We start from the raw sequence: 72,089 nt of genomic DNA, 5'->3' as shown, positions 1-72,089 counted from the left end.
AGTCGGGCCCCACAAGTTGCCTTTTCAAAAACCTGTTTTGAAAACAATCTTCCATTCACCCATTCACTATTTGTGAATGGCCCATGCATTTTACGAAATACACAATTAAACACGCAAAACTAGTAACTAACTTAGGTGGTTAATCCGATTAACGCGCCTAATTAAAACTAGCCAAAGTTGTTTAATTCATTATTTCTAAAAACAAATTGCTCAAACAATCAAATAAGCTCCAACTAAATTCCGCATCCATACTTAATTAATCCGATTAATTAAGTCGGAAAAACCCATAATTTGTCAAAAATCAAAAATTTTACAAAAGCCGGAAAAATCGAGGTCTAACCTCGTTAAAATAACTACATAAATAATTTTAAAAACGGAAAAATTTTCGCAAAATTACATAGCCCAAAATTAAGCCAAAACCGCCCACTCGCATCCTAGTGGGCTGTGCACCATGGCTGCTAGGTAGCCCATGGCCTGTGCGTATGGTGCTGGTTGCTAGCAAGCACGCCTAGCGCAGCCTGCTCTACTAGCTAGCACCAGCAGCACGCTACGCATGCTACGCATGTTAGCTGCTAGCTGGCGCAGGCAGGAGTGGGCTGGCTGGCTGGGGCTTGCTGCCTCGCTGCCCAGCAGCAGCACAAGCACGCCAGCAGCCTAAGGCCCATGAACCCAGCATACGCATCACGCAACAGCAGCCCTCGCACGCATCGCACACCAGCATGTGCGCCTGCTAGTACAAGCACGCATCATGCTTGCATGCTAGTATGCGCGCATGTGTGCTGGTAGGTGTGGCTGGCCTGCTGTGGCTTGTTGCCTCACTACCTAGCATCCCTTGCGAGTAGTGCCCAGCAGCCACACACCACACACAGCCGCACGCTTGGTGCACTATGCTTGCTCCCCACACAGCAGCAACACAGCAAGGTGGGAGCACCACCATGCACACCAAGGCAGCCACATGTGGGCTGCGAGAGCAGTCCGGCTAGCCTTGGTGGTGCTTGGGTGCCTTTTGCCTCGATTTGTGCGCTTTTGACTCGGGATTTTGATCCCAATATTCGTGTGAGATAAAATTAATTCTAAATTTATTTTAGAATCAATTTAGAGAAAAATGAAAATAAGATTAAGTCTAACTTAATTAAATTCAATTTTAACGGTGCACAAGCCTAAATAGTTCAAAATTTTATTTTGAAACAAATTTAGGTCTTTCTTTATGCTTAAAATTGAATGAGCTATGTCCATAACTAATTTAGCCAATATGCAAATTAATAAATGGATTTGACAAATAGGAGTTGGAAAAATAAATTAACCATCTAATGATAAAAAATTTCCAACTTTCATACTTGTGTAAAATACCAAGATTACATCTTCCAATATGAAGATTAATCAAAATTTTACTTACAAGTATTTGAACTTCATGGATTTTAATCAACCAAAATGAAAAAATCCAAACTTTGTTCAATATGGAATTTAGGGTTAAAGTTCCAATCAATTAAACATTTAAAGATTAGATCTTTGACATACTTGGGAACTTAAAATTACATATTCACAACAAGTATTCACACATTATTGCAATTTATTTGCAAAATTGTGAATGAACAAGTTTATGTGAAATAGAGCATATCAACTTAAGCACTAATTAAAACTCCATAATTATGCTTAAGGATAATTAAAATAGCAGTAGACTAGTGATGCAATAATGCATTTAATCTAACCTTGTAATGCTTGCATTAATCAAGGCTTAAAATCATTTAAAATTTTCGTTGAAAACGAAAAAACCCCAAAAACTTGGGTTTCTGGTTCGAATTTGGCTTCTGGACAGCCCTAATAGAATTGAATCTGTTCCAGAATGTCGATTCCACACAAAAATCACTATTTTTGAGCCAAAATCTGGGTTCGACAGCCAAATCGATAAAAAATACGAGTTTTAAAATTAATTAAAACGAGTTTCTAATCTAATTAGAAAACCAAAACCAGAAATTAAATCTTACTTAAAAACACCTCAATTAATTAATAATTGCAATAATTAAAAGCAGCGCGGCTTCGATACCGCTGTAGGGTTTCGTAGTGACCCACACTACACGGAAAGGAAACCCCCCAAGACCCGCCCCGATAATTAAAGCAATTAAACAAGCATAAACATAATTAAGCAATAATAAAAGAAGAAAGAGAGAAGCAATACCCTCGATGCGTGCTTTGCTCGCAAATCGAGCTCTTACTTCGAAAGCTCTAGCCTCGCAAGTGCGACGACCTCCAACGGAGTCCACCCTCGAGACCCGACCCGAACGGCCCCTACCCCGAAGGTTAGTCGGAGCTAGACCAAGAAAGACTAGAGTATTACGAACTTACAGGTTTTCTCACTTTAAGGGAGATGCCTCATTGAGTTCAACTCAAGTGGTTTTTCCCAAAACCCAAACTTGGGTATTTATAGGGAAAGAAGACTTGAATCTCCCTTCTCCCACCCATGTGGGTGAGTTGCATTTTCCTACTAATTTATTTTAATCAAAAATAAATTAATGAACAAATGCAATCAATGAGTTACAAGTGTCAAATGGAGGAAGAATGGTTAGGTGAGGACCATTCCAAGAAAGAGGGGGGACCATTGCCTTGATGCCCAAGGCAATGCCCACAAGCCTTGGTCCCCTCACCTAAACCGTGTCCACCATGTGGCTGGGACAGCTGGCTGCCAGCCAGCCTTGGCAGCCAAGGCAGCCTTGCTGGCGCCTGGTGCCTAGGCTGTGCTAGCAAGCCAGCCAGCAAGCTACGCTCAGCATGCGAGCTGCTGCTGTGGCATGGCGTGTGCTGGGCGCTGTGAGTGGCAAGGATGCTTGCCCATGCTACTGCTGACCCCGCAATACGCCCAGCCCAACTCTCTCATGCACAGCCCACATTGCTAGCAAGGCCCATTCCGCGATGATGCGTGCTTGCGAGAGGTTGGCTGCTGAGGCGCGCCATTGCCTAGCACCATGCGCAACCTTGCATGCATGAGCCTAGCACGCTGCTACGCGAGGCACATGCACACACGCACTGCCCAGCATGCCTAGCACGCTGCTGGCTGGTGTGTGTGTTGCTTGCGATGTGCGAGGCATGCTGCTGCCATACGATGCCTAGCACGCATGATGCGCAGCGATGCATGATGCTGCTGCGTGCCACTGCCCAGCATCTAGCATGCTAGTCAGGCTGCTAGCGCCCAGCACCATGCACAACATAGCATGATGCTATGCGATGGTGTGGGGCTGCCATGGCTGGCTAGCAACATGCGCCTAGCATGCCTAGCATACTAGGCTTGCGATGGGGCTTGCCTAGCCTAGCACTCTCATGGCTAGGCCAATGCGAGGCTACGGCTAGGCACGTACTTGTAACTCGATTGATTTTTCGTCTCGTCGAATTATAAATTCGACTCGACTTGCGACGCTCGGTTTCGACGCTCTAAGCTCGATATCCGACGTCTTTGTTCGTAATACTCTAACGACTCATCTAATCCTTTGGATTGATTCGTCACCTCGGGTCGGTTACTCGATTGGGTGTGACCCGAAGGGTTCAGTCAAGATTAAGCTGTAATATTAATTGTACATTAATATTACTGATCAGAAGCGGCCTCCACCTAGACATTCCGATCACTTGACCTTACTGAAGAATTAGCTTTCCGATAATTCCGAACCCTCTATCGGAATAATACACTTGTTGGAAGGACACCATTCCTTTCAAATAGAAGATACCAAGTCTAATTTGTCGAACTTGATTCCTTGAAATCTATAACACCATCTCTTTATGTCCATGAGAACCTCTTTATTGGAAGTATCTATTGGTTCAAATGAAGACTTTTGTTTATCCAAGTTCTGCTTTGCATCCAAATAAGTAGCATAATCAGGACTAGAACGTAAATCCTCTATTACAGACTCTATTTCTTTTACAGATTCACATCTCTTATTAAACCTCTTCATCTTTTTGTGTAGCCTATCAACTTCATGATGTTAAAACAAAAATATAAAAAAAAATGCAAAAATGTAAAATACATTATTAAAAATTAGTTTAAAACAATACAGTAAATTTGCTCACAAAAATACTGAGTGTAAACCAGAATTTCCGGATACTCTTTTGACCGTTAGGAGAAGTGCCACCATGATGCCTCTCAAGTTCCACTTCTTTCAAATTAAAGAGATAAGCACAGCAATCAATAACATTACCAGCCACCCAAGTACTTGGGGGCAAAAGATAATATATCATGCTTCGTTAAGGAAACTTCAGTGTCTTTCTATCAAACTCTGCAAGTGTGCCTGAATCAAGTTAAAAGAAAAGATCATGATTCTTTTGTCTCCCTTCTTCAGTTTTAACTATCTCCAAGACAAAGTTTTCTTTAGAAGGATCATAAAACAAAAAATCAACTAGCTGCTTCTCTTCTGGAGTTAATGATTTAAAGTCCTGCTTTCTATGCAGTTATGTCCTAGCCACAAAAAAAAATCACTGGTGTCTACAGGTCTTTGAATTGGTACAAAAGGAATATTAGCAGTCCTCTTTTGAATCCTTTTTTCTTTCAATTGCTTCTTTCTTTTATCTCTCTTATCAGAATCAGCAACAATTCTCTTTCATAGTTTATCAAGTTCTGCTTTATCCATAGGAGTGTCAACGCTAACAATAAGAACATCCTGAATAGGTGTTGCAGCACTAGAAACATGAGGAATGTCACCAACATGAGTAGAAGATCTTGGTGTACAACAGAAACAGGTATTGCAGAAGTATGAATAGATTCAGGTATTGTAGAAGCAGAAACTTGAGGAGTATCACCAACAGGAACAAAACTTATTGGTGTACGTACAGAAAGAGGTACTACAGAAACAAGAACTTCAGGACTAGCAGGAACAGAAGCCTTTGGTGTAAGAACAGAACCAAAAGAAATAGGTAGAAGAACAGAATCCTATACTGAAGTACCAAATAACTTATTTCTCTTCTCAATTAACACTTCCAATATTTGACTAGTGCGCCTTAAATGCTTTACCTGTAAAAGATATCATCGAGGTTAAGATAACACAATAGATGAAATCGTATAATAAATTAAAGATAGAATCCAGTAAATAGAGGATATCATACATACAAAGAATAAAAAATATCAAGAAGTTATATAATCGAAAAAAATAATTTCAAACATAAATAAAATATATAGATTATTCTGAAATAAATATCAATTACATAAACCATTCAAAAACACTAGAATATTTTTTTATTTATGTTAAACATAAATATATTACAACATGTTTTTATATTGAAGATACCTCATCGGGTTTTTGTTGCGCAGAAGAAAGAACAGAAGTAGTAGGAGGAATAGAGGTAGAAGGAGGAAGAGTAGTGGTTGTAGGATGTTGTGAAGAAACACGAAGAGGAGGAGGTACCAAGGTTGGTGAAACAAGTAGATTAGATTGTGAAGTAATAGGAGGAGGAGGAGGAGGAGGAGGAGGAGGAGGAGGTAGAAAGGATGATGAAACAGGAGAAGAAGGTTGTGAAGAAATTGGAGGAGGAGTAGGGGTTTCTTAACTATCAATATGATTAAAGTTAGGACTTGTAAAATTAGCACCTATTTGTTTAGATACAGAATTAACAACGACTTCTGGAGTAACATTCTCATTTGACTCCAAATTTGTAGCTCGACTTGAAAACAAATTTGCAGCAGCAGATTCATCAATATTATTTCCCATATCAATAGAAGCATTCTCTAACGACGCTAATGTGCTTGAAATATCACCCTCCAAATTAACTGCAATTGAACTAGTGTCCTGTAAATAAAAACCTGTTCGATCCAAATCAGTTGATGTCTTGTTCTTATCAACCATCACAGGATATCCCTTGTTCAATTCTTCTTAGCAATCTCTTTTTGTTTCAAAAAATTCTCTTCCACAAAATCAAGCATCTGAATAAACTCTTCTTTCATGTCAAAATCTGAGTCTGGCTGAGAAGCGTCTTGTGATCATTTTTCACCATCTTTCCTAAGGTCCTTAATCAAATCAAGATGAACAGCAGCAATAATTTGAATGTTGCGCTGTATAATCAACAATTTCTTATCAACATCCTGAAAGAAAAAAAAAAACAATGCGTTTAGGATATCAATCATAGAATTGAGGATATCATTTAAAAAACATAGGATATCAAAATAAGTATGCAGGATATAATGAATGAAATTGAGGATATATATAAGAACATATAGGATATCATTATATCAATACAGGATATGAAACATTAGTTATTATTATAACTATCATAATCAAGCCAAACAATAAATAAAGAAATCATTATAACATCTAAGGAAATGAAACAACGCGTGCAGGATATGATTCATAGAATTGAGGATATCATTTTTAAAACATAGGATATCTGATCTAAAAAAGTATACAAAATATAATGCATGTAACCGAGGATATAATTAACAATATAGAGGATATCATTAAATCAATACAGGATATGACAATAAGTATAAAATAAATGATAAATAAGACGAAGGATATCATTAAAAACATTGAGGATATAATTTATATGATACATGATATGAAAAGATTAAGAAAATATAAGACATAAATTAAAAACTTACTGGAATATCCATAGAACGGAATTCTTTATTTGTATGAAAACCTTTAGGAATCTTATATTGTACATATAATTCAGATTTATCTTCACTTAAAACCTTAAGTTCATTTTTATATTCAAGACTTAAAGGAACATCCTTCTCAATTTGTTCAGGTCCCTTAGAAGATTCAGCAAACCTTGTGGTAGAAACAGCAATATCTGGTGATTAGGGGATTTTTCCCCACCAATCACCATCTGACAAGTGGACCAATCAGGTTCCGCCATGTGTCCGTCACATGGGCCAATAGGAGCCTGCCACGTGTCAAGCAATGATCCGTCCACTATGGACCAATTACGACACCACACGTGTCCTTCCCATGACACCTGGGATAACCGGTCACCTAGGCCCAACTTCCGTGGGAAGCCCAATCAGCCCAAGGTTAACCTAAACCTAGATTGGCACGTTTCCCGAGGTTATAAATACCTCCCTTAATCCTCATTAAGGGAGATTACGCAGATTACACACATTAAACTCTCTCACCTAGAGAGACCCAATCACTTTAATTTCCGCATTAATTACTCCTTAATCAAGTACTAACTTGACAGTCGGAGGCGGATCTCCAATCATCCGGAGCATCCGTTTGTTTTGCAGGTACAGGCGTCCGGTTCCAGTCTCGGAATTGTAACTCTCCCGCAGGACATCAGAAAACCCCGAAACATCTTGGCGCCGTCTGTGGGGAGAGTACTTCTGAGATGGCATCCACGTTTGTACCGGCTCCTGAAGAGAGACGTCCCCTGGACGACCCTCTAGTTCAGTCGGACCACGATACTGAGAATGAATTTGAAGTTGAAGCTCACACAGCTTCAGACGGGACCCTAAGGGCCCGACGTACCCGTCATACCGAAAGGAGGGAACGGGAACATCTTCAAACTGGAAGCGAGCCAGCAGGCGCACCGCCTGTTCGGCAGCAGCCGACTGATGGGTCTGCTCCCATCACAAGGAACGAACTCATGACCTTCATGAGGGACTTCAAGGGAGAAATTCAAGAGTTGATCAACAAGAAGCCGCCTTCTCTGGACAAGGAGCAGTCGGCTAAGAAACCCTCCACTTCACGGAAGAGGAAGCCAGTTCAAGGGCGAGAGGCGACCCCTCATCCTAAATCTAGGAAGTGGGAGCCACCTGCCCTTGATTTCACAAAATACCGTTTTCCTACTCCAAGAAATAGGAAACTTGTTCGTCATATTCAGGCGGACGGGTCGAGGAAAACATACACAGACGCTCGGCTACTGCTAGAGCAGAAGAAGAGTGACCGATTGTCAGAGTCGACCTCTACTTCAAACTTCCAAGACAGTCTGCGAAATACCTCGATGAGGCGAACTCAGTCGTATCATGAGAGCCAGTCAGGCGGCACCTCCCGTCAGTCCGGCTTTCATAGCGACCAGGCGGTACCAAACTTACCGTTTGTACCGCAACAACAGTATTTTTTACAGCCACCTCCGTTTGGTGGACATGCAGCAAAAAATGTCCAACCTATGGACTGGCAGCTACAGTTGCTTAGACTTGGTGAACAGCCGTCGGCCTTCTCCAAGGAAATTACTGAAGCCGCTCAGCCGGTCAAAGTGAAAAATGTATTAGTAGGCGCCTATGACGGCACTACTAACCTAGAAGACCATCTGATGGCATTCACCAACCTGATGTACCTTCAAGGGTTGGATGATCCCACTTGGTGCAAGTGTTTCCCAGCGACTCTCAAAGGAATCGCACAACAATGGTTCGGCAACCTGCCGACTGGTTGTGTAAATAACTTCAAGACTCTTGCTTACTTATTCACCTCCAACTTCGCCATGAACATCCCTGCGAAGAAGACAACCCTTGATTTAGGAACAATTCAGCAGGGCGAGAAGGAGGGGCTTCGTTCTTACATCAGGCGGTTTAACCTGATGAGAATACAGATTCAAGGGTTACCGGATGAAGTAGCCTATACTGACTTTTTCAGAGGTCTCAAAGACGGGTCGACCTTCAAATTTGATTTGGTCCGAAAGAGGGTGGCGACTCTTCAAGAAGCCTTGATTGAAGCGGAAGCTTATATACAGGCGACTGATCTTTGTAGTACGGTAAAACAGTCAGACGGGAGAAGGTCCGACAAAAGAGAAGGACGACAGAAACAGTCGTCAAACAAAGACGAGAAGAGAAAAGAGGTCTGGGCGGCTGATTCCTCTAAACAGCCGGACCAGAAAAAGAAAAAAGAATTCAAACCATACTTCCCAAAGTATGCGTTTAACAAGGATAGCCAATTTATCCTAAAGGAAATCAAGGGACGGATCTCAATTGAGAAGCCGGTCCCCATGAAGGGTTCTGCAAACAATCGGAACCAAGAAAAATTCTGTGATTATCATGAAGATGTTGGCCATCACACCAATGAATGCATCAGTCTCATGCGGTATCTGGACCGCTTGGCTGAGCAAGGTGATCTTGACACTTATACCAAGAAATCTACGGGGAACACTTCCTCGAAAAAGCAGTCGGCCAAAAAGAATCAACAGGCCGACAGTTCCGATACAGATGATGCAGTCGTCTACACCATTGCAGGCGGCTTCTCAGGAGGCGGCCCCACTATTAGGGGCAACAAAGACAATATCAGACGGTTAGATGTAAATTCCGTTCACCAAGAACGGCCCTCCAAATATTCATTTCCTGAGATTGTCATCACTGAAGAAGATCTAGGAGGGGTAAGAGGGTCGCATGACGATCCTATCGTTATTGAATGTAAAGTGGCCAACCAGAGAGTTGGCCGAATCCTCATAGATACCGGAAGCTCCTCAGATCTCATCAGTAGCAAATGTCTGTCGAAACTAAAATATCAGACTGATTGCATACATCCGGCATCCCACCCTTTAGTAGGGTTTGGAGGAGGAGTCGTCCACCCAGTGGGACGAGTGGATTTACCCATCCGCCTGGGCGAAAAAGGGGAAGGACGACACATGGTAGTCCGTTTCTTGGTAGTAGAAGAACTCTCGGCCTACAACATGATTCTGGGACGACCAACCCTGAATAATTCCAAGGCTGTTATAATCTCATCTCTTATGTTGCTCAAGTTTGAGAGGGATAATGGAACAGTCGGGTCCCTAAGGGGAGATCAGAGGATGGCCCGTGAGTGCTATCTCTCGGATGTCAATCCCACTGTTATGGCCACTGGGTCGAGCGGTGGAAAAATAGACCTTGACAATGTCAAGGGGAGTGCGCCTGTTCAAGAAGCAGGCGGCAAGAAGAGAAAGGCATCCCAGACAGGGGCCGCAAGAAAAGACAGAAAATAGCAATCATTGGCAGAGGAGCGGTCGGATGAATTCCGCCCTCAGCCAGCTGGTGAGCATACGGACCTGATCTTAGATGACTCGCGTCCTGACAGAACAATCAAGGTTGGAACGACTGCTCTAAGGGACCTGGGTGACGACTTTCACAAACTATTGAAAGAATACAAGGACATCTTTGCATTCGAAGTCCATGAAATGCCAGGCATTAATCCTGATCTGGCGGTACATAAACTGGCCGTGGATCCGAAAAAGAAGCCGGTACGGCAGAAGAAGCGGAACCATGGCGAAGAAAGAAGTCAGGCGGCAGCCGCCGAAGTTAAAAAATTACTTGATGCAGGGTTCATTCGGCAATGTTACTTCCCAGACTGGGTTGCAAATGTGGTGCTTGTTAAAAAGCCGAATGGCACCTGGCGAATGTGTGTAGACTACATAGACTTAAACAAGGCGTGCCCCAAAGACAGTTACCCTCTGCCTAAAATTGATAACCTGGTCGACTCAACAGCCTTCGTCACTGATCAAGGGTTATACTGTTACACGGTCATGCCGTTTGGTCTTAAGAATGCCCCGGCCACTTTCCAGCGAATGATAAACACTGTGTTCTTTGATCAGATTGGGAGAAATGTCGAGGCATATATTGATGATATGATTGTCAAGTCTAAACTTCAGAAAGATCATCTGTCGGACCTCCGAGAAACTTTCGCCACACTCAGGCGGCACCATGTCATGCTCAATCCCAAGAAATGTGTCTTTGGAGTTGAGTCTGGGAAATTTCTCGGATTCCTTATCAATTAGAGAGGAATAGAGGCGAACCCTGAGAAGGTGCAGGCGGTCATCGACATGTAGTCGCCTCGTACCATCCGAGAGGTTCAGAAGTTAACAGGTTGTCTGGCGGCCTTGGGAAGATTTCTAAGCCGATCAGGCGACAAATGCCTATACTTTTTCCAGGCAATTAAGAAAAAGGCAAGGTTTGAATGGGGGCCGGATGCTGAGGCGGCCTTCCAGAAATTGAAAGTTCACTTGCATTCCTTGCCGAGGCTGGTCAGCCCTTTGCCCAAAGAAGTACTCTACATGTACCTGGCCGTCTCTGATCATGCGTTAAGCGCTGTTCTCCTTGCTGAAAGAGACGGTTGTCAGCTCCCGGTCTACTTTGTCAGTCACGTACTGAAAAATGCCGAGTTGAGGTATCCCTTAGTGGAGAAATTTGGTCTTGCACTCTTCATGGCTGTTAAAAAATTGAAGCCCTACTTTTTGGCACATGCAGTCGTCGTGTATACAGACCAACCTATCAAGCGGCCACTGACCATCATGGATTCGTCAGGCCGAATGATCAAATGGGCTATAGAAATACAGAGCCTCGAAGTTACCTTCGAGCCTAGAAAAGCAGTGAAGGGGCAAGCCTTTGCTGACTTTATTGTTGAGATGACTCGTCCTCCTGACTCTCAAGTTCCAGACCAAGTCTGTAAGGTATATGTGGATGGAAGCTCTACTTTAAATGGTTGTGGAGCAAGCGTCATATGTCAGTCGCCAGAGGGCGACAGGTACGAGTATGCTTTACGCTTCAGTTTTCAGGCCTCAAACAATGAGGCAGAATATGAAGCTTTACTAGCCGGAATCCGCATGTGCAAGGCGGCAGGGGCAAGAAAAATAGACGCCTGTTCCGATTCACAATTGATAGTGAGTCAGTACAATGGCGAATACGAAGCAACCCATCCGGCCATGATCAAGTATTTACAGGCGGTACGACAGGCGGCCGGATCCCTTGAAGATTTTCGTCTGACCCAAGTGTCGAGATCAGAAAACAACCAGGCGGATGCACTTTCAAAATTAGCATCATCCGCCTCCTGTGATACTCCTCGAACTGTTTTTTGGGAAAGGAGAAGCATTGAGGAAGAACCTATTGGAATCTTAGACAGAAGCTCAACCTGGATGGATCCAATCAGGGCATATCTGACAAAGGGTACCCTGCCGGATGATCATCAACAGGCGGCAGCACTGAAAAAACGAGCAACCAGTTTTGAAATAATAAAGGGAGAACTTCACAAAAAGGGGTACCTTCAACCCTTCTTAAAGTATGTTTCTCCAGGAAAGGGACGAGAGATACTAGACGATCTTCACTCTGGTTACTGTGCTTCCCATATAGGCGGTAGGACGCTTGCTCAACGGGCAAGGCGGCAGGGCTACTTTTGGCCTACTTTAGAAGCAGATGCAATGGAGATGGTGAAAAAATGTGACAAGTGCCAAAGGTTTGGCAAGCTAATTCACCGTCCGGCTACTGACCTCACTACCATTCATAGCTCACTACCGTTTGCTAAGTGGGGCATGGATATTCTGGGTCCATATACGCCTGCTACAGGCGGAAGGAGGTACATACTTGTTGTCGTCGACTACTTCACTAAATGGGTAGAGGCGGAGGCTGTAAAGGGAATCAAGACGAAGGATGTAATTTCATTCATTTGGAAAAATGTCATCACTCGGTTCGGGGTTCCCATGTCTATGGTTTTTGATAATGGTCCCCAATTTGAGACGCCTGTTCTCAAAAGCTGGTTGGGTGACCAAGGAATTGCACACTACTTTGCATCTGTCGGCCGTCCACAAGCAAACGGCCAGGTAGAAGCCTTTAATAAAATCATCTCAGACGGTCTCAAGAAAAAGATTGAACGAGCAGGCGGCCTATGGGCGGATGAATTACCACATGTTCTCTGGGCCATTAGGACGACTGAAAAAGGGGCAACAGGAGAAACTCCATTCCTCCTAACTTATGGTGCGGAAGCTGTTCTTCCAATAGAACACTACGAGCCGACTCTTCGAGTAATGTTATATGACGAAGAGGCAAACTGGGAAGCCATGCGCCTGGCATTAGACTCACTTCCTGAAAGGAGGGGCAATGCTGTCTTGCGCCATGAAATTTACCGTCTGAGAATGACTAGATCATACAACAAAAAATTACACAGGCGTCCACTCAAAGTGGGGGACTTTGTACTTAGAAAAATGGAAGCAGTTGGAAGGGCTAATGAGTCTGGCAAACTAACTCCCAACTGGGAAGGACCCTACCGAATCTGTGAAGAGGTCAGGGACGATACCTACCGTCTGGAAACACCAGACGGCCAACCGTTGCATCGAACTTGGAATGCAGATAATCTTAAGAAATATTTCTTTTGAATGATATAAATAGTCAAGGGCTACTTAATAAAAGTTTGCATACTTAATATTCAATTTTGTACTAAGAGGGGCACGCCTACTAACAAACAGTCGGCTACTCTCCATACTCAGTTTTCATTTTTACCTAAGAGGGGCATGCCTACTGACAAACAGTCGGCCACTCTCCATGTTTAATTTTTATTCTTATCGGCTACCCTCCTCTTACTTAGCACCTACGTTCACCAAGAACTAACCAATTCCACAAGCCGAATGATCAGTCCAGGCGCCAAGCCAACTGATCCAATCTTTAAACTAATACGACCTGTCCCAACATCATAGCAGGCGTCCGGCGGCATCCCTCCGGATGAAATTCGTCGCAGAGAGCAGCTCCCTTTTGGGTGGAACATTGCTCTATAAACTAATTACACGGCACCTATACGACTGTCCCCAAGGGCAACCACGTAGCCGTTTTTGAGACAAGGATAACTCTATCACTAACCAAACCTGTGGTAGCAGTTGGCATCTGAGTCAGATGACCGCCTGTATTACTTGGGATAAATGCAGGGGGTACCTATTGAGTTAATAGCCAACAAACATTGGCGAATCAAAAGGTTCAGCCGGCCTCCGCCGCCGGGTACCTTTACTACTCAAGCAGGAGTGACGGCGACTGAGTAACACCAAAGTTAACTCATAGTAACTCTCTCAAACTTAGTATGGAGCCTAAAAGGTATGAGTCGTCCGCCTGTTTTTAGCAAACAGGGGCTCTCAACCACTACTCCTGCTAGGTTAACAACCTATGAGTTAAAAGCCAACAAACATTGGCGAATAAAGGGGAACAACCGGTACCCACCGCTTGATACCTCTACTACTCAGTTACTTGGCGACTAGGTAACAATCATGTTTACTTGGTCACTCCAGGAGCGTCTGCCTAAAGGGGATCCAGTTTATAAAATGACAGGACCGCCTTCCTAAAGGGGATCCAGTCTATAAAATGGTTCGAATACCGATTGGATAAATGGCCGACTGATCGTCTAGCCTAGAAACAGACAACCAGTCGTTCAGGGGCATAGGCGGCGTGACTAACTATCCATACCTGTTTGCAACTATCGGCCATGTAAAACAGTCGGTATAGTGTACAATTGGATATCAGAATATTCAATACTTAAACAAATTTGAAGCAAAACAAAAAAAATTCATTGAAAAGAAGCCGGTCATTAATGACCGGCAAAATATTCAGAGCCCCGCCCCCCTGGCCGGGTAAATACAAACAAACGGCACGCAGGCCGTGGAAAGAAGACATAAAGCTTAAGAAGGGGGCAGATCTTCAATATTAGCAGCTGCCGCCTGGTCAGCACTCTTCTTGTTGGACTCGGCTTCAGCTGCATCCTTCTTTGATGCATTACCCCCAAGCGGCACAAGCGCCACTACCGGCTGCTCCTCCTCCTCCAACGCCTCTTCCTCAGCAGCCGCCAGGATCTCTTGATTATATCTATCAGAACACTGGCGGTACGTTTTTTCCCATGAGGCAAAATCGGCATTGGGGAAGAGGCGGCCCCAAGTCATGCGTTGGATTTGAGCAGAGTCTTCCATCATCTCCCGGACCAGCTCTTTCTTTTCTTGCTCGGCCTTTTCCGAGAGCTCCTGAGTAAGACTCTTCTCCTGGGTCCCCAGGCGTACCTTTACGCTCGCCAAGGATTTCTCCAAGGTTTCGTATGAGGACATCTTTTGGCGAAGAGGTCTCAGCTCGGCCTTGAGGTTGTTGATGGTCGCCTCCAGCTCGCTATTCCTCTTCTGGGCCGCCTCTAACTGAGCCCGGATAGCGGCGGTAGCCTACGCCTGATAATAAAGAATATCAATGGTCAGAACTTCATTTTGGGCAATTTGAAACATTGCCTTATCACAGTCAGAGGCGGCCATAGCTTTTGCAGCCTTTACCTCTTTGTTCTTCCAGTCAAGCGGCTTGCGAAGGCCGTTCACTCGGAGCAGGGCCTAAGTAAAAAGGGGAACAGGCGTCAGTTTCCAAACGAAAAAGAAAACAGGCGTCCTGGAATTCAAATACTCAAAAATATGCTAAGTATACCTCAGCAAGGACCCCTGCAATCCCGTCTAGGTCAAGGGTTCCGACACCCCTGACCGCCTCCCTTTCAGCTGGAGGAACGGCCTTGATCATAGACTTGGCCACCTCGACCAAGTCAGGCTCCTGAGGGCCGGCTGCATCAAGCATAAACAAACGGATTAGACCTAGTAAAGAAGGGAGCAAGTCTAAAATTTACAAGGATAATTTCATACTTCTAGGTGGCCCAGCTGGAGTTTTAGAAGAAGTGGCCGGCTGTTTCTCAGCCGCCACATGTTTCCTGGCAGAACCAGGATAGCTCGCAACAGTCGTCCTCCGGGCCTTGGGGTCCGACTGTTGGGAAGAAGAAACTCTTGGAGCGTCCGTCTAAAAAAGAAGAAAAGAGTCAGTATATGCATAAACACAACTCCAAAAAGAGGGTGAAAGGTTCGAAGCCCACCAAGGGTGCCCCCTTGTTGGGGGATTCGGTTGAAGACTGTTGCATGATGGAGGCCCGCAACATGGCCGTCGCAGTCTTGGAGGCGGTAATTTTTCTCATGGCGTCCGCTGCAAAAACAAATAACAAAGTTAATAAAAGTCATAACAAGAAATGCATGGAACAACAGAGTATTCGACAGGCCGGCTACCTCTTGAGCACCGACTGCTGAGGCCACAGGCGGCAAAAAGTACTCGTCGTAGAGCCATTTGAAGCTCGGGACGCAGTACAGGGGTACTTGCTCTCGTACCCCTGAAGTAGAGTTCACCTTCGACTCTACTTTGAAGAGTCCTTTATCTAGGATCTCTTTCTTAGCCTTGGGGGGAACAGGCAGCATGCTGCGGCCGCCTGCAAGAAGGGGCGGATTCCTGTTCCACCTGTTGAAGCGCTTGTTCAGCTCTGTGTCTGAACTCTCAATGATAAGGAAGGTGCTCCGCCAGTCCTTCCATTTGTTTGCTTTACCTCTCGTCATGAGGTAGCCCCTATGGCTCGTCAATTGATACCAGCCGGTACCGCCGGCCTTAGGGGTCCGGCTGAGGTAGTTCATGTGGGCGAAAGCCTCGAAGTTCGGCTCCACCCCGTGCAGTTCGCACCCGGCCACATAGCCGAGTACGTTGACCCAAGAGTTCGGGGCTAACTGTCATAACCCCAACTCATACCCATCCAAGATCCGCTGAACAGCCGGATGTAGTGGGAAGCGCAGCCCAGCCTTGATGGCCGCCTCGTAGCAGCCAAAGCAGGTGCCATCATAACTGGTACCAGCCGTCCAGACGACTGTGTCTTCTGGATCCGGCACGAACACTAAAAAGTCGGGGCCCATTGTGTGGTTTGCGATAAAGCTCTCCACTTTCTCTTGCATGGCTGTGATCCGGCCCCGAGGTACCGTGCAGTAGTAGGGGGTATTTTGCTCTCGGTGAGAGGCGGATGGCTCCGCCCAATCGTCCCCCTTCTCAACTGCGTGAGAAAGCCTCACCTCTTGCAGGCGACTGTTTTTCTCTTTTGTGTCCAGAGAAGCATGGCCAGAAGAGCTAGACTCGGAATCGTCCTCATACGAGTCCGAAGAGGACGACTCCTCCCCTCTCCCGGAGGGGCCCGCCTCCTCTCCTTTAAAAGGAGCAGGAGAGAATGTAGAATTGTCAACTGTAAAATGGGAAGGGGTCACTTTGACTCCTCCCTCAGAACTGACGGCTTTCAAGCCGCTTTGTTTCACTTACACATCTGGCGCCTGGTCAGATGTTTCACTAATCGGCACCCTGTGGGAGGAGACGTCTGAGTTTGAGATCCTGGCAGTCTTTTTTTTTCTGGCCATCATGCTCTGCATAGACACAGATACAGTCGGACTTTGTATAAAGGGCAAAGATGGGTCTAGAAAAGGGCAGGCGGCACTCCTAGTCCTAGATTCAGCCGTCCCCGGTGACCGGCTGATCACTAACCTAGGTCGTGTCGTGTGCTTCCGTGGTGCCATTTCAAAAATGAATAAAGTAAAGAGAAAATTAAGAGTAAGAGAACCGACGGTTACCTGAACGAGTGACGATTGATGAAGTTCTGAAAATCCTTTGCAGTCGGCTTGTCAGAGCAGGCGGTAGACAGAAAGGGTCCAAAATGTCAAAGCAAGTTCAGGGGTCCGAATGTTCTCTCACAAAGTTTTCAAGTGTGAAAATGACCGAAGTCAACACTCCTTTATATAGGCGAAGTGAGAAGGCGAAGGGTCACTTCCAGAATTCAAAATTTTGGCGGGAGAATCTCTCGGCCTCTCGCCGAGTGACACCTGTAGCAGGCCGTCGCCTGTTACAGGGCGATACCTGTCACAGGTAACACGTGACCAGTCACGTGCCACCTGTGAGGGACAAATGATTAGGGGATTTTTCCCCACCAATCTTCATCTGACAAGTGGACCAATCAGGTTCCGCCATGTGTCCGTCACATGGGCCAATAGGAGCCTGCCACGTGTCAAGCAATGATCCGTCCACTATGGACCAATTACGACACCACACGTGTCCTTCCCATGACACCTGGGATAACCGGTCACCTAGGCCCAACTTCCGTGGGAAGCCCAATCAGCCCAAGGTTAACCTAAACCTAGATTGGCACGTTTCCCGAGGTTATAAATACCTCCCTTAATCCTCATTAAGGGAGATTACACAGATTACACACATTAAACTCTCTCACCTAGAGAGACCCAATCACTTTAATTTCCGCATTAATTACTCCTTAATCAAGTACTAACTTGACCGTCGGAGGCGGATCTCCAATCATCCGGAGCATCCGTTTGTTTTGCAGGTACAGGCGTCCGGTTCCAGTCTCGGAATTGTAACTCTCCCGCAGGACATCAGAAAACCCCGAAACATCTGGTATGACAATACCAATACCAAATTGAGATGGGCTTTTACTTTGAGCCTTAACTCGAGCATTCAAAGAATCAAAATCCCAGTTGCTTATAAAAGGGAATTTAACTTCTGCATGTTCTTCAAAGTGCGCTTTTTGCACAAAACCAATCAACAATACAGGTAAAGTGCCAGCAATCTTCTTCAATTATTTACCAGGAGTAGTGTCCTTCAGTTTTTTCTTTTCAACAATAAACTTTCGAAAGTCCTCTATAGAACTACACATTTCCCTCATAATATATCCACACCCGTCAAAATCTTTGATTTTATTAACATCACTCAAAGATTTAACACAACTAATGTTAAGAGACTTGTCACCATAAGGTGCTAATAAATTAGTCAATGTATAAACCACAAAACGTCTCTTAAACTGATCTTCGCCATCCTTTAAAGCCTCAAATTTCTCCTTCCATACTTCTAAAGGAATATATCTCTTTTTGGCAACATATTTATCTCCAGGAGCCTTCTCTTTATTCACATACTTATCTCCAGAGAACTTCTTTTCTATCCCAGATGTTGAAGGAGCTAGAGAAACAAAAAAGATTACATTAGTGTATATATATAGAGGATATGATTAAAGGCATAGAGGATATCAGTAGCACAGTGAAGGATATCAAGAAAGTTATCAGCATATCAATTAAGAACATTATAACAAGAATAGAAATTATACTGCACACAAAAAAGAAATAATAACTACAATAAAGGATAATAGTAAAGAGAATACAGGAAATCAATTAAACAATTTAAGATATATTATAACTAGGATAAATAGGATTAAGAAAAATAAAAGACATCAATACCTTTGTCACCAACTTTTTCATGTTTTAAAGCAGTTGTTCCAGATCCAAAATTAAATTTCTTCTTCTAGGGCTTGAGAACTTCAGCTTTCTCATCATCGTCTAAACCAAAATAGTCCCTCCATTCCTTGATTCTATCCTTATCTGGATTTTCACCATGCTTCTTTTTTTTACAATTCAATAACTGGAGTCCTAGTGTGAGGAATGCCAAGAACATTGTATAAATCAGCATTGTTAAAAGACATCTTCTGATCTGCAACCAACAAAATTTTTGCAACAGGATAAAATTAAGAACAAGAGGCACATACAAAGATCTATTTAGATCTTTAAACAAGTTCATCTTCAAAAGTCCACCAAATCCAATTTCTTTAACATCAGACTTTCGTTTCTCAGATAAAACACTTATAAAATAAGTCATTGAAGGTGCACTTGACTGACTAGCAACTCCGACATCTGACATATCATCTTCAGTTAAATGACTAGAAAAACAAAAAAAAATAAAGGAAAATGAAAAAATAAGGAAAAACGATTTTAAATAATACATATAATAATTTTTTCACAATGTAATACCTCAAATCAAAAGCTTGTTTTTCCAACTTCCTTCTCTTTTGAGGCTTTTGAACATCACATTTAACTTTTTTAACAGGAGATTCTCTTGCTAAAATAAAGTGTAAGATAAAATAATGAATAATATCATGAGAACAATAGAGGACATCATCAAGATAATAGAGGACATCATCAAGATAATAGAAGACATCATCAAGAGAATAGAGGACATCATTTATCAGATGGAGGATAGTATACAAAGAATTAGATATAGGACATCATCAAGAGAATAGAGGACATCATCACGAGAATAGAGGACATCAGTCAAAGCATTAGAGGATATCATGTACATCAGCAGAGGATATCATGTACAGCAATAGAGGACATTATCAAAGCAATATAAGATATCATCAAAACAATATAAAATAAAATCATTACAAAGTGAGACATTAGTAAAACAACAAAGGATATTACATACATAATACAGGATATAATAAAATGAATACAGGATATTACTAAAACAATAATAAGGTATTGTAGCATAATGATAATCAAGAAACAAAATATGATATCAAATAACAAAATATATAATATTCATTGACAAAGAATACATATTAGCAAACAAAGCGTTGATATCCTCAATAATAAAATACAAATCATCTATTAAGGCAGAGACATACCAAACCTAGTTTCGGTGTTTAACTTTCTCTTCGACGCTTGCTTCGGAGATTTTCTGCCAATCAACAATCAAATTTTCAACACAAATATTGAAACACAAGTTGTAATTGAACTAGAAAACGAAAAATTAACCTAAATAACGTAAATAAACACAGAAATTAAATTCGACAATAATAATCAACAATCGAAGAAGAAAAATGGAATAAAATAAAATAAAATAAAAAAGCAAAAAAAAAAACTTAAAATAACTTCATCAACAATCATCAATAATAACTTTCATCAACAGAAAAATCAAAGAGCTTTTTAGCAACATAAATAAAATTAAACAAAAACTGGAAAACCTAAATGAAAACAAAAAATTCAAAAAAAAAAAAAGTTCAAATGTATACCTAGAAGCAGAATTGGACTTAGCAAGAACATTTCATTTGAAGATAACGGAGGAAGAGTCGCATTCTTCGACCTCATCACTGTTGAATTGCAACGATAATAAGTAGACTAAAATCTTTCATAAAAAAAAGCAAAAATCAAGAAATGGAAAGAGAAACAAAGATGACGAAGAGTAAGTAAGAATGCAGAGAAGCAAAAACGAAGTACGAGTGAAAAGAACGAAGAAGAAGAAAAATGGAGGAAACTTGAAATTGAAGATGAACAAATGGCGGTTTATTTTGGAAAATGATATAAAAAAAGAAGAATAAACGTTAAGGGAGTTTGTTGGGCTGGAGTAATAGGTTAGGCATTATTGGGCTGGACAAATTTCTTTTAAAAAGAGGTCGGGCCAACAAAATTGCCTTAAAAAAGAAGTCGGGCCAACAAACCCGCTGGACTGACGAAACGTTAGGTCAGGCTTGACTGACCCAATAGTTTGTGTTTATAATAATATGTAGTCAAAAAAAAATTATAAATTTTTTTTCTCTTTATAAAATACTTCGTATACAATAAGTTATTCATATTCTATACATTATTTCAATAGAAATTTTAAGTTGTTCCCATACATCTTATGTAAATATTTTAATTTTAATTTATGATTTTCTTTATAATAATAATGTATGGTTAATAATAGTTTTACTGAATTGGGATTGAAAAATTGCATTACACTCAAATTATTTTTTCTTGATAATATCTTATTGAATAATATCTTATACAATAAAACATATGGAAAATATGTGAATATTTTTTTAAAAAATTAATCACAATTATATGATTTAGTGAATATTTTTTAAAGGAAGTGAATCACAATTCTATAAAGAAGTGAATTTTTTGGAAGGAAGTGAATAAAAAAAAAGTTTTGGAGGGAAATAAACAGCACAAGAAGTGACACATGTCATTCTTGGTGTCTGTTTTAGTATTATGTTATTGATGATTATAGATACATCAAATAAATACTCCCTCCGTTTCGTATTAATCGCAACCCTTTCCTTTTATATCCGTTTCATATTAGTTGCAACAATTCTGTATTTGGAAAGGACTCATCATTATTTCTCTCACCCACTAATCCAACTTTCACAAATATTTTACTCCCTCCGTTAAATGTTATGTGCAACTTTTGCCAAAATGGGATGATCAGGGTTATGTGCAACTCTTTGTTTTCTTTCTATTTTTAGTAAACAAAACCCCTAGAAATTACATATTTACCCTTACTTAAAAATTCTGATTTTCTTAATTTTACCCTTAACTTAATTTAATCACATTAACCTAAAACTAATCAGATTTCCCTATTTAATTAATCCCTCCATTTACCCACAATCCCAACCACCAACAATTAATGTGATGGTCGGTCTTCCTCATAAGTTCTTCGGATTTTTCTAGATGAACCCTATTTCATCTTCATCTTCTTCGTTTTTCTCTCTCCTCTTCGTCTTCATGAGTTTTTGGAACCACCAACTCTCTGTTCATCTTCACGAGGCGTACATGGCCACTGACGACGACGGTGAGGGAAAGTTGATAATCTCCCTCATTCAATCTTTTGAGACCGGATCTCCTTTTGTTCGATTTTCAGGGTTTTGATTTTGATTTTTTGGGTTTTAATTTTGATTTTCTAGATTTTTATTTCAATTTTCTGGGTTTTGATTTTCAAGGTTTTGATTTCGATTTTCTAAGTTTTGATTGCGATTTTCTGAGTTTTGATTTCGATTGAAGGTGATTATGATGGTCGGATTTCTGGGTTAGGGTTCTATGGCGTGGGTTTTAGGTGATTTGGGTGACAATTTCTGGGTGTTGGGTGACAATTTCTGGGTTTTTGGGTTTGGGATTTCTGGGTTAGATTTCTGGCTTTTTAGGTTAGGGAGGGGGCTGCCGGGAAAAGGAGGGAAAGACGGGGGAGGGGGCTGCCGAAAAAGGGAGGGGAAGACGAATGAAGGGTTGTTTGCAGGTGGTGGCTTGGGTTTTTGTGGGTGGTACGGTGGTGATTTCGTGGGGATGGTGGGTTTTCGTGAGGGTGGTGGTGGTTTCGTGGGGATGGTAATGGTGGTGGTTTCGTGGGGTTGGTAGTGGTGGTGGTTTCGTGGGGGTGGTAGCGGTGGTGGTGAAGGTGGCGGTGGTGTTGGTGAAGGCGGTGTGGGTGGTGTTGGCTGGTCTTGGTGGTGGCAGTGGGTGGTTGATTAATTATCCAAACATTCTCTCTCCACCCTAATTACATATACAAATTCCTTAAACTTTCTCTAATTTTTGCCCTTTAACTTTTGCATTGGCAACCGCAAACTCCCATTTTGTTGCACATAACATTTAGCGGAGGTAGTATTATGTTTCTTTCCTAGCAACCTCACTTACACTACTTTTTCATTATTTCTCTCCTACTAACAATACTTTATGTTACTAAAGAAAATCCTCTTTTGGGCCCCACCCTATAAGTTTTCTTAAAATTTTTGAACACTCTAGTGTTGCAATTAATACGAAACGGTGGAAGTATTACAAATACATTAAGTAGATGTAATCAATAATAAGATTAAGCATAATAATCAGATTATGTATTTAAAAATAAAAATCCTTAATCCCAATAAATAATCCATTAACCTATAATAAATGCAAATCCTTCCATGATACTTGTCATTACCTTGTGAAAAAATTTTCCGCCTACTTGGTTTTTTTTTTTTTTTTTTTTTTTTGGCAAAATCTTTAAGTAAACTATTTATACCTTATGTATTTTCTATCCAATTTGACAATCATATTCGATATATACCCAAATGAAATATTTCTGAATATCTTTATATACTTTATATTTTGTAATATTATTGTCAAAAATATTTAACAACTGTGCATTACACGGGATTTAAACCTAATTTGGAGTAAGAAAAAAGAGTACTCCACAAATACAAGAGAGAAGCCCAAAAATAAAGCTCAAGCTAGTACCACTTCGATAAACCAATCACACTCGACAATACACATACATTTTGTATGATATACAACCACTACACGGTATTTGCAATGCACAAAGTTTATGTAGTCTCAAGTATAATTTACGTGACTCACTTACGTCAATCCGAAAAGAAGTTTCGATTAAAATTATTAATTTATCTGAGCAACTCAATAAGCCTTGATGCCTTAGCATAATTGTTTCCAGATTTCACCTATTGCTGAGCTTCCTCCACGCTCTTCCTCAACAACTTGATAACTTGGGCAGGTTCTGGGGCTCCAAACATTGAACTCCCAGCAACAATACAATTTGCTCCAGCTGAAGCCGCAGCATCGATAGTAGATGGCCCCAAACCACCATCAACCTGCATAAGGCACAAAAAAAAATGTTTTCGCAAGGCCTTGTGTTTGGATCTATGATGACTAATCCACAATAAGATTATTGATAACAAAACAAATCGTTAGAATATCACTCTACCCATGACAACTATCTAATAGATATAGCAAATTTCTTAAAATATTTCACGATTTTTCAGGTAATGTAAATTTCATTTATTTGCCAAATAAATAATAATATATAAATAATAAATAAATAAAAAACCTGTGTTAGTTTTAAATTTTACAAATTGATTTTGAAAGCTTAGACTGGATAATAGAAATTCTCCCTCGTCATCGTCCTCTTTAAGGCCATGTTTGAATTGGGGGTAATATATTAAGAGGTTAATAAAAGTCAAATTTGAAAAAACAAGTAATTAGAGGTGGTGTTGTTGGAGGAGGCAAGGTGATTACAAATGAAATAAGGTAGTTGTGCCATGAGAAAAAAAAGAGAAATGGAAGAATTATTATCCTCATGATGAGAATAATAGTTACCCACCTTCCCCCTAGTATAACTATTACCCCCCAAAATGAGCCTCTTTCTTCACCTCATACCACACAATACACCGTCACTACATATTTTTCCTTACAATCACACCATCTTTATCTCCTCTTTTCCTATATTCTCTTTCATTTTACTTAGTTTGACTTTTATTACCCTAGTAATACATCTCCCTCTATCCAAACATGCCCTAAAACATGATCTTCATACACAAAAAAGTGAAAGGAGAGAAAATTAGGAAGGAATTGGAGTAAATGGTGTACAGTAGACATAAAGAGGAAAAACAATGAGATCAATATTGAAAAAAAGAACCTCTTAAGATTAGCACTCCCATCTACTGCAACAAACCAATTTTGTGCCTTGGACCTAGCTCTTCCTTTTAAACTCATAAGAAACCATCTATAGGTCAAAATGGGTTTCACCGACACTCCCCCTTAATCCTACAAGCCGTGCATGCTAGGAAGGTATATTCTCAAGTCTCAACAAGCTTCAATTCTGTTTCTGTCTATTAGATTTGATTTCTTTTACCTCGCTTAATTTTTCGCTTTCTAATTATAGTTAGTCTTGCTTTTTCCGGTGTCACAAAAAAAAAAAAAAAAAAAACTGTCTCTAATTTCTCCTTAGTCACAGATTTGCTACCTCATTCAACAGAACTATTGCAAATCAACCCATCTGCGATATTTTCACTACTAACAACATTAAGATCTAAACTTTCCATCTCAACTCTCAGCAAACCCATTCCAACCAATTTTAGCTCAAAAGAATCAATACCCATTTAAGAACTTCTTAGATATCAAATCATAAAGGAACTAAATCAACCAATCCTTAATATTTCTTACAAATACTACCCCCCATCATCAAAACATTAACTCCCTCGTTTTCTTAACAAATCTTAAGGCAAGGCCAAGGAGTTTCGGACTAGTACTAGTCATACACCGTAATAGTATTTTGCATCCAAATAATTACATTGTTCATCCCATGTTTTTTCTGCTAACTTTCCTTTCAATGATAGATTTATTTTTGGACAGGGCACGGCATTAAAAGGGGTCGGGTTCATGAAAATTAATTCCCTTATCAGCTTAATTTCCACAGATGGCACAATATTACCAGGGCTATCGAGGGCATTGAACCTGCTCCACACACCTATTGCCAACATAAAAGTCAGTTCAATGAACTGGTTCCTTTTCCCCAAAAAATTTCCCTTGTTCTTGCTCGTTAGTAATTGCTCACTGAACTACAGTGTTCAACCCTATGTTGCCCACACTTGGATTTGGGTGTCGTGTCCGACAATCCAGAATTATAAAATTCACATAAGGCCACTATATATTTGAGTGTCATATAGTGTCGAAGTGTAGGAGGATCCAACACACGTGTAGCAGGATGTCAGAGTAACATAGGTTCAACCCTATTTGCATGTAAGGTGAGACCCCGCATCTCTAAACCTTAATAGTTGCTGAATTCAAAATGAAATTATCATCCAAGCTAATAATACCATCAAATTGAGTAGTTGTAACTGGAAAAAATGAATCCACCACCCTCAAAACTATTCCATTTTATCATTGATCAAACCAAACTGATTGACAGACTCAGAGGTATGTTCATGGCTACCTTACCTGACCTTCAATTATCCTTTTAGTTTCCACTCTTTCTTTGGCAACATACTGTCTTTTGTTTTCAAAGTCATGCAAGTTTAGTACACCCTACAGCCTTTCAATTAATTGTCAAGATGTGTACACACTGTAGGGCTATTCTCAAGCTAGTATTATGTTCTTATTATCAAGTTTAGTACACCCTACAGCCTGAGGTCCGATGATCATGGCAGGACGTAGGCTTCTGGTACACACACAATAATGACCAAAAAGGGATAACAGCAAGATTTCATCTACCTAATACTCTCACGATTTACATCTACCTAATACTCCCAAGGCACCTTCATAAGAAGGATAACAGATTAAGAGACAAAAGGGTCCCTAAAAACAACCCAAATCAATCTGAAGATCCAAAACAATTGCATTGACCAGGTTAATTTTACTATTAGAGTTTACATTGACACTACCAGGAACCTAATAGCCCATCAATTTTCAATGCATGATTACCCTTGGTTTTTCTATTCTGATACAAAAGAGATCACTAAGCAGCATAAATCTTTCCCATCAGTATTCCCAACAAAAATAGTTCTTTGAGAACATCCAAAAAGCTTGGCCATAGTTGTGACAAGCTTGAGGTTTTTTGACAAGCACTTAGCTACGCATGTGTACGTGGCAATGCATAGACTAACAAGTACATATGGCATAAAGTCTTAAGGCTTTCCCCTTTAAGAATAAGAGCAATGAAAATCCCTTTTCATCCTCAAGATGTGAGCTGACATTAAGAGATCAGGCTATGTACCCAACATATTTGATTGACATTGGACTAGACTTGACCACTTCGGGCTAGGCTAGAAAACTGGGGAAGATGGCTTGTACAGGAGTTGGGCTGGCCAGTTCAGGCAAAGGCTGATTCTGATTTCAAATCATTCCTCAGAAAGAGCTACTTACCCTTCAAGATAGGCCCAGATTTAGGAAACTACTACGTGTCCTAGAGCTTTCCCCTGCTCCCCCTTCATATTCTCTTCCTCAAAGCATTAAGCACCAAACTGACAAGAAATGATAGCATTTATTTCAAAATTGCACCAGCCATCTTATCAACATCATCGGCATCACCCCAAGGTAACATCTACATCGTTTTCTTAATCTCTTTGTTCAGTTACAATTTTTTTTACTATTAATCTTTTTTTCATCAGACAATCCAGATCCAGTAACATCAGTCATTTATTAGGGATATGAGATGGAACAATTATAATACTGGATCACTAGGTCACTCATCCAATCATACAAACTGTCATCAGATAGAACAACTAGCGTGAGATCGTACCTCAATATCAAGGGACGGATACTTCTTCCTCAATGCACGAACCTAGATAGCCAAACAACAAATGTAAATATAGGCAATCAAAAGTTTCATAAAAACATTAAAATTAACAATTTGATCATTACCTTATCCATTGTTTCTAACATAAATTTCTGCCCACCAAATCCAGGCTCCACAGTCATAACAAGGACCATTTCAACTGGATTATGTCCTTCCAACTACATTGCAAAGTACAAAAGGATCAAAATTATGTCCTTCCATTCTTCCACCCAACAAAACTGTAAACTAGAACACTTTTATAAAAGAAACTTCACCACAAAAGATATACCAGAGGGTAAACTTCTTCAATGGGTGTCCCAGGCTTCAGCGCAACACCAGGTTTCATCCCCTTTGACTTAATCTTTTCAACAAGCTCTTGCCAGTTGTCTACAAAATCAACAATAGGCATCACTGCAAATATCAACGCAAGATAATAATTAAGGAAAGCAAGTGCAGTTCAGGTGTTCAGCAAGCACCTTTAGAGACCTCAACATGAAACGTAAAACCAGAAGCACCAGCTTTTCCTAATGGCTCCACATAATCCAGTGGATTTGTGACCATAAGATGACAGTCTAGATATGCCCTATAAACAAGTGACAATAAAAAATATTTTAAAACTTTTTTTTTTGTAAACAGCAATAGCTCTAATCCAAGTTATATAATGAAAATGAAACAGAATTTGGAGCATTACTGAGTGTGTTTTCTTAGACTCTCGATAACTGGAGCACCAATTGTAAGATTTGGGACAAAGTGCCTTCAAAAGACAAAGAAATATAAATGTTGAGATGAATAGACATAAAAGGGAATAAGCAAGAGAAAAACTGTGCTGAGCCTAAAGTTGGACTAGCAATGCAAGAAGAACTTCAAAAAATAATAATTATAAAAAAAAAAAAAATATTGAAAAAAAATAATAAATAAAATCAGTAGTTCAATAGCAACTAATGAAGAAGAAACAGCAGCTAAAACAGGCAAAAACCCAAAGAATCAAAACAAATTAACCCTAAACCACAGAGAATCAACCTATAGAGCATTTCATAACTCCAATGCTTAATGGATAATCAAATTTGGTTCATGTTAGCCGACCCCACTTATGGGATTAAGGCTTTGATTGATTGATTGATTGAATGCTTAATGGATAAATTAAGCAGGCAAGGTGCATATCATCTTACATCACACAAAGTCAACAAAATAGCAAAATAATTATCCATTTATTCTTAACACTCTGGAACCATTAAAAATCCCCGATTTTCCTGCTCAATATTTGACAAGTAGTTTACATAAAGCAACTCGATATGGAGATGGCACAGCTAGGCTTAATGGACATCTCAATATACATACTATAGGCTAATTAAAAGACAAACAAAATAAACCCCCACATCATCTACCACAAAAATATAGTCAGATGAAAAATTGCATGATTTTCCAAACTGCACAGTTTTTTTTTTTTTTTTTTGGTTTTTTTTTTTTTTTTTTTTTTTTATAAATACCTCCAGGTAATATAAAATAGATTATACCTTCAAAGTATAAAATGCTAACAAGTTGGGATCTGTGCATGCATTAATTAGACATGGATATCCAAAAGTAGTGCAGTCAACTAATGGCTACTACAAGATATAGCTAGCCTCTGCAACTGCAGAGGTAAAGCTTCGTTATTGGTCCCTAATACCCCGCCAACTGACAGGACCACAGGAGCCTCAAAAAAGGTGATAGGTAATGGTACAGTACAGAAATCCAATAGAAGTTTAGTCTTCACATACCCATCCTGCAAAAAAAAAAAAAAAAAAAAAAAAAAAAAAAAAAAAAAAATTAAACTCTGTCAGTTAATTTCAAAAGGTTCTCAAGGGAAGCAGTTCATGACCAAAAACCTATAGTGGCAATGGGAAGCTGACATCCCCTCCATTGAAACAATTGCGGTGCACTATTGACTAATCCATGCACAGGTTTTTCTTAGATTAGAGATACTTTATCAATGAGACATGAACAACCACATAATCAATGAAAAGTGGGTGATAGATCAAATCAGACATGGGTGATAATTCATCAAATCCAAGATGACCCATCATCCACCATGTCAATAGAATCACTCACACATACATTTTGGTATAAGAGAATATAAAAATTATAAGCTATAAGCTATAACCCACCCCGCTCTAAGATCTAACGCGGGAACGCCTACCTCTCACTCTCCACTTGACTTTCACTTACACCCTTCCCCTCTAGATGAATTTCATAATTTGAAGTAATTAAGAAACAAAATCTATTTTCTGACAAATTCTCATCATTAAAGTTTCATTTTCCTTCAAAAGGCAAGTTCTTGGTCTGACCCTTCCACCCATTCTCGTACTAAAGTACTTTTTAAGAACAAAGAACCCGAAAACATGAAAGAGTAGCAAACACTACCACTACCACTACAATTTTTTGAAAGTTGATGATAATTCTACAAATCCTCAATTTAACACTACTAACTAATCTGCTCTACACAGTCAAACAATGGAGAACGTATTCCCTCCCCCCCACCCCCCCCCCCCAGCCCACACACACACAAACAAACACAAGCACACACGCACGCACACACAGACAACTGAATCAAATTCATAATTCCATCTCTCATAATCACTAATCAACTGAACAAAAGCCTCTAAAGGAAGAAAAAAACATGTTGGCACCCTCATAAGTTTATGCTCATTGTTTAACAAAATGTCATGATTTAACTAATGCTCCACTAAACATGCTAAAAGGACCAGGAAAAAACATTACAAAACTCAAGCATTGTATAATTTAGCACAAGAATCATAATTAAAGCGGAATTCAGCAAACTTGGTAGTAAATTCTGATCAACTAAAACGGAATCAAACAAAAATTAATATAGAGTACTTCATCCATTTTATGAATCATAATAAACAAAATTTCCAATAATTATGTACGTAGTAAAATAAATCATCAACGAAATGGGTTTTGTTAGAATTGGATCGATACATAAATTATTCTGAAACGGAGGGAGTATGAAAAATCTACTACAGAAAACACTGGAAAATAAAAGTTAAGATTCCATACCATAATATCCATATGAAGCCAATCAGCGCCAAAATCAAGCATACGTTGAGCTTCAGAAGCCAAATTTGCGAAATCCGAGGATAGCATTGATGGCGCAATTTTAGGGAGGACACCCATGATTTTTGGGTTACTTTGCAACACTTGATTTCTGGGAAGATCAAAGATTAATAAGGAAGACACTAAAAATTGAGGGTTTTGAGAATTGGTTCACCAAACTCAGACAATTGCTGGGATTCTGGAATTCCTTTCACGCTTGAAATGGAGGAAAGGGAGATTGGAGAAAGTTGGGGTTGGTGTGAGAAATAAAACGTGCTCTTTACCAGGGTCAAAAATGGCATATCAATACTAATCTATTTAAAAGGCCTTTCGAATTTTCATTACGTCGTGTTAACTATTCAATTTCTCATTTTTCCATTAAAATAGAGTTAAATTGCAAATCACACGGTGTAATTAAAAAAAACACGGTAAATATTAAAAACATATAATCAAAAAAAATAATTAAAAATTATGTCAATTTGTCATTTGATAAACTATATTCGTTTACCAGGCTTATCAACAAATTACCTTATAATGTGTTCTCAAAACTTATCGAAATTTTACTCTGTACCAACTAGACAACTGATTATAATCCCCTTTTTTTTTTTGATGCAACAGGTTGATCGGCATATTTGTAAAGGCACAACTTTGGCCGTAATTGAGTAAAAAAATATATATATATGATATCAAGGTCCAAGCACAGTGACTCAAAGTCTAGTTTGGTCAAGGAAGTCAATATAGTCTACGAAAAAAGCTTCGATTTGTTGCTTGTGGCTTTCGACCCTTGCCTTGCTGCCATCTCTTTCACAACAAGCACCAACCACCAACAACACTAAGCTACTGCAGTACTGCATCTCCTAGCTGCACTCTCATTAACACGGCAGCCTTTCCTGTACCAATACAACTTGCTTCCAGCCAAAATTCCAGCCCACATCATCCCATGCATCACAACACACTACCGGCTCTTCCTTCTCTCATACCAACGAGCCCCACAAATCCCCCTACAACAACATTGAACCACCTAATTAGCATTAGCAATGCATCAACATCTCGAATCACACATCCCACACAATTGTCTAGCAACAGGAAGAATATCAGAACAGTAGCAATTACATAGTCGTCACTCGTCAGTCTCGTCACCAACCATATCATATTATTTATTTATTTAAGAAATCAGTTCATTTACAATTTTCATTCCTAAAAGTCACCGGCTCTTCCAAACTGAGTCCATAAGGGACTAAAACAAAAAGTCAGAATTACATTTTCAACCTATCAAAGTTTATAGAGGCTGCAACCTGCAAGCTTTCCCATTGAAAGCGTTGTTAGTTACTCGCATCAATCAGTCTCTCAGTAACGCAAATTTAATTAGACATGGTCGAGTTGTCAAGTGTCATCTATCAGCAGCAGCAGATGGTTTGCGTTCCTGGAGAGATATGACCGTTTCAAAAGCGCCCACCAAAGCCTTTACTTTACTCTTCCTCTTCTCAACAAGCTTACTAGCAGTTTCTTCAATCACATTATTATATGAAACTTGCTCATCTTTCTTGGTCTCCATTTCTTGGTGCTTCAAAACAACCTTTGCCACACCAGTTTCTGCCTCCTTTTTGTTATAGTCAGCAGCCCTTTTCTTGTAGCTATTCCTCTGGGCCCCACTATTAGTGTCTTGGTTATCGCCCAAGGTCCTTCCTTGCCCGAAGCGTAGCCTTCTTGGAATGTTGGTTTCAGATTGATGTTCAACCACCTTTCCCTTCCGAAACTTCAGCTTTAGAGATGCAGGGTCCCGACCCTCAGAATCATGAATCAGTTCCTTTCCTTCTTTTAAGCTATCAGCTGCTTTTGAATCACCAGAGCTATTGTAGTTAGAGACTGAGCCCTCAGCCTCACTATCAGTATACTCTGAATCCAACTCACACTGGTCATCAACCTCGCGAGAAGTGAAAGAGAGAGAATTTCCTTGGGAGGATGAATTGAGCGACTCTGGTGACAAAGGTGAAGGAGGTTGAATCAAGAGGCCTGTATCGGAAGCAGTTGAAGGATGATCCTCAGTCTCAATCATATGCACTGTTTTCTCCTCAACCTTCTCATCCGCAAGCTCCTTGGGTTCAGCTACGTCAGCTAACATCTGATTCTTGACAAAAGCTTGACTTCTCCGATTCTGTTCTTTAGGGCCTCTGCCAGCTGTTGATGGATGCAAGAGTTTTTTCACCTCCACTTTCGAAGTCCTTAGAGACAATGAGGCAGCTGAAAGAGCCACAGTCTTCACAACAGCAACTCTAGAGGTTCTTAGATTATCACCAACCTTAGTCTCACTAGTCTGCTTGCTCCTCAATCTTAAGGAGCCTAGGGAAGATGATGGCGTCTCACCCCTACTGTTTGGATTCAGAGGACCAATAGAACCATTCCTTCCCTCAAAATTTATAGAAGTCTGCTTCAATGAAACACTCTTTTTTGCAGCTGAGGCAACTTCTGGCTTTGAGATTTTCATGGTAGTGGATGAAGATGATGGCTTCTTAGCCCAACTGTTCGGTGGACCCTCAGAAACATTCCTTTCCCTAGGGTTTAAAGGTATCCGATTTGATGAACCTGGTTTTTTAGCAGTTGAAGCAACTTCATGCTTTGAGATTTTCAAGGTATTGGGCAAAGATGATTTTCCAAGGGAAGGAACTACCTTCTTAACCCCTTTTGGAGCATCAGGTGAAGAAGATTTGGTGGATGATCTCGCTTCTAGCTTAACTACTTTTGACGAATCATGGACAGGGGATTTCCTAGATGACTGTATATTTCTTATCAATTTACTGTTAGCAGGAGCAGACTCTTTGGCTGATGGAAGCACAAGGTCGTTAGACTGAACTGCTTTTTGAACCTTTTTATCAACATATATTTCAATCTTTACGGTCTTTTTTCCATGCGGGAGTGGTGCTGACATTCTTCTCCTTTCAGGGCGCGTTGGCTTATTGTGGGTAATCCCATGCTTGCAGGCATCATGGCAGGAACCAGTAGACGCTCTAAGATAATGAGGGACTTTCTTAGTGGTGCGAGGCTTTCCAGCAAAGTGATCTAGTGATTTTTCTTCATTGCTATTGTTTGCTTCATTGCTAGCTGGAACATCATCGTTTTCCACTGCCATTGTAAAGGAAGGGCAAGACAACTGCACAGTCTATGATCTGAAAAAACAAAGTGTAAACAAAATATTTATTAAAAAAAAAAAAATTAAAAAAAAAAAAAAAAAAAAAAAAAAAAAAAAACCACAAGTCATACTCGTAACTGGTAAAAAATATCACAATAAAGATCCATTGACTACATAGACAGAGGAATAAGAAATTTCACTGAAAGCAAGATTCAGGAAGTGAAGAGGAAAAGGCAAAAATATCACTAAAAAATAGAGTAAGAATCACAGAAAATTATTGACATCCAAATATGTGAAGATCATTAATTATTCAGTTTAATCTTTGCATTATAATCACCCCTGCCTGTTGATTAAACTTCAGGAATGGAAATAAAACAAATCTAACAGAACTGAAAACGATCTCAAGGTTGATGCTTACTGCATTCTTTACTGCTCTAGACAACATATATTCAATTATCCCATCACAAATCAAACAATGGGTTTACCACCTCAACTAGACAACCTGTATTCAAGTATCTAATCCCGAATCTAACAATGGTTTTACCACCTCAACTTAGACAACCTGTATTCAATATATCCAATCCCGAATCAATCAATGGGTTTACCACCTCAAACTAGACAACCTGTATTCAAAATATTGGCTTAACACCGTCCAAGGAAAAAAAAAAACAAAAAAAAAATTAGACTCCTTCCACATTCTGATTCAGCTAAGCGATATTGCAACGCGAATTGAATCAGAAATCTCATCATGATTCAATGTGTAATCAAGCTTTACATTTCTACTGTAAAAAAATATAACTTCCATGTTAATTTGGAGTTAATGATAACTCCTCACTTCATGTAACCAAATTACTGTATAAAAAAATAAACATCAAAACACATAGCTGATACTAAAAAAAGAAACAAAACTATTTAAATCAAAATGAGCTTAAAGAAGCAAACAAACATTCCCAATAATTGTGCATCAATCATATATTTCTCTAACAAATCTCATTATCATTTTCAAAATCATTGCTCAACACATAGTAATGATTACAACTATATTCAACAAAAAAAAAATCATCATTAAAAAAAAAAAAAAAAAAAAAAAGAAAAAGAAAAAAAGAGAGGGAGATCTCACCTTTATATTGTAGTAATAAAAAACACTTCACCAGTTCACTTTTTTGATGAAAAAACAATCAGCCTTCTTCAACTCAACAAACTAAAAAATCATCAAAATTAGAAATATCAGTCAACCAGAAAAAACAAATTTTATTATAAACCCAGAAATATATAAGCAAATTAACAACAACCCATCAATTGAAACTTATAGAAAACCCAACTTTATAATATTAAAATTTTTATATAACCCCACAAAAATATTTTTGCAAAAATTAAAAAGAAAGAAAGCTACCAACCGATTTTCTTCGAAATCTATAGAAAACCCTTTATATATTTTTTATATCTTAAATTTTATTTGAGGGTCGGCAAAGAAGCGGTGGGTGTAAAAATTAGTAGAAAGAAAGGAAGAATGCGTTCAAAAGGCTTAAAGGCTTACTTTTTTTTGTGTATGAAAAATATAGAAGTAGTATATTTGGAGTAAAAAGTACAAGTTTCGATGGATTCTAAGCAGAGGAAAGAGATCGTGGAAGCAACCTTTTGTACAGTTGCTGGGTCAATTCCAACTATGGAGGAGGAATACAGAATTTGAGGGACCGATACGACACGACAGGACGTCCGATAATACCTTATATACCCGATAATCCAAAACCTACTAAATTATGACTAATAGAGATTGAATCCAAAGCCTATTAGATTACGACTAATTAAGATTGTGATTTGATGGGTTCTCGTGTTTTTTGAACTCTTTTTAAGATTTGAATCTGGTTGTTTGTTGCTACTGCATTTGCGCATATACTGCTCCGTATTGAACGGGGGAAGGTGGAAATGACAGTGTTTGTGACTTTTGAGTGTGAAAGATTTGAGGTTTTTTTTTTTTTCCTTTTTTTTGGGTGCAATCTAAAATCTGTTGTTATACTTTTTGGGGGTGCAATCTAGTGTGATACTTTCGAGGGGTTAGGGGGGCTTAAACAATGATTCTGTGGGTCCAACTGATTATGACTAAGCTTCTATAAAAGTTTGTGGCAAATGGCAATTGCAAAATGTCATGCTTACTAATATGATCAATAATTTTCAACTTTTTCAAAAAAAAAAAAAAAAAAACAATAATTTTCAACTTGTAAATATTGCAAAACATTCTTCATCCGTTTCGAATTAACTGTGACAAAAAATTAATGTGATGTTAAAATATGTTCAGCTAAACTGTTTAAACAAACAGAAAATTCAAGTTTCTAATCTTGATAGGGGTAGCATTGGATTTTCACTCAATAGTTTGAGGGTATATCTGTACTTTGATAATAGGGGCGTTAATTGAAGGTTTGACGGGGGAAAAAACAACGTTATAGATGGTGTTTACTCCGTCAACGATGAATTCACGTATTCTCTTTTTTCTGTCCGTCCTTTGTAGTCAATCTATACTACTCTCTCTAGATTTTTTTTTTTTTGAAACAATACTACTCTCTCTAGATGCATTTGCTCTCTAAGTCTCTTTCCCTCTAGTCCGGCCCACTCTGTGAGCCTAGTTCATATAAGGATGAATTTACCAAAATGCCCTTAGCATAAACCCTAGATCAGAAATATTTCGGAATTGGCCAAAGCATGCATCTCGAGAAACCTTAATACAACCCAACAATGCCTAATACCCAAGATGACCAAACCTCTAATCCGAACCCTAATCAGTCAATTAATTCTCCTTTATAAAGATCGGTTAGCACAAATCAGCCGAGTAATGAATTTTCTCCACACTCTCTCTACAAACTTTCTCTCTCTAAAACGATTGACTGACTTGACCGTCGGACGGGCTTTCTCGGGAACACACCCCGAGGCAGTTGACTCTCTTTGTTTTGCAGGCCTCGGTTGACCAGATGAGCAAGCCCCCCACACTTAGATCTTAAAAATCTTTTACAGAAACACCACATTTTCTTCCATTCTTTGCTATTCATAAATGAACAATAGTTATAGCTAAAAATGATCAAATTAGATCATTTTTAGCTATAACTGATTAGGGGATTTTGCTCCCACCAATCGGAATGCGCCACGTGGACCAATCAGGTCCTGCCAAGTGTCCCCCAGTTGGAACAGTCAGGGCTTCCCACGTGGCACGCGCTTATTCGTCCACCTTGGACCTAAACCTAGGATGGGCACGTTTCCCAAGGTTATAAATACCTCCCTTAATCCTCATTAAGGGGAATTACAAAAAGAGAACAGAAACATTACGGAAAAAACACATTAATTACACACAGTAATAACCGGCTGATCTCGCTAACAAAGCAGATTACCTACATTAAACACTCTCACCTAGAGAGACCAAACCACTTTAATTTCCGCATTAATTACTCCTTAATCAGGTACTAACTTGACCGTTGGAGGCGGAGCTCACAGGAGTCTCCGTTATTTTGCAGGTACAGGCGTCCGGTTCCAGTCTCGGAATTGTAACTCTCCCGCAGGACATCAGAAAACCCCGAAACATTTGGCGCCGTCTGTGGGGAGAGTACTTCTGAGATGGCATCCAAGTCTGTACCGACTCCTGAAGAGAGGCGTCCCCTAGACGACCCTCAAGTTCAGTCGGACCATGATACCGAAAGTGAATTTGAAGTTGAAGCTCATACAGCTTCAGACGGGACCCTAAGGGCCCGACGTACCCGTCATACCGAAAGGAGGGAACGGGAGCATCTTCAAACAGGAAGCGAGCCAGCAGGCGCACCGCCTGTTCGGCAACAGCCGACTGATGGGTCTGCTCCCATCACAAGGAACGAACTCATGACCTTCATGAGGGACTTCAAGGGAGAGATTCAAGAGTTGATCAACAAGAAGCCGCCTGCTCCAGTCAAGGAGCAGTCGGCCAAGAAACCCTCCACTTCACTGAAGAGGAAGCCAGTTCAAGGGCGAGAGGCGACTCCTCATCCTAAATCTAGGAAGCGGGAGCCACCTGCCCTTGATTTCACAAAATTCCGTTATCCTACTAGAAATAGGAAACCTGTTCGTCATATTCAGGCGGACGGGTCGAAGAAAACATTCACAGATGCTCGGCTACTGATAGAGCAGAAGAAGAGTGACCGATTGTCAGAGTCGGCCTCTACTTTAAACTTTCAAGACAGTTTGCGAAATGCCTCGATGAGGCATACTCAGTCGTATCATGAGAGTCAGTCAGGCGGCACCTCCCGTCAGTCCGGCTTTCATAGCGACCAGGCGGTACCAAACTTACCATTTGTGCCGCAACAACAGTATTTTTTGCAGCCACCTCCGTTTGGTGGACCTGCAGCAAAAAAACGTCCAACCTATGGACTGGCAGCTACGGTTGCTTAGACTTGGTGAACAGCCGTCGGCCTTCTCCAAGGAAATTACTGAAGCCGCTCAGCCGGCCAAAGTGAAAAATGTACTAGTAGGCGCCTATGACGGCACTACTAACCCAGAAGACCATCTGATGGCATTCACCAACCTGATGTACCTTCAAGGGTTGGATGATCCCACTTGGTGCAAGTGTTTCCCAGCGACTCTCAAAGGAATCGCACAGCAATGGTTCGGCAACCTGCCGACTGGTTGTGTAAATAGCTTCAGGACGCTTGCTTACTTATTTGCCTCCAACTTCGCCATGAACATCCCTGCGAAGAAAACGACCCTTGATTTGGGAACAATTCAGCAGGGCGAGAAGGAGGGGCTTCGTTCTTACATCAGGCGGTTTAACCTGATGAGAATACAGATTCAAGGGTTACCGGATGAGATAGCTTATACTGACTTTTTCAGAGGTCTCAAAGACGGGTCTACCTTCAAATTTGATTTGGTTCGAAAAAGGGTGGCGACTCTTCAAGAGGCCTTGATTGAAGCAGAAGCCTATATACAGGCGACTGATCTTTGTACGATAAAACAGTCGGACGGGAAAAGGTTCGACAAAAGAGAAGGACGGCAGAAACAGTCGTCTAACAAAGATGAGAAAAGAAAAGAGGTATGGGCGGCTGATTCCTCTAAACAGCCGGCCCAGAAAAAGAAAAAAGAATTCAAACCATACTCCCCAAAGTATGCGTTTAACAAGGATAACTAGTTTATCCTAAAAGAAATCAAGGGACGGATCTCAATTGAGAAGCCGGTCCCCATGAAGGGTTCTGCAAACAATCGGAACCAAGATAAATTTTGTGCTTATCATGATGATGTTGGTCATCACACCAATGACTGCATCAGTCTCATGCGGTACCTAGACCGCCTGGCTGAGCAAGGTGATCTTGACACTTATGTCAAGAAATCTACGGGGAACACTTCCTCAAAAAAGTAGACGGCCAAAAAGAATCAGCAGGCCGACAGCTCTGATACAGATGATGCAGTCGTCTACACCATTGCAGGCGGCTTCTCAGGAGGCGGCCCCACTATTAGGGGCAACAAAGACAATATCAGGCGGTTAGATGTAAATTTCGTTCACCAAGAACGGTCGTCCAAATATTCATTTCCTGAGATTGTCATCACTGAAGAAGATCTAGGAGGGGTAAGGGGGTCGCATGACGACCCTCTCGTTATTGAATGTAAAGTGGCCAACCAGAGAGTTGGCCGAATCCTCATAGATACCGGAAGCTCCTCAGATCTCATCAGTAGCAAATGCCTGTCGAAACTAAAATATCAGACTGATTGCATACATCCGGCCTCCCACCCTTTAGTAGGGTTTGGAGGAGGAGTCTTCCACCCACTGGGACGAGTAGATTTACCCATCCGCCTAGGCGAAAAAGGGGAAGGACGACACATGATAGTCCGGTTCCTGGTAGTAGAGGAACTCTCGGCCTACAACATGATTCTGGGTCGACCTACCCTGAATAATTCCAAGGCTGTTATAATCCCATCTCTTATGTTGCTCAAGTTTGAGAGGGATAATGGAACAGTCGGCTCCCTAAGGGGAGATCAGAGGATGGCCCGAGAGTGCTATCTCTCGGATGTCAAGCCCACTGTTATGGCTACTGGGTCAAGCGGTGAAAAAACAGACCTTGACAAGGAGAGTGCGCCTGTTCAAGAAGCAGGCGACAAAAAGAGAAAGGCATCCCAGATAGGGGCCGCAAGAAAAGCAAGAAAATAGCAATCATTGGCAGAGGAGCGGCCGGATGAGTTCCGCCCTCAGCCGGCTGGTGAGCATGCGGACCTGATCTTAGACGACTCACGTCCTGACCGAACAGTCAAAGTTGGGACGACTGCTCTGAGAAACCTTGGTGACAACTTTCACAACCTATTGAAAGAATACAAGGACATCTTTGCATTCGAAGTCCATGAAATGCCAGGCATTAGTCCTGATCTGGCGGTACATAAACTCGTCGTGGATCCGAAAAAGAAGTCGGTACGGCAAAAGAAGCGGAACCATGGTGAAGAAAGAAGTCAGGCAGCAGCCGCCGAAGTTAAAAAATTACTTGATGCAGGGTTCATTCGGCAATGTTACTTCCCAGACTGGGTTGCAAATGTGGTGTTTGTTAAAAAGCCGAATGACACCTGGCGAATGTGTGTAGACTACACAGACTTAAACAAGGCGTGCCCCAAAGACAGTTACCCTCTGCCTAAAATTGATAACCTGGTCGACTCAACAGCCGGCCATGCCTTGATGAGTTTTATGGACGCCTTTCTGGTTTCCATCAAATTCCTTTATGGAAGAAAGATCAGGAGAAGACGGCCTTTGTCACTGATCAGGGGTTATACTGTTACACGGTCATGCCGTTTGGTCTTAAGAATGCCCCGGCTACCTTCCAACGAATGATAAACACTGTGTTCTTTGATCAGATTGGGAGAAACGTCGAGGCATACATTGATGATATGATTGTCAAGACTAAACTTCAGAAAGATCATCTGTCGGACCTCCGAGAAACTTTCGCCACACTCAGGCGGCACCATGTCATGCTCAATCCCAAGAAATGTGTATTTGGAGTTGAGTCTGGGAAATTTCTCGGATTCCTTATCAATCAGAGAGGAATAGAGGCGAACCCTGAGAAGGTGCAGGCGGTCATTGACATGCAGTCGCCTCGTACCATCCGAGAGGTTCAGAAGTTAACAGGTTGTCTGGCGGCCTTGGGAAGATTTCTAAGCCGATCAGGCGACAAATGCCTATACTTTTTCCAGGCAATTAAGAAAAAGGCAAGGTTTGAATGGGGGCCGGATGCTGAGGCCGCCTTCCAGAAATTAAAAGTTCACTTGCATTCCTTGCCGAGGCTGGTCAGCCCTTTGCCCAAAGAGGTTCTCTACATGTACCTGGCCGTCTCTGATCATGCGTTAAGCGCTGTTCTCCTTGCTGAAAGGGACGGCTGTCAGCTCCCGGTCTACTTTGTCAGTCACGTACTGAAAAATGCCGAGTTGAGGTATCCCCTAGTGGAGAAATTTGGTCTTGCACTCTTCATGGCTGTTAAAAAATTGAAGCCCTACTTTTTGGCACATGCAGTCGTCGTGTATACAGACCAACCTATCAAGCGGCCACTTACCATCATGGAGTCGTCAGGCCGAATGATCAAATGTGCCATAGAAATACAGAGCCTCGAAGTTACATTCGAGCCTAGAAAAGCAGTGAAGGGGCAAGCCTTTGCTGATTTTATTGTAGAGATGACTCGTCCTCCTGACTCTCAAGTTCCAGACCAAGTATGGAAGGTATATGTGGACGGAAGCTCTACTTCAAATGGTTGTGGAGCAGGCGTCATATGTCAGTCGCCAGAGGGCGACAGGTACGAGTATGCTCTACGCTTCAGTTTTCAGGCTTCAAACAATGAGGCAGAATATGAAGCTTTACTAGCCGGGATCCGCATGTGCAAGGCGGCAGGGGCAAGAAAAATAGACGCCTGTTCCGATTCACAATTGATAGTGAGTCAGTACAATGGCGAATACGAAGCAACCCATCCGGCCATGATCAAGTATTTACAGGCGGTCCGACAAGCAGTCGGCTCCCTTGAGGATTTCCATCTGATCCAAGTGCCGAGATCAGAAAACAACCAGGCGGATGCACTGTCAAAATTAGCATCATCCGCCTCCTCTGATACTCCTCGAACTGTTTTTTGGGAAGTAATGGAGAAGAGAAGCATCGAGGAAAACCCTATTGGAATCCTAGACAGAAGCTCAACCTGGATGGATTCAATCAGGGCATATCTGACAAACGGTACACTGCCGGATGATACTCAACAGGCGGCAGCACTGAAAAAACGAGCCACCTGTTTTGAAATGATAAAGGGAGAACTTCACAAAAAGGGGTACCTTCAACCCTTCTTAAAGTGTGTTACTCCAGAAAAGGGACGAGAGATACTAGACGATCTTCACTCTGGTTACTGTGCTTCTCATATAGGTGGTAGGATGCTTGCTCAAAGGGCAAGACGGCAAGGCTACTTTTGGCCTACTTTGGAAGCAGATGCAATGGAGATGGTGAAAAAATGTGACAAGTGCCAAAGGTTTGGCAAACTAATTCACCGTCCGGCTACTGACCTCACTACCATTCACAGCCCACTACCGTTTGCTAAGTGGGGCATGGACATTCTGGGTCCATATACGCCTGCTACAGGCGGAAGGAGGTACATACTTGTTGCCGTCGACTACTTCACTAAATGGGTAGAGGCAGAGGCTGTAAAGGGAATCAAGACGAAAGATGTAATTTCATTCATTTGGAAAAATGTCATCACTCGGTTCGGGGTTCCCATGTCTATGGTTTTTTATAATGGTCCCCAATTTGAGACACCTGTTCTCAAAAGCTGGTTGGGTGATCAAGGAATTGCAAACTACTTTGCATCTGTCGGCCGTCCACAAGCAAACGGACAGGTAGAAGCCTTTAATAAAATCATCTCAGACGGTCTCAAGAAAAAGATTGAACGAGCAGGCGGCCTATGGGCGGATGAACTACCACATGTTCTCTGGGCCATTAGGACGACTGAAAAAGGGGCAACTGGAGAAACTCCATTCCTCCTAACTTACGGTGCGGAAGCTGTTCTTCCAATAGAACACTACGAGCCGACTCTTCGAGTAATGCTATATGACGAAGAGGCAAACTGGGAAGCCATGCGCCTGGCATTAGACTCACTTCCTGAAAAGAGGGGCAATGCTGTCTTGCGCCATGAGATCTATCGCCTGAGAATGACTAGATCATACAACAAAAAAGTACACAGGCGTCCACTCAAAGTAGGGGACTTTCTACTTAGAAAAATGGAAGCAGTTGGTAGGGCTAATGAGTCTGGCAAACTAACTCCCAACTGGGAAGGACCCTACCGAATCTATGAGGAAGTCAGGGACGGTACCTACCGTCTGGAAACACCAGACGGACAACCGTTGCCTCGAACTTGGAATGTAGATAATCTTAAGAAATATTTCTTTTGAATGATGTAAAGTAAAGAGCTACTTAATAAAAGTTTGCACTTACTATTCAATTTTGTACTACGAGGGGCATGCCGTCTGTACCTTTACAGTCGGCTACTCTCCATTGAGTTTTTTACTCTATCTTCAGAGGGGCATGTCGTCTGTACCTTTAAAGTCGGCTACTCTCCATTGAGTTTTTCACTCTATCTTCAGAGGGGCATGCCGTCTGTACCTTTACAGTCGGCTACTCTCCATTGAGTATTTCACTCACAATAGGGGCATGTCGTCTGGGCATATAGTCGGCTATCTCCATAAGAAGATGGCCGACTGGTTCCAAACACATAGCCACCCCCCTAATACTTAGCTAAAAAGATTAGGGCCTGGCCGACCCTGTGCCTAACAGGCGGCTACCCTCCTTTTACTTAGCACCTACGTTCACCAAGAACTTACCAAGGCCACAGGCCGAATGATCAGACCAGGCGCCAAGCCAACTGATCAAATCTACAAAACTAATACGACCTGTCCCAACATCATAGCAGGCGTCCGACGGCATCCCTCCGGATGAAATTCGTCGCAGAGAGCAGCTCCCTTTTGGGTGGAACATTTTTCTATAAACTAATTACACGGCACCTATACGACTGTCCCCAAGGGCAACCACGTAGCCGTTTTTGAGACAAGGATAACTCTATCACTAACCAAACCAGTGGTAGCAGTTGACATCTGAGTCAGATGACCGCCTGTATTACTTGGGATAAATGCAGGGGGTACCTATTGAGTTAATAGCCAACAAACATTGGCGAATCAAGGGGTCTAGCCGGCCTACGCCGCCTGGTACCTCTACTTCTCAAGCAAAAGTGACGGCGACTGAGTAACTCCAACGTTAACTCATAGTCACTCCCTTAAATTTGGTATGGAACCTAAAAGGTTTGAGTAGACCACCTATTTTTTGGCTAACAGGGGCACTCAAACCCCTATTCCTACTAGGTAACCTATTGAGTTAATAGCCCACAAACATTGACAAATCAAGGGGATCAGCCGGCATCCGCCGCCTGGTACCTCTACTACTCAATCTAGATTGTGACGAAGACTAAGTAACTCCTATGTTAACTTAATAGTCACTCAACTTAGTATGGAGCCTAAAAGGTATGAGTCGTCCGCCTGTTTCTCAGCCGCCACCTGTTTCCTGGCAGAACCAGGAGAGCTCCCAACAGTCGTCTTCCGGGCCTTGGGGTCCGGCTGTTGGGAAGATGAAGCTCTTGGAGCACCCGTCTAAAAAAGAAGAAAAAAGTCAGTATATGCATAAACACTCCAAAAAGAGGGTGAAAGGTTCGGAGCTCACCAAGGGTGCCCCCTTCTTGGGGGAGTCGGTTGAAGCTTGTTGCATAATAGAGGCCCGCAACATGGCTGCCGCAGTCTTGGAGGCGGTGATTTTGCTCATGGCGTCAGTTGCAAAAACAAACAGCAAAGTTAATAAAAGATAAACAACAAATGTATGGAACAACAGAGTATTCGACAGGCCGACTACCTCTTGAGCACCGACTGCTGAGGCCGCAGGCGGCCAAAAAGTACTCGTCATAGAGCCACTTGAAGCTCGGGACGCAGTGCAGGGGTACTTGCTCTCGTATTCCTGAAGTAGAGTCGACCCTCGACTCTACTTTAAAGAGTCCTTTATCAAGGATCTCTTTCTTAGCCTTGGGGGGAACAGGCGGCATGCTACGGCCGCCTGCAAGAAGGGGCGGATTCCTGTTCCACCTATTGAAGCGCTTGTTCTGCTCAATGTCTGAACTCTCAATGATGAGGAAGGTGCTCCGCCAGTCCTTCCACTTGTTTGTTTTACCTCTTGTCATGAGGTAGCCCCTGTGGCTTGTCAATTGATACCAGCCGGTACCGCCTGTCTTAGGGGTCCGGCTGAGATAGTTCATATGGGCGAAAGCCTCGAAGCTCGGCTCCACCCCGTGCAGTTCGCACCCGGCCACATAGCCGAGTACGTTGACCCAGGAGTTTGGGGCTAACTGCCATAACCCCAACTCATACCCATCCAAAATCCGCTGAACAGCCGGATGTAATGGGAAGCGAAGCCCTGCCTTGATGGCCGCCTCGTAGCAGCCAAAGCAGGCGCTTTCATAACTGGAACCAGCCGGCCAGACGACTGTGTCTTCTGGATCCGGCACAAACACTAGAAAGTCGGGGCCCATGGTGTGGTTTGCAATAAAGCTCTCCACTTTCTCTTGCATGGCTGTGATTCGGCCCCGAGGTACCGTGCAGTAGTAGGGGGTATTTAGCTCTCGGTAAGAGGCGGATGGTTCCGCCCAATTGTCCCCCTTCTCAACTGCGTGAGAAAGTCTCGCCTCTTGCAGGCGGCTGTTTTTCTCTTCTGTACCCAAAGAAGCATGGCCAGAAGAGCCTGACTCGGCATCGTCCTCCGACGAGTCCGAAGAGGACGACTCCTCCCCTCTCCCGGAGGGGCCCGCCTCCTCTCTTTGAAAAGGAGCAGATTTGTTAACTGTTAAATGGGAAGGGGTCACTATGACTCCCCCCACAGAATTGCCGGCATCCAGGCCGCCTTGTTTCACTTCCACATCTGGCGCCTGGTCAGATGTTTCACTAAGCGGCACCCTGTGGGAGGAGCCGTCTGAATTTGAGATCCTAGCTGTCTTTTTCGTTCTGGCCATCCTGCTCTGCATAGACACAGATACAGTCGGACTTTGTATAAAGGGCAAAGATGGGTCCGGAAAAGGGCAGGCGGCACTCCTAGTCCTAGATTCAGCCGTCCCCGGTGACCGGCTGATCACTAACCTAGGTCGTGTCGTGTGCTTCCGTGGTGCCATTTCAGAAAATAAAAAGAAAATTAAGAGTAAGAGAACTGAGTTACCTGAACGAGTGACGGTTGATGAAGTTCTGGAAATCCTGTGCAGTCGGCTTGTCAGAACAGGCGGTAGGCAGAAAAGGTCCAAAATGTCAGAGCAAGTTCAGGGGTCCGAATGTTCTCAAAAAGTTCTCAAAGTGTGAAAATGACTCAAGACAACTCTCCCTTATATAGGCGAAGTGAGAAGGCGAAGGGTCACTTTCAGAATTCAAAATTTGGGCGGGAAAATCTCTCGTCCTTTCGCCGACTGACACCTGTAGCAGGCCGTCGCCTGTTACAGTGCGACACCTGTCACACGTAACACGTGACCAATCACGTGCCACCTGTGAGGGGCAAATAATTAGGGGATTTTGCTCCCACCAATCGGAATGCGCCACGTGGACCAATCAGGTCCTGCCAAGTGTCCCCCAGTTGGAACAGTCAGGGCTTCCCACGTGGCACGCGCTTATTCGTCCACCTTGGACCTGTTATGTCAAGACATGTGGAATACTCCATGCCTAATGGAGAAACCGGCCACCCAGGCCCAACTTCCGAGGGAAGCCCAATCGGCCTTAGGTTTACCTAAACCTAGGATGGGCACGTTTCCCAAGGTTATAAATACCTCCCTTAATCCTCATTAAGGGGAATTACAAATAGAGAACATAAACATTACGGAAAAAACACATTAATTACACACAGTAATAACCGGCTGATCTCGCTAACAAAGCATATTACCTACATTAAACACTCTCACCTAGAGAGACCAAATCACTTTAATTTCCGCATTAATTACTCCTTAATCAGGTACTAACTTGACCGTTGGAGGCGGAGCTCACAGGAGTCTCCGTTATTTTGCAGGTACAGGCGTCCGGTTCCAGTCTCGGAATTGTAACTCTCCCGCAGGACATCAGAAAACCCCGAAACAATAACCACGGTTCGTTATGAATTAAAAATGATCGAATCAGATCAAATCAAATCTTGTTATTTATGTTTACTTATAACTAATTATTTTTAATTTCGTAAGTTAGAAAATTATGAAAATATCATATTTCAAAAGTTCACATTAATATAAATCTAATGACATCTCACCTGATAATTTTTTATCTTAAGAATTAGCATGCAAATAAGGCGACAGACAAATTGAATTGTTGTAATTAATTTAATACGAGTGATAGTGTCATTAGTTTGAACCTTTGTCCTTTCTTATTTCAGATTATCATGTAGAGTTTCTAAAAATCAAGATTTGACACATAACTTTGGTAAGACTCACCCACTAAGAATTTTTTCTGTTTGCTTTTGTCAAAAAAAAAAAAACAAAAAAAAAAAAAATTTTGTTCACCTGAAATAAGATGTTTCGTTCTAGTTTAATCTGCATCAATCGTTTGGTTCGATTGAAATTTGACCTCATTTGTACGCTAATACATACAGAGTAAAATAAAAAAAAGTATTAAGTGGTTGGATTTGTTTAAATGTGTATTTTTCATATGTCTGATTTTATATTTATAAAAAATACAAAATTAGAAGTATTGTGTCAATAAACAATAATCTAGATTGAACTTTTCAAGTCTGGTCTGATTCAAGAATAAGAAATTAAATCCTGAAATGAGACAAAGAAAACGAAACCTTGGAGTTTAGAAAAGAGAAAACTTATCTTAACTTCAGTTTTCCTTTATATAGAAGAAAAGAAAGAAAGCAAAAATGTAATAAGAGATTCCACGGATATGAAAGGGATATGTACTACATACATTTTTACATATTAAGCAGCTGAAATAAGAAATTGCTTATCATCTCTTCCGGCCTGATACTGTTTTCTTCACAGCTCCCACAGAAACTAAGAACTCATCAAGGGAAGATAGTGTTATCATATCATCCGGTGGGAAGTAACTGGCAGCCTTCCCCATGAATGAAGCGAATAGGAGTGATAGTGAAGGCCTAGTAACATATCGCTCACCCAAGAGATCGTCCAGAAAAGAAAAGGCAGCTAGAAAATCTGATCTGCTTGCCTTTATTGGAGCTGCAAAATGCGCAGGAATTATCCTCTGGAATTTCCAGTCTCGAGCTATCCGATCAATCCAGTCCCTCACCTAAATGTTTATTACATGTAATAAATATAAGTAAAATGAGCATTAGCAAGGGTATGGAAAAAATTATTATGAGTTTCACACAAAATCCAGAACACTACTTGAAGCTTGTGTACAAAGAAATTGGAGAAAAACTTTCTAATTTACTTCTTTTGAAGAGAAAGCAATGCCCTCAGAATGTGTTTAGTTGGTAGGAAAACAAATTCGAGGAAAAGCGAATGTCCCAATTTACTTTGTTTTGTTTGTCAGAAAGTAATTTTTCCATAGGTGAAAAAGAATTCTTCCCAAGGACGGAAAACATTTTCATCTTTAACAGGAGGAAGACACATTCTCCTCCTGTTTTCTCCGATACATTCTTCTCCCATTCATCCTCTCCCTCCTACTTCCATTTTTCCTTGTTCTCTCTAAATTTTCCTACAAGGTACAAAAAAAGGAAACTAATACATACTTTGTATACTATTGAAATTTTTCCAGAAAAATTAATTTCCTTCAAAAAATGTTCGGTCGAAATAAAAAATAGCCTTCCTTTAAGTTACAATACTTGCAGCTACATTAACTTGCATCACTTCCAAGAGATTGAACTATCTGTCACTTCTGGTAGAATGACAGTAATAAATACAAGTATAAATCTGAGCGAAATGAGGTCATAGTAAAGTAGTGCAGGGTTAGGCCTTGTTGAATAAAAGGGGTTTGCATTACATCCTTGCTTGGAAAAACAGAATCACCAAGTAGGGCAAGTACTTTCCAGTCTATAAGTTTTTCGTTATCCCACTCTCCATTAGAGGGTTTTTTATGTACCAACTTCTACATTATCAATTTTTGACAAACACATTTTACCATCTTAACCTTTTTCCACCACAATATTTACACCTTTCCATTCATTTTCTCCTACTTTATCCACACTTTTCTAACGCTTACCACCTTTTATTTCTATCCTACTTTATCCACATTTTCTTACACCCGCTAACCTCTCCTAGAAATAACCCGTCAAAAGCGAGTCAGTACATCAAAAAAAAAAAGGGAGTATTAAGTTTCGTTGGTCATAACCAAAACTCAAAATCTTCCTCGTCGTCTCTCTCTCAATTTGATAACCTATTGTCTAGGATGATCGAATAGTTACCCAAAATTCACTCCAAATACCCTCTTCGCAGGATACAAAATACAAAGACTATCATGAAACCCATCAACAATAGATTATGCTTTTCTCCTATTCACCAAACCTCATGCTTGCCACTCAGTGAGCTTGTAATAAAACCATTGTTAAAGTAAAGGAAGGAATCCAAAATAGCCTGACGTCGCCCGACCGGGCGAAGTTCCGCCCGACCGGACGCGAGAAGGGTCGTAGTTTCTGAGTTCTGTCGCCCGACCGGGCACGAGAGGACGCTTGGAAAATGAAGATGTGTTCGCCCGACCGGGCGCGAGAGCAGCCAATCTTTTGGCTGATGCTCGCCCGACTGGGCACGGTTGGGTTGCTTAGCTTCCTTGGATTCTTTTCTTCTTCAATCTCTTGTAACCCCTCACTTAAGAGGTGTTTTATGATGATTAAAACACGTGTTTTTATTGCTTATTCTTTCTACCTTTTCACTTCCTCTTGATATTCCATCTTCCCTTGTTGTTCTATATATTTGTGATCAGATTTTCTGATGTCACATACAAGAAAAATATATTCTCGAAGTAGCCTAAACACTTTAAGCTAACCACAATTTTATTTCTCTTTGGGCATAAGTTTGCGTAGGCTCCACCTCTCATTCTAAAGTGCCTTAGCGTGAGAGTGGTGTGTAACATTAGGGAACGATCCGACGAATACAATTGAGCACCCCGGTTGCGCCGGAATTCGTTTTCAAAGGCAGTGATTATTCAAGCCACACCGTATTTCCTTCTCTTATTTTTGTTTATTGTTGCTCTTGTTTTAGACACCTATTTTACAACAATTTTGAAAACGAATATGTCTATTACAAGTAGCATTTTGAACAAGACTCTTCCCAACCTCTTTAAGTTGGAACCGCTTGATGGTAACAACTATAAGAGGTGGTCACAAAAATTGCTAATCTTTTTTGAAGTTGGAAGTTAACTATGTGTTGATTGAAGATGTCGTTGAGACCCTCAAGAATGCGGAAGAAGCTGCCAAGACCGCTACTGAGGCAGTCCCGGCGGCCATAACGGAAGCTTTGAAGAAGAACGAAAAGGACAACAAGCTTGTTCATGACCATCTCCTCAACCACATGAATAATACTTTGTTTGATTTGTTTGTTAATTTCAGGTCAAGCAAGATAATATGGGACTCCTTGGAGAAGAAATATGGATCGGATGATGCCGGTAAAAAGAAGTACGTGGTGGGCAAGTGGATCAATTTTAAGATGGACGATGAAAAGCCGATCATGTCTCAAGTCCATAACTATGAGAATTTAGTGACTGAAATCCTTGGTGAAGGCATGAAGATGTGTGAGACTCTTCAAGCCAATGTTCTCTTGGAGAAATTCCCTCCTTCTTGGAATGACTACCGAAATCCATTGAAGCACAAGAAAAAGGACATGGCCCTCCAAGAACTCATTAGCCACATGAGAACCGAAGAGGCCAATCGCCTCAAGGATAAGTTTGAAACTTTGTCTCTTAATTCTTCCAAGGCTAACCTTGTTGAGTCTTCTTTGAATGTATCTAAAAACAGGAAAATCTCTAAGAAAAAGGGAAGCAACAAGTCTAAAGTCAATTTCACTCATAACAACAAAATCCAAAAGGCTAAGGCGACGTGCTACGTGTATGGAGTCATAGGTCACAAAGCCTACCAACGCACCCGTAGGCATGAAGCTAAGAAAGATGGTTGTACCTCCCAAGCTAATCTTGTTGAGAAGGAGGACATCATTGTAGCAGTGGTGGTTGAAGCCAACTTGGTGGAGAACAAAACTGAGTGGATTTTGGACACCGGAGCATCGAGGCATTTTTGTGCAAACAAGGCTTTGATGACTGAGTTTGAAGATGTCACCAACGGCGATCATGTCTACATGGGCAATAGGCCAATAGTAGTACCGCCGGAGTCCCTGGCAAAGGAAAGGTCTATCTCAAACTTTCCTCCGGAAAAACTTTATTTTTGAATAATGTGTTGTATGTTCTCTCTCTTAGGAGAAATCTTGTTTCGGGAGCCCTTCTCAACAAAACCGGCCTAAAACTTGTCTTTGAGGCCGACAAGATTGTAATGTCTAAAAATGGAGACTTTGTTGGGAAAGGTTACCTCAATAATGGTTTGTTTGTTTTGAATATCATGAATGAGAATGGAAGTACTTCTTGTGCTTATATTGTTGAGTCTTTGGATATTTGGCACAATCGTTTGTGACATTTAAATTCTTCTTATTTGAAAAGATTAAAGGACATGAATTTGATTAATTTTTCAATGGTTGATAAACTTGACAAATGCCAAATTTGTGTTGAGGCCAAACATACTAAGAAACCATTTAAGCAAGTGGTCTCAAGAAGTACAAAATTACTTGAATTGATTCATTCGGATTTAGCGGACTTTAAAAATTGCACTAGTAGGGGTGGGAAAAACTACTATATTACCTTTGTTGATGATTTTTCTCGCTATACCAAAGTTTATTTGCTTAAAACAAAAGATGAAGCCGAAAATGCATTTTTAAAGTACAAAGCCGAAGTTGAAAATCAATTGGACTTAAAAATCAAAAGAGTTAGGACCGATAGAGGTGGTGAATATGGTAAAGATTCTTTAAAAGATTTTTGTGAAGCCAATGACATCATATGAAAAAAGTCCACCTTACACACCCCAATCAAATGGTATTGCCGAAAGAAAAAATAAATCTTTAAAAGAAACTATGAATGCCATGCTTCTTAGTTCCGATTTATCCGATAATTTATGGGGAGAGGCGGTTCTTTCCGCTTGTTATATTCTCAATAGAGTGCCCCATAAAAAATTGGATAAAACCCCCTATGAACTTCGGAAGGGATATAGTCCAAATTTAAAAATTTTGAAAGTGTGGGGGTGTTTGGCTAAGGTGGCCTTTCCGGATTTTAAAAAATCCACCATCGGGTTTAAAACTTTTGATTGTGTGTTCATTGGATATGCTCATAATAGTGTTGCCTATAGGTTCATGCTTTTAAATGATAGATCGATTTGTGAAGCTAGAGATGCAGTATTATTTTAGCATATTTTTCCTATGAACAAGTCTTTGTCTTCTAATGTTGATATACATGCTAGTGAGTCAAGTATGAATGTGACTTTGGTTGATTCTTTGTCTAGTTCTAGTCTCCCCTCTTCTTCTACCAAAGTGGTAGAAGTTATACCAAGGAGAAGTAAGAGACCTAGAGTAGAGTTTTTCTTTGGACCGGACTTTTTGACTTCTTTTGTGGTAGAAGACTTTGATGTAAATTGTTTGAATGAGCATGTTTTGTCTTTGTTTCTCTTGGAGGAAGACCCTAAGACTTATGATGAGGCAATGAGCTTTATAGATGCTAGCTTTTGGAAAGAAGCCATTAAGAGTGAGCTTGATTCTATTATGTCCAATCATACTTAGGACCTTTGTGACTTGCCTAAGGGTTCTAAACCTATAAGTTGTAAGTGGATTTTCAAGAAGAAACTTAGACCGGATAGGACCATAGATAAGTTCAAGGCTAGACTTGTCATTAGAGGTTTCACCCAAAAGGAAGGTATAGATTTCTTTGACACCTACTCTCCCGTGACTAAAATTGCCACCATTAGAACCTTGGTAGCCCTTGCGGCAATTCATGACTTAGTGGTTCACCAAATGGATGTCAAAACGACTTTTCTTAATTGAGATCTTGATGAAGAAATTTATATGACTCAACCGGAAGGGTTTGTGATGAAAGGGCAAGAATATAAAGTGTGTAAACTTAGAAAGTCTCTTTATGGTCTTAAGCAAGCACCTAAGCAATGGTTTGAGAAGTTTGATAGTACTCTTAAGAGTTGTGCTATGTTGCTAATTCATCGGATTCATGCTTGTACTCTAAAGAGTTTGGGTCATCATGTGTTATAATTAACTTATATGTTGATGATATGCTTGTTGTTGGTACTAACCTTGTTGTTGTGAATGATGCCAAGGCTATGCTTTCTACTAAGTTTGAAATGAAGGACATGGGAGAAGCCGATGTTATTCTTGGAATTCGCCTAAAGAAAACAGAGAATGGTTACTCCATGAGTCAATCTCACTATGTAGAAAAGATTCTAAAGAAGTTTGAGTCTTTTGATGTTGTTCCTAGCAAGGTTCCATATGATGTCAACGCCAAATTAGCAAAGAACAAGGGTTCTAGTGTGTCTCAAGAGCTCTATGCGAAGGTGATTGGTAGTGGTATGTTCTTATAAACTGTACTGGACCCGACATTGCCTATGCAGTGAGTAGACTTAGTAGATGTACTCACAATCCAAGTGAAGATCATTGGGTTGCTCTTCATCGACTTCTAAGGTATCTCAAAGGTACCATGGAGGTATGCTTCCATTTTAATCGCTTTCCTAATGTCTTAGAAGGCTATTGTGATGCTAATTGGGTAACCGATAATGATGAGGTTGTTTCTACTAGTGGGTATGTTTTTGTTTTGGGTGGAGGAGCTATTTCATGGCAAGCAACATAGGCTGCCTTTCCCGAAGGAGAATGTGTGGAGAGCATCAGAAAAATTGCAGCTTGTTCACACTGATGTTTGTGGACCTCATTGAACTTTATCTCTTGGTGAAAACAAGTATTTCATCCTTTTTATCGATGATTTCACCCGCATGACGTGGGTGTATTTCTTGAGAGAGAAATCTGAAGTTTTCAGTGTTTTCAAAAAATTTAAAGCACTGGCAGAAGCTCAAAGTGGTTGTAAACTACAAAAAATCAGATCAGATCGAGGCAAGGAATATACTTCCTCTGAATTTGATATTTTCTGTGAAAATGAGGGAATTGAACAAAATCTTACAGTGGGTTATACACCTCAGCAAAATGGAGTTTCTGAACGAAAGAATAGAACCGTGATGGAGATGGCTCGCTGTATGTTAAGTGAGAAAAATCTACCAAAAAAATTCTTGGCAGAAGCAGTTCGCACATCTGTTTATTTGCTAAAAAGGCTGCTCACAAAAGCGGTTCAAGGCAAAACTCCAATTGAAGCATGGAGTGGAAGAAAGCCAACAGCAAATCACTTCAAAGTATTTGGATCAGTTTGCTATGCTCATATTCCATCTCTAAAGAGAAGCAAACTAGATGCAAAAGCCGAAAGAGGAATCTTCCTTGGCTATGATTCACAAGCCAAAGGATATCAACTTTTCAATCTTAGCAATAAAAAGATCATGATCAATCGAGATTTTGAATTCGATGAAGATGCAAGTTGGAATTGGGAAGAAGAGAAGGTTGAGAAGAAATTTTTTCAAGTTGACAGTGAAGTGCATGATGAACCTAGAGATGAGAATATCGAAGAAGCTCCTTCCACTCCTATACTGGCGAAACTAGTGATGATGATAATGCCACGGCTCCTAGAGGTAAGAAGTCTCTCTCGGATTTGTACGAGGAATGTCCAGTCTTTGGAGAAATGTGAAAGATGTTACCTTGGTGTTGAAGAGCCCCAAACATATGAGCAGGCTTTTGAAGACAAAAGGTGGCAACAAGCAATGGAAAATGAAATCAATATGATTAAGAAAAATCAGACTTGGGAGTTGGTTGATAGACCAAGTGATCGCAAAGTGATTGGCGTCAAGTGGGTCTACAAAATCAAATTGAATCCTGATGGGACCATAAGCAAGTTCAAGGCTAGATTGGTCGTCAAGGGATACTCCCAATAAGCAGGAATTAATTATGGAGATACATTTGCTTGGTGGCTAGGCTTGACACAGCTAAAACTCTAATTGCTTTAGCAGCTCAAGAGACATGGAAGATTTATCAACTTGATGTGAAGTCTGCCTTTCTCAATGGTGAACTCGAGGAGGAAATTTACATTGAGCAACCTCTCGGATTTGGCGTTAAAGGGCAAGAAGAAAAAGTGTGCAAGCTGAAAAAGGCTCTTTATGGGCTAAAACAAGCGCCACGAGCATGGTACAACAAGATTGACTCATATCTACTTGCACAAGGGTTCAACAAAAGTAAAAATGAGCACACTCTCTATGTGAAGAATCAATGAGAAAATGATTTGCTCATTGTTTCACTCTATGTTGGTGATCTTGTCACGGGAAACAATTCAAAGATGATCCTCTCATTCAAGGAGGAGATGAAAAGGAAGTTCGAAATGCACTTAGGCTTGATGAATTATTTCCTAGGGATGGAAGTTCATAAAGCTGAAGATGGAATCTTCATCTCTCAAAGGGAATATGCAAATGATGTTCTTAAGAAATTCCATATGCAAAACTGCAAGCCAGTCAGTACACCTCTTGTAGTGAATGAGAAGCTGTCCAGAGCTGATGGTCAAAGGAAAGCTGACACTAGGCAATACAGGAGCTTAGTTGGAAGTCTATTTTACCTAACAGCCACAAGGCCAGATCTGATGTTTGCAGCAAGTTTGCTTTCAAGGTTCATGAGGAACCAAGTGATGTTCATATGGGTGCTGCCAGAAGAGTGCTCAGGTATATAAGAGGAACTTCAGTATATAAGAGTGCTAGAAGAATGATCAGGTATATAAGAGGAACTTCAGATTTTGGTGTTATGTTTAACGCAAGTGCAAACTCCAAATTGTTGGCATATTCAGACAGTGACTGGGGTGGTTCAAACGATGACATGAAAAGTACTCTCGGATATGTATTTTCACTTGGATCTGCAGTGTTTTCATGGATTTCGAAAAAGCAAGTAGTAGCTCAATCCACAACTGAAGCCGAGTACATTGCAGCATCGGCAACTGTTAATCAAGCTGTGTGGCTCAGGAAAATACTTGCTGACTTGAGACACAAACAGGAAGAAGCTACTGAAGTTCTAGTAGACAACAAATCAGCAATTGCTATTTCAAAAATCCAGTTTGTTTCAGCAAGACAAAGCACATGAAGATTAAGTTTTATGCACTTCGAGAAGCTGAGCAAGAGAAAGAAGTGAAGCTGATTCATTGTCCTACTGAGTTCCAGCTCACTGACATTTTGACCAAGGCTTTACCAAAAAGCAGATTTGAGTTTCTCAGACTCAAGCTTGGTATGATGGCCAAAAGTCTCAAGGAGCAGTGTTAGTAAATGAGACTTTTAGTGTTCAGCAATTAGTGAAGAAATCAGTGAATAAACTTGAATGTGCTAGAGTTATTAGGAGTAGTTGAAATGCCAAAAGTTGTGACTCTTCATTGCATCACAATAATGTAGAAGGCATCCCTCACCCCTATATAAAGTACTATTGTACATATCAAAATAATATAAGAAATCTTCCTACTTTCTTTCTACATACACTGTCCAGCTTTGCTCTAACAGATGCACTCTTCGAGCCATTATTCAAGGCTCATCTTCCCCTTCTTATTGACCAGATTAGACTTGCCCAACATCATCTTGTGGGGGCATGATAAAACTAATGTATCCTTAGTAGCAGCTCATGATAATACTACTTCATTTGTATATACATTCCTTTTGTATCAAGTAATATTATCATAATAACAAGTAACATTACAATCTTTTGTTTGTAAGGATAGATTATCCTCAACACAGAGATGGTTTAGCCAGAATCAAGGGCCTCAATGCAAGATCGATCCCGTGAGGGGATTTAGGGGTCTTTCCCTCCCAAGTATCCCTTACCCCCAATCCACAAGACCTCAACAATAGCAACTAGATTCAGCCATCTTACCATCAATCAATATCAGAGAGAGAGAGAGAGAGCTCAGTAAAAGGGTTCTGTCATACCTTTTCAGGAACTTTGCTGAAGACCAATGTTTTCACTATAGGAGAGACAATCAACTTCTGGGACATCTGAGTAAATGTGGCATTTGGTTCTAACAAATTTGATGGACCAAGAAACAGGATCTGGAGAACCATTCTTTCCCATCCTGCAGCAGAAATAAACAACTATCTATCAATAGATCCAACACCAGAAAAAGTCCGGTTTATAGATAAGGAGAAAAACAACAGCTACCTTTCTGACGATTCATTGAATTGTCAACAACCGGTTCATTGGGGACTTCTTTTCCTTTGCTAAGAATCTTTACAGCTAAACCATTCTTTGCAGATGCCAATAAAGACTCTTTACTGATACAGTCTGGGGGCTGCCTCGGGACAAAAATCACAGCATCAGTCACCAAAAGAGATCTTGAACGCTTGTGATAGAAGGCCACCTCCACATATGGCCCAATACCTTAAGGTTTGGAGCAGTAAAATAGAACTCCGAGTTTAAAAATCTGCTAGTAACTGTAGTATATAAACTCGAATATTGTCAACAGAATTTATATTACCAACTTCTGGTGAACTCAGAACTTTCTGTTCAATTTCATCAGACCATGGAGTTGACATATCTTCATCCTGCAAGGTTTTGGAGCGAAAAATACCAAAAAATTCAAGTGGTAGATTCAAGGGCCAACTCCATTGCCTAGGGGCCACCCATATCTGAGCGCGGGGAAACTTTCTTGAAAATGGTCCCACAAATATTTTATGTTCATAAGCAAATGTTGGCAATACAATGAATTCAACTGGAGCCCCAAGTTCCTTCACAAGCTGCGACAGAGGAACATACAATCATGATCAGCTCACATGTTCTTTGATAAAGTAAGCGGATGAAGCAACTACAAGAATATATACCGATATTGGCAAAGTATAACCTTTTTTCATATATTTTATAATGTGTTTGACATTCACAAGGGTTACAATGAACAAAGAAATTTTGAACAGAGAAGCTGAACATGCATTAAGTAAACTAATTTAGTCATGAGATTACAGACTTACAGTTACACAAAGCTACCAAGCACAAGTCAGGCTTCAACATTCCCAGTCTAATTTTGACAAATAGAATTTGTATATTGCCAAAGTTTGCTTAAATTAAACAGTCAAATTTGAAATGAAAATATATATAAAAAAATGTAGTCGTGATTAATAAAGGACAATCAGAAGAGAGGATGAATTAACTTAAGCAACTACTCAAAAACAGAGAGGTTTACATGCTATCATAATAAACAACATAATATTCTTAGAGTGACTGAACCTGGATGCACTCTTTAGTTGGAGCAATGGGTGCATGGACCCATAATCCTCCAGACTTGAGCTTGATGACAGTCATGCGAATGTTTGTTGAGACACTGCTGAAGCCTAGAGCTTGTTCTTGTTCAAATGACCATATGCTATCCTTTACAGTCTGAAAAATCGATGAAACAAAGGGTTTGAGTTATATTAGCACAAGAAGAAATGTATTGATTACAAGCTAAGTTGCTCGGACTTGGGTACTCAGTACCCAACATAGATACGTGTCTAATTGTCTGACTCGGCTATTTTATCAAAATCTCCATGGATTTGGCAAAAAATGAAGGGTCAAAGTGTCCAGAGGATCCAACACGTAAGATAAAATGAAAAGTCCGTGTAACATGGGTTACAAGAGCATTGTACACAAGTAGAGAGTTAGGGGCCGTTTAGTTCGCAAAGTGGAATCGGAATGGAATGGGAAAAGGGTATGGAGGAGAATGGAATGAAACCCTTGAAATTTGCTATGTTGTTTGTTTTAATAACAAAGGGAAACAAATCCCACTAGTCCCACCACCACACCACCACCTAATTCATTAACTTTCCACCTTTTCCAGCCACCATCCATCCACCAAACCACTCACCGCACCTCCCCCACCATTCACCGCCCTACGCCAGCCCTCCCCCACCCCTACGCAGCTCATCCCTCCCCTACAAAACCTCCCTTAGCCAAGAAAAACCCTAGAATCTAGTCTCACTCACTGTAAAACCCATTGGCCGGCCCTCTCCCACCCTCAAAACCCTAGGCGCTAGGGTTTCGATGGTGGGGGAGGGCCGGTCGGCCGTTTTACAGTGAGGGAGATGGGTTTTTTTTAGGTTTTTCGATGGTGGGTTTCGAGAGTGAGGATGGCCGACGAAGGGAGGAGAGGTGCGGCGAGGGGTGGGGGAGAGGCGGCCGACGGATCTAAGTGGAGGGAGAGGGTTATGCGTGGGTGAGGGGATGATTTTCCGGTGAGAGGAGGGGCGGCGAGGTTCCGGTGAAGGGCGGCGAAGGTCAGGGGATGACGACGACATTCCGGTGAGGTGGTGAATGGGAGTAAAAGGTTTTTGGGTAATCAAAGGGGAAAAGGAATGATAGAAACGGAAAAAAAAAAAAAAACAACAACAAAGGGAATGATTCCCATGGAATCCCATTCCCTTTGATTATTACTGCGAACCAAACGGCCCCTTAGCTTCTTCAGCATCAAAAAGCGTACTCTTATAAATGAAAGTATATAATGCATAAGCAGGACATTATGCTCAATTTCCTGAATTGTTCATTTACTTGGGGATTGCTCTTGCGCTTTACAAACTTGTTAGGTCACATACATCAATTATACCTAGTACCCTCTAATCATCAACCCCTTTGACAGTGTGAAGTCACATACATCAATTATACCTAGTACCCTCTAATCATCAACCCCTTTGACAGTGTGAAGTTACACACATTGATTATACCTAAAACCCTTTAATCATCAACCCCTTTGGCAGTGTGAAGTCACATACATCGATTATACCAAGTTCACTCTACTCATCAACCCCTTTGACAGTGTGAAGTGCATACATCGATTATACCTAGTACCCTCTACTCATCAACCCTTTTGACAGTGCGAAGTCACATACATCGATTATACCTAGTACCCTCTATTTCTAGTTAGCTATAAAGATGAAGAATTGTAGGTATCATCGGCTCATTGCAATCTTTTTTGTTGGAATGATTGCTAGTACCATAATTCATTAATTCCTTTAGCTCAGCATGCACATAGCATCAACAATCACCATCATCTACTATACACAAGCTCATGCAAGCAATCCATTATTACAAGGCCAAGCCAAGAATAACAATTTCTAGAAACTTCAGTATAATTATGCTATAACAGAATTATAGAAATAAGATTCTAGTTGCATCTGTCAATAGCTTGTAATAATCTCTATAAATATTAGATGCTATTGAACTTATATTATAATCAATAACAAAAATTCTTTTCCTCTTTTTCTCTCTAAATTCTTCTAAATAATGAAGTTCATAATACCATGAAATTCAACACTTATTTTTTTTGGATGGTATTATTAATAATAAAAACAGGAACTGAAACTATTTAATTAATCCCTAGCAAATGACAACATAATAATCATTTAAATATAAAAGAGGAATTTAGATAAGATGGGTTACCTCAGTTCGAATAGTGCGTCTATTAAGAAAAGGACCCAAAGGAAACGGAAACCCAGTAAAATTCAGATAAAATCTTCCACCATTACTTGTATTACTACCAGTTTTGGTGGAAATTGAAGCCACCACCAAACTAATTATATTATCATTTCTCCTCTTCTTTTTACTAGAATTTAGCTGCAAATATGGTAGATTTAAAGGAACCCCACTAACAAAATTAGTACTTGAATCTCTTAAATTTATTGGGTTTTGCAGAAATAATGATTTTGGGCATGAAACACTGCTAATGGTTGCCACCATTTTTGGTCTTACAAGGTATTTTCTGGTTCAATTTTGAGCAATTTTGTTTTTCAGAGAAAATATGGCACTGTTACTTGACTCGGGGTTGGTTTTACGCCACGTGGAGATGTAATGTGATGGACCTTAATTGGAATTTAATTGGGATTGATTTGGTTACATTTTGACATTTTGTGTAATATATAGCTGGGAAGTTTAAAGGGAGTATTATTATACATAAATAATTGTATAACGAGGGGTAAGGGTGTAATTACATATAATATATATTCTCACTTTAGAGTAACACCATTAAATATTCAATGGTATTATGTATGTAGTGGTACTATATATGTATACAGTGGTACTAATTACGTGTATATATAGTATCACTAAATAATTAATGGTATTATATAAGTTTTCAGTGGTACAATTAAAAGTGGTCTCATTCACCTTTCTCTCTCCTCCTTTCTCTCTTTTTCCATATAATTTTTAATAATTTAGTATTTGTTATGCATATGCAAATGCATAACAATACTGCATTAGTACTTCCTCATTGTGTGGCTACTAAGATATTCTACAATAGTCTAGCAAAATGTCAATCCATGGTTGAAACTATTGAAAGTTTGGCTCTTAACAATTTTGGTTTAAACATAAAGAGTTTTAAACGGGTTTAGTTTGGTTATGAAAGGTTCAAGTTCATACCAATTCAGGTTGAGTTAATTGTCTAACGAGTTGACACAAGCTTACTTATTTGGCTACCAACCAACCAATTCAGGTTGAGTTAATTGTCTAACGAGTTGACACAAGCTTACTTATTTGGCTATCAACCAACCAATTCAGATTGAGTTAATTGTCTAACGAGTTGACACAAGCTTACTTATTTGGCTATCAACCATTAGGAATTGAGTTAACCCAATGGTTGACACAAGGTTGGCGGTAAAAAAGCACAAGATTTATTAAGCACAAGCACCACCGGAAATCGCCCCCCTCCCCATCCCCACTCAGGTAACCGCCCTTTCCCTAATCCTCACCTTGAAACCGCCCTCATCCCCTAGCCCCCACACCGAATCAACCCACCATCCCCTTGCTTAGCCCCCAAACCACTCACCCTTCACATCCCTAGCACCGAAACCACCTCTTCCCTTCCCTGACATCGAAATCAACCCAACACCCACCGACACCACCACACAACCCCTTTTTTCTTTCTCATTTCAGCACAAAGATAGGGAAGGGAAGAGAAGGGAGAATCCAGTGAAGGATAAGGGGGGTGTTCAGGCTATTTCGTGGGTAAGGTGGGGGAAAAGGCGGTTGTCGTTTCATGGGTGGGGAGGAGGTGGCTAGGTTTCTTTTTTTTTTTTTCTTTGTTTTCTTTTTTAAAATTATTTTTAAATGTTTTGAACAATCACGTGCAAACACGTGTCCAATAAACAAAAAAAAATATCTATCTAACATGTTACCGATCACTTATGCCCAATGAAATCGAATACCCCCTAATTTTTGTATTATTTTAAAATAATCGATAGTTGAGATTATTTAAAGCAAATATGTGAAGGTTGAGATTGTTTTTACCAATTTTTCCTATATTATTTCTATGTTACTAAAAAAAAGTTACTCCACATTTTCATGTGACCATGTTTATCATCATTTTCTACTTCCTTTAATGTTGATTTTATTGTGAAAAAAAATTAAAACTTTAAATATATATTTCCAACTTAAGGATTGCTATAATAACGACAAATTAAAAAAAAGTTTAATTCAAATCGAATACGTATATACTTACATATTTTGTTTTAGTCTATTGCTTTCTTCTTGAATTGAGCCCATTTAAATATTGAAATTTTGAAAAATCAACTTCAATTTGAATGATTAGTGCTTGTTTGTTGCAATTGAAGAAGTAATAATTAAGGACTTTTGCCAATTTAGTTGAGAAAATTGTAGTCTTGGAAGAAATAAGGGTTTTTGCCTATTTGCTTAAGGGTTTTCTATACTTCCCACATTAATACGTTTTCATACAAATCATTAAATTTAGTTGAGAAAATAATTGTCGTCTTGGAGGTGAGATTTTTGAAAATTTTGCCTCTTACTGTGGAGTTTAATTTGTTCGAATACAAAATTTGATTTGCTTGGTATTATGCGTGGTCTTGCAGTTGCTTGGAATGGTGGTCACGGAAGAGTTCAATTGTCCATCGATTCTGAATTCGTGGTTCGTTTCTTAGTGGACCTTTGTCCACCTACTTCCCCTTGTATTCACATTATTCGAAAATCAAAGCTATCTTATAGCGTGAAGGTTGGAGAGTGACGATTAGTCACTGCTATAGGAAAGCTAATCGGGATGCTGACTGGTTAGCCAACTTTGGTGTCAACTCGGATTAGAAGATCGTTATTTTTTAAACGGTCCCCCGGGATCTTCGAACTGTTTTATTGGAGGATTTAAGTGGAGTTACTAGAGCTAGGGTTCGTTGTTCATTTGGAGAGAGCTTAGTTTAGCTTAGGTGGCTTTTGTTTTGTGTTTTGCTTTATTTTTTCTTTGGTGTGCCTTTGTTTTCTTGAATATGATTGGGGCTTCCCCCCCCCCCCCCCAAAAAAAAATGTTAGATTTATGAATATCTTATGACAAACATATTAGAACAAAAAATATTATATATAGTTCTATTTTAGTTGCGATGTTTGGACTTTCATGTCTATCAAAATATATTATTAATATCGATCTTTAATTACATTCCATTACTCATATTGACAATTCTGTCATTAGTCACTGGTCCTTTACGAAAATCTAGGGTTTGTCCCTTCCACCATACTCACCAGAACGGAAAAAAGGGTTTGTTGCTTTCAATTGCCTTAAATAATACGACCTTTAGCTCGTCCGCTAAAAACAAGTGCGCCTTTTGATTATCCCAGAATAATACCACCTTTGAGGGGTGTCCGCTTTAAACAGGTTATTACTTGTTAGTAAGGAATGGTAACTTGATTAATAGGTTATATGGACACATGTCATCATTTTATTGGTCAGAAAATATAATTTTTTTTAAAAAATTTATGTAATGTTTTTAATTTTTACAAGATTATTTTGTTTTATTTAATATTTTAAAAAAATAAATTCCCCCACCATCTTACCCACCCGCCACCAACCACCGACTGCCACCCCTTCCCCCTTCCCCGGTGTCTGCTAGCACCCCCTCCCTGCCCTCCGACGGCGGCCATGCCTAGATCTCCTTCCTCCGACGCCGGCGTCGACCCCGCTCCCCGCAACCCAAACCCTCCTCTCTTTCTCCTCCTTCCGCCGCAACCTTCCTCTCCTCCGCCCAAATCGAACCCAAACCCACGACCCAAACCACAGACTTTAGAATTTTGACTGAGGCAGCTGGAGTTAGGGTTCAGAATGGCGGGGCTTCGAGATTGGCCATGGTTCTATACATTAGCAGCTAGGGTTTCAAAGGTGCGGTAAAGGCCGAATAGGGTTTTTGACGGTGGGGTATTGGGCAGTTGGGGGATTTAGAGGGTGGGAAAGGGGTTTCGAGGGTTTTCGGGGAGAAGGGAGGTGAGTTTTAATTGGGGAAGGGAGATGGTGGTTTAGATGATGGGGGAGCGGTGCAGTAGGGACGGGGAAAGCCAGCGAGGGAGAGGGCTGGGCGCCGGCATGGGTTGGGGCGGGGAGTGAGAGTCGGCGCCGGCGTGTGTTGGGGCAAAGGAGTGGGCGCCGACGATGGTCGGAGGATGCTGGTGGGGGAAGGAGCTGAGTTTTTGTTTTTTTATTTTAAAAAAATTATTTTAAAATCATTTAAATGTAAAAAAAAAATCGAGCTATAGTTAAATATTTAGTTTTTTTAAAAAAGTTTATTTTAATTGTTAATCATAATTAAATGTTTATTTAAGAGATAATTAAAGTGTTAAACGAATTTATAAAAAATAAAATTGTTAACCGGTCATTCAGATTGTAGGTAAAATAACTTGTTTAAAGCGGACACCCCCCAAAGGTGGTATTATTCTGAGATAATCAAAAGGTGGACATATTTTTAGCAGACGGGCTAAAGGTCGTATTATTTAAAGCAATTTTTCCTTTAATTTAACGTATTAACGAATATGCTTGTAAATAATTGTCACTAAATCTGTTATGACAACATTACTAACTTACTATCTAAGATTAACAGTCGTCACCGACATTATTGTCTACATACATTGAACTTCCCAAACCACCTCCGACAAGCTGCATAAAATACCCATTCTACCCCTTGGTATATTTCACAATTCTCTCTGTAAATTTCTGTAATTAAGGCCATGTTCTCTTCCTTTAATTAAGAAAACTAGCCCCATATACATGCAATGCATGTCATAATTTAACAATTAAACTAGTGAGTTGCCTGGTCGTTGCCTCAAGTTGCTCCTTATGTAGTTATGCAACTGCTAATTTTTAAAAGACATTTAATGATTTGTATGTGTTTTCAATACTTTTGTAGTATAGTATTAATTTGTGTGCAAAATTAGAGCATAATTTACAATTAGCCTAGATGGTTAAACAATGATGTTTTTCTAAGAGGTTGAGTAGTGTTCGAAGCTCCTCAATTCCTCATCCATATTATTTTAATTGAGTTGAGACAATATGTAGTATTGTTGGTTGTGTGAGTGACGTGGCGTAATGAGTAATTGAGCGGGTGACATGGCATAATGAGAAATGTAGTGAGTGACGTGGCGTGATGAGAGATCTACGTGGCACATGGACGTTCTTAGGAACGATATTTACTATAATAAACTAGTTTTTAGGCTCGGACGATGACCTGAGATATTTAATATAATAAACTAGTTACAGTTATGACTATGAATGGTTAAAGATACATATTAAAACATGTATTACAATAATAGTATTTATTTTGGCTATCAAAAACACATATTAAGACATGATTCAACGGATAGCTTCCTACTAATTAACCTTGAGATCAAAAGTTCCTACTAATATGTAATAACATGGAATAATAGCCAATAAAGCAAGTCGGGAGAATACCACGTGGCATGTAGACTTGATTCGAAATTCTTTGGAGAGTAGTGGCATGTGGCATGTGGACTTAATTCGAAACGCCTTTTAATATATAGTATAGACTAGTGTGTGGCCCGGGGGATACCTCGTGTTGCTATTTTCTACCTCTTTAATTTGATAATTATGTTTGACTAGTTGTATAGCTAGCGTGTGGTCCCGGCATTGCCTCGGGTGTCACTTTTTTTTACCTCATATGTATTTATTTTCTAATCTTGTGAAAAATAAATAAATTATATAACCTCTAATAAACTTAACATATGAAAGGAATGTATAGATATAATGTTATGTGAAATTTAAAACATTAATAAAAGTTGGTTGAGATGGTAAATGTATCACCTTTTTATGTTAGAGGTTACGGGTTTGAATCTAGCTCAAAGCATAATTTATTTTGTTAAATGAAGTGGAAAACTTACGTGGTTCATATATATTTTGTATAGTGATGTGGCATTGTGACATAACACATACTTTAAAGAGTGTCACGTGGCACTGCTGCCTTGAAATGAACGCCTTTTAAAATATATATAGTATAAATAAATAAACAAATATGAGTTAATGCATGTTAAAAACCCAAAAATAATTAAATGAAAACTTATTTAGAGGGACATTAAACCCTTTATCCTAGTACGTAACATCACTTTAATTGAGCATTTCAACATCAAGTTTCGTGTCACTCTCATGCACGTTATTTTTTTTTTTTTAGATTCTATACTATAGTTTGATACCAAGTATGTAATGTATTGATAAACAATATGGAGTAATTTTTTTTTTTGGCAAGATTAGTAATAAATTAAAAATTATGAATGTACCGTGGGAAAGCCACTACTCTCGCATCCTCCTCTAAAATCCTACGAAGCTCCATAGGAGCATTGCCTAAGATAATAAGTCCATTTAATTGAGTCACTTCCCGATTAGCAAGCCAATCCACGACCCGATTACCTTTAAAAGTCAAGATCAAGATAATGCAATTATGGACTTATGGTATTACTTTCATATTGGGAAGATTATAAGTTGTGATAAAATAAGTAATTTTTATATTTTGTTTGAAAACTTGTTCTACTATGGAAAATTGCGTTTTGATTTAGATTTCAGTGGCATTTTGGATAGTCAAAAGTTGGACACTAACTTTTCACTCCCCTCTCCCTTGACTTATATACTTTATCTATCTCTTTTTTTTGCCACATAGTCATTTTTTTGGTCAAATATTTAAAACCTTTGACTATAAAAAATTTTTGGTCAAAATTTGAAACATTTGACTATAAATTATCGTCATTCGTCAATGTATAAGAGATAATATAGTCATGTGAGATATTAATAGATTCATTTCATTGTATATTTTATTAAATTCGCATTAAAATTATTATTTTTTTAATAATTTTTACATGTATGAAATTAAGATATATATGTTTTAAGACGTTTTTTAGAGAACGTGAAAAGTCAAATGGGGAACAAAATAGGGATAAAGGAAGTGCTTAGTGAAGATTGCAATCAGTAAATATAATATCAGTTTAAAATTTAGAAAGTTAGTAACTCAGTAAGGCCTTGTTCATTTCACCTTAAAATAATACTCTTGTAATATTTGGTAAAAATAAATTCAGTTTAGTACAAATAATTTCAGTTCCATAAAAATTAGTAACTTTAAAGAAAATATATGTAAAAATAATTTCAATTCAGTAAAAATCATGAACTGAAAAATGATTACAAATCTAATATATTATATAATAAGGTAGGCATTTTTCGGGAACTTTTGTTGCGCCACATATGCAAAGGTATTATTTTGACCAATTAAAAATTAGATTTGTATTTTACTTTTGAATTAAAAAATTCACTCGCCACCTAAGCAAAAGTGACGAATGAGATTTAAGAATTCTGCGCGTAGGTAAAAATAGCGAATAGTGATTTATTAATATCTTAATTATTTAAAAAACTAAAACTTATTTTTTTTAAAGAACTAAAAATTATCTTTAGATATTAAAATTTATATTATTTAAAAAACTAAAAAATTATACAAATTGATTTATTAAAAAAAATTGTGCATCGTACGATATTATTTCGACCAATGACAAAATTAGATTTAAAATTTATTTTAGAATTGAAAAATTCATTCGTCACCTAAGCAAAATTTACAAATGAAATTTAACAATTTAAATTCAATCTATAAGTAGTTGAAAAACGACAAATAGTGATTGATGCAAAAGTTCAATAAAATGTTATGAGAATTTTATTTTACTTTTATGGCCTGTTGGAAATAGGTATTTCATTTTAAATGATGGATTTTGCCCAAATCCTTTGTTTGGAAATCCAAATAATTTGAAATTGTATTTGGGCCAATTCCAACCTATTTATTAAACCTCTTTATAACCTAGATTGAGAAATGACTTTATTTACCCTTTCATTTAAAATTCCACATTCACCATTTTACCTATTTCCTCGATTTTCACTCCTTGCTTTGGTGCTTCCACTCCTCCATTGTAGCGTACTATGAAATCTCCATTTAAGCGGCTATGAAGCTTTCACTCCTCCATTGTAGGTACTCTAAACTCTCTATTTAATCGTTTTCGGAGCTTTCTCTCCTTCATTTAAGTAACCCTAAATTCTCCATTTAAGTGCTTTGGAGCTTTCTCTCTCCTCCATCGTAGCAGCTTGTGAGCTTTCTCACCAATTTATCATCTCATTCATTTTCAAACTCGGCGACGATGATGAAGAAGAGTATTAAAGTTGAAGGAGATCGAGTAAAACATAGACGATCAAAATATTCTCCAACTTACAAAAAGCAATTCACTTTGATGTTGCTACAAATTCAATTTAGGATCGGAACACACATCAATTTGGTTAAATTTTTGTTTAAGTGATGACGTAGTTTTAATTTTTTATTAAGCTACTAAATTCTGAAATTGAAATCCTCAATTTTTTCCAAACAAAAATTTTGGAATTGAATATTAGTATTTGGAATTCCAGATTTTAAATCAAGCATTTGAAATTAAATCCTTGTATCCAAACACTACCTTAATCAATTCAAGTGTCATTAGCGAATGAAATTGCATTTTTAATTACATTAAAAAAAAATACATTTTTGATAAAAATTTAATCACAATATTAATAATAAAATAATATTAAACTTACAAAATAAAAATCACGTTCAATAAAAATTATTAAATTGAATATTATAAAAATCAAGTTCTTTCAAAAATTAAAAGAGATGTTCAATTTTGGATTACATCGAAAAACGATAATAACATATAAAAATGGTTATAATGAATTATAAACATAAAAAAAAACAATAAAAAATATTAATATTACAAAATAAAAATTACGTTCATTTAAACTTAAAAACATGTTTAAGAAAAAAAAATAACGATGAAATATGAAAAGTAATTATAATAACATACATATACTATAAAAAAAATATAAAAAAAAATAAAATATGAGCCACCTCGTTGTAGGGAAATTTTCAACTCTTTAAACCCTCCTGTGATTCATGCTTTTAGGCATGGCGGCGTTCTAAGGAAAATAAGCTAGAGAAAAAGAGTCTCCAACAAGTTTTAGGAACTTGTAAACCGTTCACGGGTGTGAAGGTTACACCCCATTTACGATCACGGAGATCGCTAACTCCATAGTGGTCTAGAACCATGACTGGGTGTTCAGGGATGATGGTACGAATCCAACCTAAAAGAAATTGAACCCGCCCTAAATAGGCTTCTACTTAATTCTTTTGATATTCATGTCCGCTTTTCAATCAACATACATACATCAAGTTAATCCTAAACCTGCTTAATCTACGTTGGTTGATTATTAATGCACAATCGAATCTATTATTGGTGATCACTTGAATTAAAATCATATTAGCCTAAATCAAATTATTAATTATCTTATTAGGCGTGATTTCAAGTATAAATTCCCTTTAAATCTGCAAAAGGGGAGTGGTCAAACAATAACAATAAAATCATGAATAATCAAGCAACATATGATTAATACAACAATCATTATCATAACATCATCAAAACATCGTTAATAGTAAGATTCTAGGCATGGTACTAAATAGTTTAATAACAAATCCTAGCATGTCACTAATGACAAAATCAAAACGTTATCCTAAACATGACACTAAAAATCATAATAACATCCTAAACATGATACTAGGAATTAAAATAGTATTGTAAACAGATTTCTACTCCAAAATCAAAGAATAATAATAAGGGTGATTGAATTACTCACTTTGATGCCTTGACTTTCTTGATATTAAAATAATACACACGTTAGTAAGCTTCAAGAAAGTGAAATCAATAAAGTAAATAAATCAAATATTAATTGAAATATAGATTTTGGACCAAACCCTTAGAACTATCAAACTTGCACGTCGAGGTTGAAGGCAATGTCAAGGATGTCTTGGATTATTCGAATCTCATGAATGAGGTATTGTGATTGACTTTTGGAGAATATTAAGGATGTGTTTAGGCTAATGCTAAGAGCATGGAGATCAAGAAAGAGAATTGATGATTATGATGATTGCTGATGATCTAAAACGGTGGAAAACGACCTCTATTTATAGGGAAAAAAGAGAGTTAAAGCGATCACAAAAGATCATAATTTGAACCGGAATAGAACAGCTCTTGACACGGGGCGACAGTGCCAATCGCGGCGCGTTGGTTTTGTTGTTCTACGATGAATTTTAAAGATAAAAAGTTTGTACGGAGTTTTATTTCCAATAGAATTGGGTTTGTGAAATATATCCTGACGTCTTTTAATTTGTACGGGATAAGGACTATATCATATGAGAAGTTTTATTCAATCTCGAACTCTTTTGATCTTTATCTTTTCAGAAAGGATAGATTAGAACCTTCTAGAGATTTCTAGAAGATCCTAAGGAATCTTAATTGGTTTAGGATTAGAAATAAGGTATTTGGACCCTCACATGATAATTGGGTCGTAGGTAAGGTGGACCTAGTCCGGTTTGGGCTCGGTTTGGTATTTTGGCCATAAGTTATTCGTTTTAAGTTGGATTTGGGCTTATAATATATCGTTGGAAAGCTCTTTTCAAGGCCCATCCAACTAACTAATAATTAGACTGGGATTATGGACCAAAATAATCTTATTTGAACTTTTTATAAGTTTGACACGAAATGAATGATTTTAAGGACATGAAATGAATGATTTTGGTTTAAAACATTTTAGGTAAGGTTAGGAATATGATCAAGGTTTAAGGGAACATTACGAGACTCTTCAACTCTTTGCCGAACTCGTTAAACAAAGACGTGATAGGTATTTATCACTGGGTTTGGTTTTCGGGGAGACACAATCTGGTGTCTACACCCGTCCCCCTTGCCAGAACCCAGATCCCCTCCTCCGACATCAGCGTCGCGCCCAATGGCGACCAGCCCATCCCCACATTTACTATCTTAATAATGTAGTAGTATTCTTCCTTTTTTTTTTAAGGAATGTAGTAATATTCTTTTATTTATAATCATTTAGAAATTTTAAATGATTACATAAAAAGACTAAATAAATGTTGACAGCTTTGTACTTTAAATATTTTTAGTATATTATGGGGCAAAACTTATATAATAAATATTCACATAAGATAAGATTATGATGTATAAAGCACTAAGCATCAAATAACATACCCAATTTATATATATAAGGACATGGAAATAAAGTCCTGCTATAAGTTAATATGTTTGGCAAGAAAATACAAATCTTTAAGTATTCCATATTGTAACACCCTAGAAATTCCTTTCCTTTAAAAATCTAAGACATTACCGCCACAGTGAAAATGGCTAAGGCAAATATCAAAGACACATAGCGGAAGACTATCTTTAAAAACCATTCAAAACAAGTTAACCCTAAAGTCAAACCAAATGAAAGTAAAGTCAAACAAATTCAACCTACAATTTGGAACCATCGTAGGCCCTTAAAACCAAACAATACTGAATACCTTTGCGTTAGATTCACAAGCATGATAAAATAAATAATATTCAAAGCAATTAAAACACATCATATTCCTATGGAGACTAAGCATGATTCGCTCTTTACTCATGCCCATCATGAAAATGCTTCATCACCTGAAAAACTTCACTCTACTTGTCCCCACTACTCGCCATTAGAAATGGATCGTTGTAGGGCCAAGGTAAAGACAAGGCCAAACAAACATACAACACACAATCATCAATGCTGAGTACATAAGCGTAATAAAAACACACTAACATGCTTTCATCCTATCATCACACAACTTACTTTGTTGCACCTGTAAACAAGCATACAAGACATTCAACACTTAACTAGACAAATACCAATGTCCATTTAATTTTTTATTACGCATCGAACGGGTTTCCAACCAAATCCCTGCCCCAAATAAATTGAGGTAAACTACACTACAAAAAAAATGAGAATAGGCAACACACAGAATTGCAACAATTTTACAAATGTTGCCTTTTATTACAAAAGGCAACAAAACATGTTTGTTACCTTGATCCTAAACAATGTATACTGCATTACTATGCAACGGTTCAAAAAGTGTTGCTTTGGACTATGTAAGACAACAATATGTAATATGTAGCCCTTTTTTTTTACATAAGGCAACATTTATTTCAAATGTTGTCCAAAAATATAACAACAATAAAATTGTTTCCTATGCAACAATTTTAAAAACGTTGTTTCAAGGTATAAAAGACAATGGTTGTTTCATGTGTTTCCATTGCCTTATGTAACTGATTAGTGTCTTATGGGGAAAGTGCGAATGATGTGAATAAGGTATGATAGCAAAGAGTCAAGTTTATTGAGAGTATTTGACTTCATAATTTCACACGGCAACTTGAATTAGCATAGCAGTGAAGTAGAATCAGTCCAGACTATAGAGATATTTGTAGCTTTCAGAAATGAATTAACACT

At 39.6% G+C, this 72,089-nt stretch overlaps 3 protein-coding genes across 4 annotated transcripts; all 3 read right to left on the bottom strand.

Annotated features, from left to right (window-relative positions):
• Positions 1 to 23,135: 23,135 nt before the first annotated feature.
• On the bottom strand, positions 23,136 to 30,513 carry LOC110735068 (ribulose-phosphate 3-epimerase, cytoplasmic isoform-like). The gene is made up of 8 exons (XM_021915205.1): positions 30,179 to 30,513; positions 28,882 to 28,886; positions 27,816 to 27,878; positions 27,601 to 27,707; positions 27,414 to 27,511; positions 27,211 to 27,303; positions 27,089 to 27,130; positions 23,136 to 23,663 (listed from the first exon to the last, which is right to left on the bottom strand). The coding sequence occupies exons 1-8, from the start codon at positions 30,293 to 30,295 to the stop codon at positions 23,514 to 23,516; spliced, it is 675 nt and encodes a 224-aa protein (XP_021770897.1). The 5' UTR covers positions 30,296 to 30,513; the 3' UTR covers positions 23,136 to 23,513.
• Positions 30,514 to 30,878: 365 nt separating this feature from the next.
• LOC110735067 lies at positions 30,879 to 36,060 on the bottom strand. Of its 2 annotated transcripts, none has more exons than XM_021915204.1 (2): positions 34,739 to 36,060; positions 30,879 to 34,542 (listed from the first exon to the last, which is right to left on the bottom strand). In XM_021915204.1, exon 2 carries the CDS (start codon positions 33,339 to 33,341, stop codon positions 31,605 to 31,607), a length of 1,737 nt encoding a protein of 578 aa, XP_021770896.1. In that variant the 5' UTR covers positions 33,342 to 34,542; positions 34,739 to 36,060; the 3' UTR covers positions 30,879 to 31,604. The 2 variants fall into 2 exon arrangements, with proteins under 2 accessions (XP_021770896.1, XP_021770895.1); XM_021915203.1 differs by lacking the exon at positions 34,739 to 36,060 and having other exon boundaries at positions 30,879 to 33,378; positions 34,462 to 34,689.
• Positions 36,061 to 47,211: 11,151 nt separating this feature from the next.
• Positions 47,212 to 60,326, bottom strand: LOC110735066. The gene is made up of 6 exons (XM_021915202.1): positions 59,906 to 60,326; positions 57,722 to 57,871; positions 56,979 to 57,237; positions 56,663 to 56,881; positions 56,434 to 56,576; positions 47,212 to 47,648 (listed from the first exon to the last, which is right to left on the bottom strand). Exons 1-6 carry the CDS (start codon positions 60,200 to 60,202, stop codon positions 47,349 to 47,351), a joined length of 1,368 nt encoding a protein of 455 aa, XP_021770894.1. The 5' UTR covers positions 60,203 to 60,326; the 3' UTR covers positions 47,212 to 47,348.
• Positions 60,327 to 72,089: the final 11,763 nt, after the last annotated feature.

The sequence above is a fragment of the Chenopodium quinoa genome, unplaced genomic scaffold (assembly GCF_001683475.1).
Source record: "Chenopodium quinoa cultivar QQ74 unplaced genomic scaffold, ASM168347v1, whole genome shotgun sequence".
In the NCBI taxonomy this organism is placed as follows: domain Eukaryota; kingdom Viridiplantae; phylum Streptophyta; class Magnoliopsida; order Caryophyllales; family Amaranthaceae; genus Chenopodium; species Chenopodium quinoa.
Note: the sequence above shows the minus strand (reverse complement) of the source record. Positions and strands in the feature narration are given on the sequence as shown.

Excerpts from the sequence above, each read along its gene's own strand:
- LOC110735066 (XM_021915202.1), bottom strand. The coding sequence starts at position 60,202 with ATGGTGGCAACCATTAGCAGTGTTTCATGCCCAAAATCATTATTTCTG. Across the intron at positions 57,872-59,905 it reads GACGCACTATTCGAACTGAG|ACTGTAAAGGATAGCATATG; the intron begins GTAACCCATCTT and ends TCGATTTTTCAG. Across the intron at positions 56,577-56,662 it reads TTCAATGAATCGTCAGAAAG|GATGGGAAAGAATGGTTCTC; the intron begins GTAGCTGTTGTT and ends TTTCTGCTGCAG.
- LOC110735068 (XM_021915205.1), bottom strand. The coding sequence starts at position 30,295 with ATGGGTGTCCTCCCTAAAATTGCGCCATCAATGCTATCCTCGGATTTC. Across the intron at positions 27,131-27,210 it reads TGTTAGAAACAATGGATAAG|GTTCGTGCATTGAGGAAGAA; the intron begins GTAATGATCAAA and ends TTGGCTATCTAG. Across the intron at positions 23,664-27,088 it reads ATCCGTCCCTTGATATTGAG|GTTGATGGTGGTTTGGGGCC; the intron begins GTACGATCTCAC and ends TGCCTTATGCAG.
- LOC110735067 (XM_021915204.1), bottom strand. The coding sequence starts at position 33,341 with ATGGCAGTGGAAAACGATGATGTTCCAGCTAGCAATGAAGCAAACAAT.